Below are 72089 nucleotides of genomic sequence, written 5' to 3'. Positions count from 1 at the left end.
TTCATTAGATACTGAATCAAAATAAGAAGCTACGAACTTATGTGAAATTACACAATTTTGGCTCTGATGTCCGTTAATGTTTAGAATTTAGTTGAGGAGGTGTTATATAATTTTTTTAAAGGCAAGAATAATATGCAAATATATAAAAATAAAACTTTCTTCTCTCCAAAACCATCAAGCTGTTATTAAATAACATTTCGTTCGGAATCGTTGTCATGTTCTGGACATTTTACAAACATTCCAGGCACCATCAAACTATATATTCAGGTTTATGTATATGTGTCGTTAATTACCTAGTACGTCAATGTCACTTTAGTCTCTTCATAATAGAAATATTATTAAGCATTGATACGTATCACTCTATCTGCTTTTGCATTTACTACGTTATAATAGCCAATTATTTTTACCTGGAACAATATAAATATGTAGCCTTCAGCGGATTTTCATCTGTAACCACGAAAAACACATGCCTCATCGACACCAAAGCAAAATAGATGTCCGCCGATGACATTTGAATAAATTGAAGGACATATAATTGCAAAAAAACCCAGTAATAGTGCGTAACAAATACAAACTCATCCAAGAGTTTTGAAAGATACAATGTTGTAGTTCGAACGGGAAGTCCTGCTACACCCAGCACAGTCAACAGACACGGGGCTTTCAAATCTATGTAAGAACTGAACTTTCCTCATCTGGTTATGTCCTAAAATAGAAATAGAAAATGAAAAATTGCAAAGGAAATGAATCAAAATATATGCAGGAGAAATTATATTTATCCTATTTCCAGTGACAATTTATTGATTATTTTACTAAAACATTAAACTATTTATCTTCAGGTTCTTATTATATCAATGTCGGAAGAGTTTTTCCATTCTAACTTCCTTCAGTTTTTTCAATCATAATGTTTTAAAGAAATATTTAGTAAACGAACTGCAAGGGTTTAAACAATTACTGGTGTTTCGATCGCCGTCTTCCTGTTGAGCCTGAAATTGAAAATTTAACGACAGAAAAATCAGAAACAACAGCCGCACCTTATCCGCAACTACCCAGACAGTTTTCATAGTTCAGTAAATATGCTCCTTTTCATATGGAAATATATCGGAACCATTGTGTTTATTAGTGAGTTTTCGCATCGCTAACTGCATATATATATATATATTTCATCGGAATTTCATCTACCAATTTTTTTACAACATTCTTCTTTATATAAAGAAACTTAAAAAAAGCATTTTTTATAATATATCTATATTATGAAAAGGTTTTAATTGTTCTATAGATAAAATATATAGCATATTTCAAGTAAGTTCAACTTACATGCCTTATTTATTAAGAAAACCATCAAAATACTTAAAATAGGCCTTCACGTCGTACTCTATATCTTTATAATAGAAAGTTAATTATCATCAAATAATTTTTTTTAAGATTTGAAGAATAACTGCTATAAATTTGTTGTATATGAACAATTTCCATTCAAAATCTATCTTAAACTCGGTTTTAATCTTATGTTTGGAAATTGTCTGAATTATATGAAAGTTGGGAAACCATCAAATGAAATAATAATTTTACTATTATTTTATTTCAATCATGATGTAATGACTCACTTTTTATTTATAATCATAAATTGACATGAGAGATTGGTTTTATTGGCACGAGACATCGACGAGATATCTGCAAGCTCACATTTTTGAGAGTCGAGTAATAATACTAAATTATAATACATAAAATAAATAATACCAAGTTAAATAATTAACGTTCTGTATATTTTTTTGATAATTTTTGTGGTCATCTCATTTTTAACAGGTGATAGATCTTGTTTAAATTTTTCAACCTAGTAGCAGACTTATCCAAAGTAGAATTGGCAAAAGCATCATATATTCGACTAAAGTTGGAAATTCACACAGCATTATTGATGAGTTTTGAAAAATTTTAAATATAGCAACCTCCATATTACGTCCAGTACTTCGAAAACTGCCCTCGTATATAAAACATCCTCTATTCTTCATTATTCAAGAAATAAGTCGAAATAGGCAAATTTTTAATTAAAAGCAATATAAATTCCAACTTTATTATTGATATTATAGTGCTATAAAATCTTGATTGCTTTTAACCAGAAACCAGTAAACAAAAAAATTAAATAATAAATATTTGACTGTTTATAAGTATGTGTTAACCAATTCCTAGAATAGAGAATATATTAAGCTTTGTGTCTAATAATGATGTTAAGCCTGCGGTCACAAGTGATGCCAGTCATCGTTAGTATTGTTATTTCTGTGGTTTGAGAGGCTACCATTAAGTGAGATTGCCTGATATAGATGTATGAGTATATATATATAAATGTAGTATAAACTCAAAGTTTATAATTAGCCAATTTTGCCTAATTTGAAGGTTCAGACTAATTTTATTCAAATTTCAGATCTTTTAGACTTCGGTTAGTAAGTACCACCATTAGATTAGTACCCAAATGGGTACCATGGAAACGACAATTATTTTTTTATGATTATATTCCTCATGATTTTCATAGTTTATAATCATTAGTAACTACTTTTTCCTTTCCTCTCAGTATCATTTGTCTTTTATACTGGAAAATCGTAATCATTTTTTCAGGAGATCTAAGAGTCTATTTTTTTTTTCAATTATTTTCATTAAAATAGTACTACATAATCAAGTCTGACAATATCCAGAAATAATTGAACGATTCAAATAAATATAGATTCAAAATATATAGAAATAATGTTGAATTATAACATTGCAAAATCTCTTTGAACGTTTCATTCGTCTCGTTTTCTTGCCTTTAAAATATTTCTAGTGATTTAAATCTAAAGGTCTTACATTTTGTTACTGGGTAACCAACATCATGAGGCAATCTTTGGAAGAAAACTTAACTGTTGATAGGGTCGATGAAAGAGTTCGATAAGGAAGGCGTAATAAAATATTTTCTAAGCTGAAAATGGAAAAATGTAGAGCTGGGAATCTGACATTGATGAAAAATACTTTCGATCATTTGGAGTAGATATTCTAAATTGAAGCTTAGAGAGGTTTCATGTCGTTGTTAAGCTTTAAAATTTCGTCAGCAAATATGAGCATAAAGTTACATTTTCTCCACAGTCACCTGGCTGCAAGGACCCTAAGATAATGTTTTCACCAGTATCTAAAAATGTTAGAAGGTAGGTATCAAGACAGATGAGACCGTCACATGATGAGGTATTATTGTTGATTTTTAGAAATTACTTATCAAAAAATGTATAAAAAATAGAGTTTTCCTGAAGTATTTTATGCGTTTTTTTAATTTTCTCTGTTTTAGCTTCTATGTATAATATTTAAATTATAAAATGAATTGATTCTCTCTCCCATACTGCTATTTTCAGAAAATTAACACTTAAAAAAATGCAAAACCAGATGCATAGTGTTTGTATTGAGTTTCAATATGCTATCTTAAGACGTGAATCTGTATGTGTAAAGTATTAGGTTCTGTAGGTATGTTGACCATTTTTTCACTTTGGTTCAAGATTTTATTGCCACAAATACTTTGCTCAAATGTCGATGTAGGCTCTCCTGGATTAACCTATGACTTTTTGCGTTTGATGTCATCATAGTATATCTAATTTTCATTCCCAATCACAATATACCACAGGAAACTGTTCTTTTTTCACATCACCAATGAAGTATCCGTGTTGAAATGATTAGGAAAAGGGAAAACTGTCTACAAATTACCCAGAAATATTCTCCCAGATGTTGAACTCGGGCGGGGTGCTAGCAGCGCCAACTATGATGAAATGATAACGATTTTCTGGCAACCCCGAGAGGTTTATCTGGGATGTTATTGAAGAGTATTTTCGATCATTCAATAACCGACCGTCATTTGCTTTAGACGTGCCATCATCCACTGTTCGAGCCTCGTCAACAGGCAAATTCAGCGCCGATTTAACGACCTTTCAATTATTTGTATTTCCTTAATATTTTATATCGTCAGTAAATAACGGTCACATAACATAAACACCACTATTTCATTTCGTTTTACCTCCATTCACTGAGCCATATCATCAACCCTAAAAGATTATAAACGGTATAGACTGTATAAACTGTTAAGCTCTATGAAGATTCAGTGAAAATTTAAGCTAGGTTTTCTTCCAATAGTCTTGCAATTGTCTTCGATCTTTTCTGAACCTCTATGTCATTTTTTGATGATGATCATTAATTGATGTCTGAACCGACAATTTGGATAAGTATTGTAATAAACGTATTGTGAAAAATGGGACGGGCAGCAGAATATCGATTAACTCAATAAAACTAAACGGAAAACACTTATTTTACGTAGTAAAATGCCAAAACAAATAATTTTAATACTTACATTAGATTGTTTAGTTATTCATTATTGTGGAGTTATTCACATTGATAAATAAGAGAAGGCAATATTGAATAGTAGTTTGTATCATAACAGAGCAATGATTTATAAACTTTAATTTATAATGGTGTTTATAAATAATAAATAAATAAAAACATACAATATAAATTAATGAAAGTAAATTTGTGCATGTGCAGTTCACCTATAAACAGACCGTACAAGCACCAATAACATTAAATAATAAATCAAATATCTCGGAATGAATCTTGATGCAAAACTTCGCTAGAAGGAACATATAAAGAAGAAAAGAAAAGAACTGATATTGAGATATAGGAAAATATATTGGCTAATTGGAAGAAAATCGCAATTATCAGTACATAATAAATTGCTACTATATAAGCAAATACTAAAAACCAATATAGAACCTCATGAAGAACATCCTCATAATTAATATGCGAACAAGTATTTCGGAATAAAGTTTTGAGAAGTATACTGTTTTTTTTATATTTCAAAATCCCTTTTTTACCAACGAGACTGGACCTACAGTTTAACGTGGGCCTCGAACCACCGTCCTCGGTATTAACTGACCAACTTAGAAAGCAACCCCGAAGACATTCGGTCTTACACAGCCTGCTTACTGGCGTGACTGTGATTATTTTCCTTGTCGGATTTTACACTCTTGTCTAGGACAATCATAAATATTAAACAATCACAAACATAAATTTACGACAATGCCCCAGCAGGATTTGAACCCGTGACCATCGCAGCAGTAGGTGGACCATCCTGTCGTCTTAACCACTGCGTTAACCAAGCTGTCTGAGAAGTATAGTGAATGCACACAGATACTAGAGGAACAACTAACACTGAGTGAGACCTTCGGATTCCAATTGTCATAGAGGAAATTAATAAATGTATAACAAGACTAAGGAACGACCCTAATATCATGTTAAGAAAGACATTACTGCTATCACTGACGCACACCATATAGTCTTGAACGAATAATTCGGTTTCCGTTCCAAATATTCAAGCAGCCCGCGTCGCATCAACCATCCACCAGGCACTTATAAAAGGGCGCATAGCTGGAGCTATCTTTCTAGATGTTCAACCGATTGCCTGGTATAAATTCAATTCTATTCCACCGTAGGAAGGACTTTCGCGCTTATTGCCTCCAATTCGAGAAAGTCCCTACACCTTAGCTCCAGAAGGTATCATGTTTCGGTCTCTAGTTCGACCGCAGGTTCCAATGGTCAGCTGCAATACAGCACGCTATTTGCAAAGACTATGACACTATTTCCACTCAGAAAAAGGAAACTCCCAATCCCCCAGAAAGCGACTGTGTATAAGATGCTAGGCCATGCAGTCTGCCTCCACCGAGCACAGGTGTGGTACAGGTACTTGTCTGAGAGACAACTTGCACTACTCCAAATGTTACAGTCTCGTGGGATACGACATTCCCAGTCGTATCCCAGGGTCTCTATCGCCAGCAATATTTCTCTATCCCGAACGCGAAGCGACATCAGTAAAGAAACATTTGGTTCTGGCTGGTCAATGTCGAATAATAAAAAGTTAACACCGATGTGCTGCAACTCTTGGATAACACTGAACTAGGGCGCAGTGAAAAGTGCTACTACTTTTTTAAAATTTATTTTATTAGACACTAAGTAAAGGACAACGGGTCTCCCCAGATAAGTACCGAATTTCAAGTCACTGTATACATAAATTGTAAGTAAATCGGCAACGAATAATATATTTAATAAATTCATAAAAACCAATGTTAAAATTTTAACAGACAGAAAAGAAATACCGAAATTATTGACCAAAAAGCGACACATTTGACCCCAACGTACATATCAAACCGTCATCGTTCCGTTGATTCGAACGCTATATATCGGATATGAGCGTTTATCCAAAACTCCACGAAAATATCGAGCCCATTGTGTTCGTTTATATCGGCTCGAAGTGTTCTTTGTATTTTTCTGGTCGTGTAATTTTGTAATTTTACCGCCATTAAATTCGAATTGTGATTGTCTTCGTTCAAAAAGGATATCTTCCTCTATTATGCGACACACCTAGCTTATTAAAATTGTTAAACAGTTTTGACGACGACGATCAAAGCGTCGAGGGGGCGCGCGGAGGACGGAACGGCAGGGGGGAGGGGGGCGGAGGAACAATAATACAGGAAAAATTTAAAAACCTTATGTGTATGAGCGCGTCCGCGCGTATGTGTGTGTGTGTGAATGCGAGAGCCTGTGGATCGGAACGGATACACACGATGTTCACGAATTAGGCTTATTCGGTACAATGATTGTTATGGCGTTTGATGCATGACGACGTTTTTATTAAAACGCGCCAGAAATCGGAACATTTCGGATGTACAAATATGATTCCGCCTTTTTTAATAAGCACTTTTCTGTTGCACTTGTATTAGTATCTTCTTATGCTAAATTTACAATAATACACTTTTTTCATGCCTCTGTAACGACCTTGAGGCATGTCGAATTTTACATCGTAGATTAACGGTCAACAAAGTACCCAGAAATATTATCCCAGATGTTGAAAACGGGCGGGGTGCCAGCAGCGCCCACTAGAACACGATAACGAATAGCTGGCGGCAACCCCGAGACGTTTATCTGGGATGTTATTGAAGGGTATTTCGAATGATTCAGTAACCGACCATCGTTTGGTTTAGACATGCCACCATCGACTGCCCAAGCCTCGTCACTAGGTAACACCGCTGCCATCCGTTTTATCTATTTTTTATTTTCCACATTTTTATATTACTTCAATAAATAACGGTCACATATTGTAAACATCACTGTATCATTTCGTTTTACCTCCATTCACCGAGCCATATCAATTTACCCTAAAGTGGTGACCCCGACCTCATCTTTAGCAAAATTGGGTTTGGACTGGCGAAAGGAGGGTACGTGCAACATGCTGTGTTTTACGTGACCGTTATCTTTTTTTTTTGATACAAAGTTTTCAATAATTTTAGTTCGACTGTTTTTCCATTTTACTTTTATTCCTTCAACAGTACATTCATTCAAACATTTATTCCTCATTAAATTTTATATTAGTGTTGGAATAATGAACCTAAAATATCATTTTTTAAAAATTTTTTATCCAAACTTTATATTTTTCGCAATCTTTTAAACTCTTTTTTACATCACTATTTAATCATCAGCGTCTCGGCTAAATATTTCCTTCGGCGCTATGTTTAAATCACAATCTCTTCCTTCGCTCGCCGTCTCCGTCAAATTGGCAGACATTTTGATTTGAAAGGCTTTGGGCAGCTTCTGTCGAATACCGTCGTTATTTGTCTCGTCTAAGAAAATAAGCTACCACGTCGTGGAACAATCGATCCTCCCACAGCATCGATTACGATATCCCTGTCCGAAAAATAGCTTGTTTTCGACCCTTGTGGTGTAATATACTATATATACTTAACAAGTTCATGTGGCTTGGTGCGCTTCAATTTTTTGATGTTGCCCAGTAGCTATATTGCTTCCACGTTACTGTGAATCAGCAAACTAATTTCCTATTTTAAGGCGAAATCTTCGATCACTTCGTGTGTTCATTTGATTTCGAAGTACTCGTGCAACTCTTCGTTAGTTACATAGCGATAAGGATTGGTAATTAATTGTAGATCCTTGTTTTGGATGCGTTAGTTTGATGTCTTAGTGTCCAGAACCAATCTCTTTGATTTTAGGTCAAATTGAGAGTATCTTCTGACTAACCAGTACAGTTGCTTGACTTTGAGTTTAGTGTGCTCTGATTTTTGTTTAAAATGATGTTTCCAGTGTAACCTACCATCGAGATATATTGCGAGGTATTTGGCTGAGTTAGCTTGAGGAGTCTGACATCCGCCAATGAAATAATAAGGTTTTTGTCATTTCGCCCTCAACGAAAAATTAACATGGCCAGATTTGGAGCTACTAAGCTGTGACGACGCAAAATTAACATGGACAGATTTGAAACTATTAATCTGTATTTGCCAGTGCCTAGTGCATTTATAGATCTTGTTGATCGCTCTTTGTATTTTTTTATACACAGGCTTAGACAAAGATATATCATTTGCCATGATAATTTTGTCGCCAGAAAATGTTCCAAGTAATGTTGTTTTGTTGTTATTGGTATCAGTGGTATAAAGTAGATACCTAATTGGTAGACTAAGCTGTATTTTCAAGCCTTTAGTTCATTTGTAGATTTTGTTGACGGCTACTTGTATTTTTTCTACAGCCTTAGAAAGAGAATAATCTATTTTCATGATAACTGTGACGACACAAAATTAACATGGCCAGATTTATAGCTACTAAGCTGTATTTTTAAGCCTTTAGTCCATTTGTAGATTTTGTTGACGGCTACTTTTATTTTTTCTACAGCCTTAGAAAGAGAATCATCTATTTTCATGATAACTGTGACGACACAAAATTAACATGGCCAGATTTATAGCTACTAAGCTGTATTTTTAAGCCTTTAGTCCATTTGTAGATTTTGTTGACGGCTACTTGTATTTTTTCTACAGCCTTAGAAAGAGAATCATCTATTTTCATGATAACTGTGACGACACAAAATTAACATGGCCAGATTTATAGCTACTAAGCTGTATTTTCAAGCCTTTAGTCCATTTGTAGATTTTGTTGACGGCTACCCTGGTAGACACTACCCTGTGGAACTCCAGCCGAAATAGATTTAAGTGTTAAGAATGTCCCTTCATGCAAAACTATGAACAGTCGACAGTAATTCCGCGTTTTTGTATATTAATCCCAAATGCCATACCCGATCAAAAGCTTGTGAGAAGTCCAGGAATATTGCAGGGCAATATTTCTTTCCTTCGAATGCCTTTTGAACAACCGCTGTTACTCTATGCACTTGTCGATTGTCGAGCGGTGATTTCGAAATCCAAATTGGAGTACAGTAATGGAATTCTAAGGCTGTCTGCTAATGTGATGAAGCCCAGTTTCTTCTCAGTGGTCACCTCAATAAACAGAACAGTCTGTTTAGGGGAACACAGAATCCTCAACTGATTCATGAAATATCATTGCATGCACTAAAAACAACTGGATGATGTGATATTCATGCTGGAAATATCATTGGTCTCTATCTTTATGAAAATAACCAAGGCGTTGCTGTTACTGTTACTGCTGAACGGTACCAAGATGTAAATCGAAATTTTTTTGTGTCTGAAATGGAAGTGCAAGGACTAGAGGACATGTAGTTTCAGGAAGATGGGGCTACAGCACACATATCTCGTTCAATAATTCAATTGTTGAATGACGTTCTTCCACGAAGACTAATTTCACAAAGTGGCGATTTAGCATGGCCAGATCTCCGGATTTAACAGCATCAGACTTCTTCTTATGGGATTTTTTAAAATCAAAAGTGTATATGAATACGCCCCAAATAATTCAACAGCCAATATCTTTCACGAAATTGAAGAAATTCAGCGTCAGATGTTGCAGGATGTCATGAAAAATGCCTTAAAAAGAGTCGAAAGTTTCATAGCGAATCGCGGTCACTATTTAGCCCATATAATTTTTCAATCATAATGACAAAAAAAATGTAAAGGCCAAATAAACTTTTTATGTAAACCAAATTTACTTATCTTTTCTTTGAGCAAAGTTATAGGCAATCAAAATGGTAGCGACTCCACCTGTTGCATATACTCAGTCATCCTAAAAAGAAAAAAAAATTATTTTATTTAGAGAAATGTAAAAGTCATGTAAATTTAACTGTTAGTTTATGTTGATACAAATAAACTAATATTAATTACCTAATTAAACTTAGCTAAATCACTAGTACTGAATGCTGTATAAATTATATAATACTCAGAGGAAATATTTTACATGGGCAACTGGTCTTTAAAAATAAACAATGATTCATTACTCGAATTAAATTTAAATATCATGTGTGTGTCTATTGAATAATATATTCTTAAAAACAAGTTGGTATCATAAAAAGCGTAGATATTTGCTAAGCCTGTTATGTATAGCATCAGCTAATTTTTCTACACGACCAACAACCTAATAAGTTCTATAAAACACAATGGGTTATAAAATATTAATATATACGTCGAAAGTGGTGATCAAAATACTTAAAATCATATATAAATCGGATAATTATTACTACGAGCCTAAACAATACAAAAATGATAATATCATTTTGTGACATGTAAACAAAATTAAATTACGAACAAAACAAATCTAAATTTTTAGTCGTCACTGACTACAAAGTGGACAGTTGGTAGTAGTTAAAATAATACTGTAAATAGATAAATAGGTTTAGATAGGTATTAAGCTAAATTCTATGTATATAGTAGAAAATATATTACGTGTAGTATATAGAGTAAATAAGTTTTTTGTTTATTTTTACTTAGTTGTTACAACGATTATTATGTACATATTTTATTTTAAAACGTTTTTCCTCTGTGCTAAAAATATAAGTTTGATTATTTTTTTACTTTCTTGTCTCGTTGGAAACTATCGACTGAAAACAGTCGAAACAGGAGATGTACATATTCCTTCACGTACTATCTTTAAAAAAGAAAAGGAAAAATAATTACTGAATACAATCATATAATAACAATGCATAGCACTCAATTTATAATTTAATTTTAAATGAAGTAGAATTACTTTTATATTTCAATGATCGATCTGTAAAAAGGAATGCAATTCTTCTATGGAATAGAGTAATACCCCACAAATATTTTATTGTATATTAATGTGTTAATTGCTACTTTTAAATAATATACTATAATAAATATATACAACAGAATAGAACTTAGACAAAACCTAAAATCTAAAGATGTATATTAACCGCAAATACCATATAAAAATTGAACATATACCATATACCATAGAAAAAAAGTAATCCATGACATAATTAAAAATGATCTCTTGATATTATTTAACGGAAATATTACTTAACAATAGTCGAGAGAGAAATTGAAATATTACCTATTATTGCCATAAAAACAGTCAAAATATTTTACTGTTTATCATTCACAATTTTAATCTTTTTACTCTTACATTAACAATCTTGAAAAATATCGTACCAAAATGCTATAATAAAAATACAGTAGTACAACTGAAACAGTTGATAGTAAATAGTAACAAATTCAGTCGGACAGAAAATAGCGACTGAAAACAGTCCACTGAAACAGTCAGTGGTAAAAAGTAGTAAAGTGAGTCGAACCAAAAATAGCGACTGAAACCGTCGATAGTAAAAAGTAGTTAATTACTAAACAGTAGTCAATTTTAAGTCAAGTCGACGATAGTCAATTTCAGTCGATAGTTCTCAACACTACTTCTTCCTTATTTATTTTCTTCTAAGTTGGTTCTAGTGATTTGGTAAAAATATTTTTTGGTCTCGTAATTTTCTCAAGCCCCAAAATTTCGAAATTACTAATTACCCTTGTAATGAATAGTTTAAGGTTGACTATTTGTCTTAAAAATACCCAATTTAATGTTAATTTACGAATTTTCAATATAAAAACTTGCTAGTTCCACAGAACGAATTAAATGAAGCATTTAAATCAACTCTAGACATTAATATTTCTCAGTAATTTATTCTTCATTCTATTAGCATCACATTTTCTGCTAGAAATTAATACCAATAACCGATGTCGTAACACATTTTGTTTAAATGCTTCATTTAAGTTATTCAAAAATATTCACCGGCCACGATACGCTACTGGTACACACACACACACACACACACACATACAATCAGGCCAGATTGTCTCTGGCTAACAAGTTTAATAACCATATGAGCGTTTTTAATATGCGGGTACTCGGTTATGGTTAATTGTGATTTATTTTTGTCGAAGACCAAATACTAATATCCATATTCGGACAATTCGGGCCTTTTGTTTTTTCAATTACATTGATGGATGGAGCTGGTGTGATGATGCTGCCGCTGCTGCTGCTGCTGCTGGCCCGTCAATAGGTTTCGTTAACTATTTGGAATGCGTAAGCGCTTGCTTATGATTACCCAATTGGAATAATATGTGAATTGTTGGATATACATATATGGTTTTTTGTTGTTTTATGATTTGGTTAGGCGTCAGTAAATAATTTCAGTAAAAAATCCTTTATAATAAATCTGGCGAATATGGTGGTTGATTAATGATATAGTGAGCTCTATTTTTTGAGTTCGATGACACCGGTCTACAGCAGTTTTGCGCATGGGACGTAACAGGTCAATTGAAATGTACCCGGCCTCACGTATAGATGGCGCTACTGGAATTAAATCCATATGTTTTTTAGTTAGCCATAACCTTCAAAAGATGCGTGGATAAATTTGACAGCTGTCGGATCATTAGTTTGTGAATTATAATATTTTGAGTGAAGCAACTTTTGTTATTGTGAAAAAAATGGATAAAAAAGAATTTCACGTGATAATAAAATTAAGGGAAATTGCTTTTTGAAGGGAATAAATAGAGCTGAAGTAAAAACTTGGCTTGATGCCGAGTTTCCGGACACTGCCTCAGGAAAATCAACCAGCAAGGACTGGTATGCTAAGTTTAGACGTGTTGAAATGAGCACCGAAGACAGTGAACGCAGTGGACGCCCAAAAGAGGTTGTTACCGACGAAAACATTTAAAAAATCCACAGAATTATTTTGAATGACCGTAAATTGAAATTGTATGAAATAGCAGACACTCTAAAGATATCAACTGAACGTGTACATCATATCATTCACGAATATTTGGGTATCAGAGAGCTCTATGCAAAGTGAGTGCCGCGCGAGCTCATTTTTAAATAATTTTCATCGTATTCTGCAGATCTGGCCCCCAGCGACTATTTCCTGTTCTCAGATCTCAAGGGAATGCTCGATGGGAAGAAATTTTCGTCGAATGAAGAGGTCATCAGGCTGAAACTGAGGCCTATTTTGAAGCAAAGGAGAAGTCGTTCTACAAAAATGGTATCGAAAAGTTGGAGGCTCGCTATAATCAGTGTATCACCCTTGAAGGGAATTATGTTGAATAAAAAAAAAAATTGCCAAAAAAAATATGTTTTACTACGGTAGGATTGGGGCTTTATGAATTGACCTGTTATGTATCTAATTTGTGTTGCTTTTACCTTAGACATGCTTAGTACAATCTTGATTTACAAATTAATTTATTACTACTGTTATATTGTACTTACCTTAATACACAAGCAAGACAAGTGATTAATAAATCAGTTTGTATATCCCAAATTAAAGAACACTTAAGCTAAAGTTAAGAATATACTTATACACTAAATAAGTTTGTATGGTTTGGTTCGCTTCAATCTTCTGATTTCCTCCTCGATGTCCAGGTATCTGTGGTTGAACTGGAAACCGAGTTATGATACCTTCTGGAGATGGGGGATAGGGACATTATGGATTTGGGGGCGATAAACCCGAAACTTCTTGTGATGTAACCGAATAACCTTTTGCTCAGGTTGAGAGAGAGACGTCGTCGTGGTAGTCTTTCATAGCCAAAAAAAAAGTGCGTTGATGTTATGCATGATGGGCTTCTGCGGTCTTCGTCCATCACTGTATTATCGTGGGATAACGCCGACCATGTGATGGTGATGGATTCCTCGCGCTATCCTTCCATGAAAGTGTCGAGCACCTGTCGAGTGGATCCTGTTGAGCTGGTTTATCAGTTAGGCACTTCGATCACGTCGGGGTCAGCAATTGTAGGGGTGTTCATCTTATCGTCGGAATGTGTGGCTATCGACACGATTATTTATTGGAACACTCACTATTTTCATTGAATGAATTCGCACTGGAACAGAAAACAGCAGCTGAATAAAAACTTGTTTATTTCGATCTTCGATAGTACATGTGGTCGACGAGGGAATGGACAGGATATTAGGTTAGGTTATGGAAGTATGGAAGCGCTATGGAAGTGGTAGTGTTACAAAGGGTAAAGAAAAGAGAGACGTCGTCGTGGTGTTTTTTTTATAGCAGGGAACCGCATAGTACCAATCCACCAATTTGAACTTAATGTTGATGCAGTAGTGGTGGCCTAACGAGCCGCAGAGGTCCCTACAGTATACTCAAACCTAGCGACATCTGTTAAAATAACCGGTTAAAAAATCATTTTCCCGCACAATTGATATAACGAACAAAACCAGGATTTTTGCACCTTACTGATGAAAAAATATCACGGTAAGATCATTTTCTGTGAATCAAACTTCAATGTTGGTAAGTGAAAACCCCGGTGGCGTCCTAAATAAACCGACACAGTCGCCATACCAACCGAAGAGCGTAATTAAGTTAACGCAAAGCTAAAACGATTTAAACGTTCGGATGATAATTGATATAAATCGTCTCTGCGAGAGACAGTTCCGTTTAATGTCGGTGCATGTTCGGCGGCCGAGCGTGGTCATTGGGGGGACAGGGGGTCACGGGAAAAAATCGAGAGAAAGAGAAAGAACCCGAGCAATAAAGTCGTTCGGGAGGAAGTCGTTCAGATTTGTGACAATTTAGACCAAAGCGAGAGCGGAGATTGCCGGATATTATCGTTTAAAACACACAAACAAACGACAATCGAGCGGGCAGCGGTGTCGTCGATCCGAACCTATCTAGTTAAACAAAGAAACAATTTGTTATAATACACATTGGTACCGCTTGATTTTCGTTCATGTTTTTTTTTATCGCTGTTGTTTTTTTAATAATGTTATTGAAACTACAGCGGTAAATATGTTTAAATTATTGTTACTTCATTCGAAAGAGTACAGCTTCCGATTATATTAGGACTAAACCGGAAGATTGCCGTAATTATTTCCAGTTTGGGGAGGGGGTGTATAAATAATTGTAGGACAGTGTATTTTGGGTAATTTTTTATGATTTTTTTAGCCACTTAAGAACAAGTTATTTATTGAGTTTATAAATAGTCTTCTTGGTCACAAGGCAAATGCTTTGTGCTTAGTGGGACCAAAGTGGCGAGGTGTATTACAAACTGTTAAGAGCTTGTGAAGCAGTAATATGATCGCTAGAATGAAATGGCCAATATTTTGAATAAATTAATTTTTCCACTTTCATGAAAATTATGTATTTTTTTCAACTATACATTTTCAATTTATTGTTCTACCGCAACCAGCGTAGATACCAAACATGGCGTCTTCTAATTACCACTTGTACAGGTCTATTTTACATGGCGTAACTGATATACTACAAACAGCTGAAAAAATTGGAAAATGGATAGACCATTGGATTGCTGTCAAACCAATATTGTTCTTTCAACACGATATCGCCATGAAGAGGAATGATGATGAAAAATTGAAGAAAATAGTGATCTTACATTAGATATGCTTAATACAATATTAATTTACAAATAAATTTATTACTACTGTTACACTTGCATTAATATGTCCCAAAATAAAATAAAACTAAAGTAGTTAAGCTAATGTTAGTGATATTCTTATGCTATAAAGGTTCGTGTGGTTTGGTTTGCTTCAATCTTCTGATTTCCTGCCTGTTGTCCAGTAGCTGTGTTGCTTCCAAATTGCTGTGATCTAGTAATCCATTTTTCATGTTTTAAGGTGAAATTTTAAATCACTTCAGTTAGGTAGCTCTTCGTTAGTTACGTAGAGATAAACATTGGTAATTAACCGTAGAACTTTGTTTAGGCAGCATTGAATTAAGTCCAAATTGGCTCTATGATTGATTGTTAAATAAATATCTTTGATTTTTGGGTCAAGTTGAGAGCATCTTGCGACTAACCAGTAGAGTTGCTTGATTTTGAGTCTGATCTGTTCTGCTTCTTGAGAAACACAATGTTTCCAAATTGAACCTACCATCGGGATGGATTCCCAGGTATTTTGATACTGATATAATAAATGCATTTTTACAGTAAAAATAATCAGATTATATGCAATAACTAAATACATAGCTTTCACACAAAAAAAGTACATTTTTGATCCGTTTCTTCGCCGAAATAAACATTACTTCTGAATAAAATTCAGCTAAATACGTGGGAATATATATATAGATGCTAGGTTACACTGAAAATATCATGGGAGACAAATAGCAGAGCAAATTAAACTCCAAGTCAAGCAACTGTTGTACTGGTTAGTCGGAATATACTCTCAAATTGATCTAAAATCAAAGATATTGCTTTATCAATCAATCCTAACACTTCTTTGGACCTATGGGGTGCAAATATGCGGTTGCACTAAGACATCAAACCCACTAGTAGTCCAACGTACCCGAACGAAGTTCTACGATTAATTACTAATGCTTATCTCTACGTAACCAAAGAAGAGCGACACCATTATCTCGGAATCAAGTAAGTAGTTTGATTTTAATTTGGGAAAAACATATTGATGTATTAATCCCCCACTGGCCTTATTTGTATATTAACGCAAGTGCAAGAAAACAGTAGTAATAAATTAATTTGTAAATTAAGATATACCGACTGTAAGATATTATATGTAAAAAAATTATGCTCTGGTACTATATACATCTCTTTAATTTCCATTTTTACTTTTCTATATATATTTCATCGACGAAATGATCTCTATTCTGTTGTGAACGCTTAATTATTCACATCAAATCGTAATTATTCACCGTCCATCGCCCACGACCCCATCGTCCGTACCGTATCGCCCTTTTATAAATCCATCTCCGCGTCCATTAAGGTAACGTCGCCATCGATACGCGGATAAGACCACATACTAACAGGCTCGAATAGATTTATCGGGTTTTCGACGTGGTTCCATCAAACGATGGAAATTTGTCACGATATTTTTCCAATCGGTCGACGATGGAGCCACCATCAATTCGCCAGAATGATAAATGGATTGACGGGCGATCAGTCGCGAGCAGCGGTTCGTCAGACATCGAACTGCGCCTTTGATTTATGTCGATAGCCAGGAAAAGAGACCTAAAGAAGATTTAATGACTTTACAGTATCTTTACGCAGGCTAGCGAGAAAGTTTCTGCCGTCCCAGCTCTATTGATTGGTTCGTTAGGTAATTTGTTAATCGATATACACGGTATAAATCTGTTCTCAGAACATATTCTATACTGTATCCAGAGTAGCAGTGAATTCACGTAATCTCAATTTATGACGTCAAATCGATATAACGTTGCCACATTTTACGTTTATAAATACGTAATATAAATAAAATATTGAAACAAACATGTTTTTTAATAATCTCTTATAACTTCAACAATCTGCCCATGCACTGACCATGGACCCCAAGTATTATTATATGATTTCCGTTATATAAAATAACTATCCTGCCATGTAGAAGATCGCTTCAGTAAATCTTATTCTGGATATTCTAGGTATTCTAACTTAATCTAAAGACTATTCTAACTTATTTTAGAGATTATAATATCTCACACTATTTGTCCACTAATCAGTTCTTATGGTAGTTTGTGTTTGAGCCTATGCATTTCACTCTCATCGCGCACATTTAACTGTTTGGCGACTGCATTGAGATGCACTAATAGTCTTTCACAGTACTTCGCACTAACACTTCAAATCACAGTCGTTATGGGTTCTAAGGTTCAACACTTTATTCTGGAACCTCTGAAGGATAGCTCTGTAGTAGTTTGCTAGTAGTACCCCACAGTTCAATATCATAGGTCCAAATCGACCTAAGTATTGACTTATACAGCAAAACCTTTTTATCTAATGATAAGTTCGATTTACGCCCTATCAGCCAATACATTTGGTTTAGTTTGAGCCCAAGCTGTTTGCGTTTTGTCACTATATATTATCTCCGTGCCAAACGTCGGACAAAATGTTTTCCCAGATATTTAACGTTGTCTGCTTGCGGACGTTCATACAAAAGGTGAATGTCACATCGGTAGATTTTTTCTCATTTGCTTTGATACGCATCGTTTTCAACCACAATTCAACTTTGTTAAGATGAAATTGGATGTTTTCTGTGGTTGATATTGAACCCTCGTGTGATGATAAAACCGCTATATCGTTAGCATATGTTGCAACAGTAATATTTCTTCAGGTCGCTAAGTCAGCTGAACACTGCCGTGCTGAACATCCGAATATATTGGATGTAGTTCAGTGCATTCGTCACCCTGTTTCACAATAAAATGTCTGTCTGCGAGTTATGATTTCAGCAGTTGAAAGTGCGTATGGCGCAAAAGCCTTTTCAATTTAACATGCAGTCCAGTTTGCCACACCTTGTCGAAGACTTGAGATATATTGAGAAATGCAAAACATGTTAGAAAATATAGTTTATTTTAACATTATAGTACATCTAATACATATATTATCGAAAGACTTACTACAGTTAATTAAACAACCTAAAGAGTTTGTAGGTTAGAGTTATTTTATTATATTTACAATTAACTATTTTCTAAAGAAACTATGATGTCCCCTGGAGTCTTAGTCCACCTAATTAATAGTTTTACATCCAAGTAATGTAGCTTATTTTCATTAGACAACATATTTACCTTTTTATGGTTAGTTCTTGTGTCCTTCGTTGTTGTATTTTCTTGTAGTAATTCTTTGCCACATCCCATAACAATTCGATTTTATTGAATATGCAGTGACAAGAAAGAACACGGTACACCCTGTGGCCATATTATTCAACCATCTGAACTACTGTGTATCTTTTTTGAGGCCTGTCTACCAAGTGACAATTCGAAATACTTCACTCTTTATCTTGTTATCTTCAAACATTAATTTATGTTTTGCCATCCAATCCTTAATTACAGCCTTTGTCAGCTAGTTTTTTTTTAATTGTAGTCACTTCAACACTGCTATGTTATTTGGTGACTTAAACGTATATTTACTTTATTAGCACTGTAATGTATATTATTAAGTATGTCTAGTTAATAAAATCAAAAGAGAATAAACATGTATCAAATACATATACAATACAAACACAAATTGTATAAATAAAATAATAATCAATCAATATATAAAACGAGATAAAACATAAATAAATATTATATATTTAAAATATAACAATAGGTAGGTAGAATATAAAAATAAAAATAAAAATAAAAACACATATAAAATAATAATAGAAAAAAAATTATAATTCATAATACATAATATATTAATATATTGAAACCAAAACAGTAGATAAAATATAACGTAAAGCATATAAATATAAAATAGTTTGGTTTCTCTAAAATAAAATTAAACATGAGTTAAGAAATTAGATAGAATACTGTAAATGAAATTCATGTAAATAATGAAATATTTTATCGATGTGATTTGGAGTGAAAAGAGTTTTCAGATTTCTAGGTATGTTATGTCTAATTCGAATAGACCACATGATTGTAAAACATGTCGGATTCTTTTTAATAGTCCACAGTAATCACACAACGGAGAAACATCGCCAGTCATAAGATATGAATGTGAGAACTGACAATGCCCGATCATTAGCCTTTTTAACAGGACCTGTTTATACCTATTGGTAGATAATGTCATAGAAGTAAAAAAATATTGCTTAATAAACCACAATTTATTATCGCCCTCCAGCAAGTCCCACTCCAATTGAACAAGACTATCGATTTTATTGGTAATAATGGGATATAGATCCTTATAATATGGAAAATTAGGAATATATGTACCACTTAAAGTGGCTTCTTTAGCTGCTTTGTCTGCTCTCTCATTACCATTCATGCCCACATGATTGGAGACCCAAATAATTGATATTCTTCTTTTCCGTTCAACAAGATTGTTGCATTTTCAATTGCCAGGATAGAGCTCAGGGAATCAGTACAACCAATCGCCAAACTCAACCTCCAATACAATCTGTAGAGCTTTCCAGATGGCTGTTAATTCCGCCGATAGTATGGATGAATGTTTATGCAGCTTGTAAGTTTCTATTCTAGAGGATCCAAAAACAGCTACGCCTACTCTCTCGGACGATTTGGAACCATCCGTGTACAAAACTTTATAGCTTGGATACAGCGATAGAAGATGATCTATCTGTGAGCAGCGATGGAAACATCCATGGCGGAAGATTTATGAAGCTGGAGACGTTAAGTTTATCTGTAATAAGGTTGATCATCTTTATAACCTTAAATAACTGGTCTTTGAAAGATCGTGCCCTACATGACGGTGTAATGGGTCTCCTAATGGGCAGATTTATTATTTTGTTGCTTGTTGGTATGGAGCAAAATCTGTAGGCTGCTCTAAGAATTAGCATCTACCGTTTATATTTAAGCGGTTCAATACCAGCAAGACATTGTAGTCTAACAACAGGGCTAGATTTATATGCCCTAAGAGCCATTCTCAGGGCATGATTTTGAACCGTTTCAAGCATTCGTAATAAAGCTTCCATAATAAAGTTTAGAACGTATTACCAGCTACTTATTGAGATATTTATATTGGACTAGCGACCCGCCCCGGCTTCGCACGGGTGCAATGCTGATACTAAATTAAATACACTACAGAAAAAATATGAACGTTTTATATAAAAACATAACGGCCCGCTCCGACTTTGCACGGGCATAAAATATATATGCCTATGTCACTCAATGAAAACATGATTAAAATCGATCCAGTATTTTTGGTTCATTGGCCTGCACGCATTAAATTTGGAGTAAAACAATTCCTCTTCCCCTATACTTACTATGAAAATTTCCTGCTATCTTTGGAATATCTAAATTCATACAATTTTTATTACATTACACATTTTTAAACGCAAATTTTAAATTTGTAATATCTCCGAAAATATTTGTTTAGTTTACATGCTGTAAGGAACCATATTGATCTATATTAATTGCACACTGTATTTAAGGTACTTAATTGGATAAGGATTAATGCCGTATTACTTAAAATAGCTTCGTAAATAAGCCATTTTCTCACGTAAAAAGCAAACAATAAAAATGGTAATGGTAATAATGTGGGTTATCCCTAAAAGATAAACATATACCATCGCGGACTTTTTTGTAGACCTTTTTATGGTATACAATACTGTAGTACATTAATTTGATCTAACTCGTAGGGTTAGGCAGCGTTTTTGCTAATTGCTAAATTAGCCTAAAAAATAGGTTAATTTACGACATCACGTTAGAAACCTCTAAAATTAGCAATGTTGCCTTAGTATATTATGCATGTATTATACATATAAACCTTCCTCTTGAATCACTCTATCTATTGAAAAAAACCGCATCAAAATCCGTTACGTAGTTTTAAAGATTTAAGCGCACATAGGGATATAGGGACAGAAAAGGCGACTTTGTTTTATACTATGTAGTGATTAATGATTTTAGCACGTCTTGCCAAGGATGGTCTAATGTACCATTTGGCAATACCTATGTCTGTACATAAATTGAAATAACAAGTCTTCCTTAATTTTATTATATCCTTTTATTGTATTCTTTTAAAAGCAGTGTCTGGAAGTTGCATTGGACCTCTTCGTGGGTTCTCTTTATACAATTTAAATTCTGTTTCATAACAGTGTTAGAAGTGAAGACTTATATCCCTCAAATAGCAGCATATTCCTAAGTTTTCTATGGATACTTTCCATACTAACAGTTATTTCTGAAATAATTGTATTAAATTATTGTTATATTAAAAAAACTACTCCCTGTTTTTATACATTTCATAAATTTAATCTTGAATAGAGTTAACCTCAAGGTATGTAGATGCTTTCCATGCGGTGAGTCAAAAATTATATTGTTTTTATTTAAATTGAGATATTTTAGTATCTATACTAACATTAAGTGCAGTTGCAACACAATAAAAATATTAAAAAAAACAGCAGCCTAATATTTAATAGCATCAATACTTACTAATCTGATGCATTTTACAGGTAAGAACTAGCCCCTGTATTACTTCTTACCCATTCGAAGTCATAGATTAGAGCAGTAATCTGTTTCTGAACCATTTTGAACCAGTGTAATCAAAAATATTAAGCAGGGATTTTAAATATATCAAAACAAGCAAATCGCCACAACAACGTTTGCCGGTTTATAACCAACCTTTTATCATCACTAATATTTTGAAGAATTTTGCAGACATTTGACAACTAAATGACTCTTGCAGGCTTATTCGGTTACATGTTCGAACGCATTGGACAGAACTGTAACAGATCTACCATAGTTGAACACATTTTTTTGGCAAAATTAGTTTTTTTTCAACATAATTCGGACTTTGATTGGACTTCGGAGTGAAATGATGGAGCCATGTTTCATCCATTGTCACATATCGACGCAAAAACTCGGGTTTATTACGCTTTATCATCTTCAACCACTGCTCCGAATCCTCAACTCGTAGTTATTTTTGCCCGGCACCCACTATGAACAGAGCTTTCTCATATCCAGATATTCGTCAATGATATGATGTACACGTTCAGTCTTTACATTTTTTAAATGTTTTTGTTGGAAACAACCTCTTTTGGGCATCCACTGCATTCACCGTTTTCGATGCTCATTTCACCACGTCTAAACTTAGCATACCAATCCTTGATGGTTGATTTTGCTGGGGCAGTGTCCGCAAAGTAGGCATCAAGCCAAGTTTTTGCTTCAACTATATTTTTTCCCTTCAAAAAGCAATATTTTATTAACACGCGATTTTTTTTCACAATAACCAAAGTTTTTTCACTCAAAATGCTATATTTTGAGGGTTAGGGCGAACTAAAAAACATATGGATTTAATACTAGTAGCGACATCTATGTGTCAGGCCCGCGACTTTTCAATTGAGTTGTTATATCTTTTTAACTGAAATAAAGTGGATAAAATAATGTATAGAATAAAGAGAATATTGGATTACAACGAATTTAGAAATAGAAAATTCACTCGACATTATGATGACGTGTGTTGACTCTTATTTCCTCACTCAAAACTGAGATTCACTTTATTTTTGTTAGCAAAATGTTATATTAAAAGCACGTATATTACTTCTTCATAAAATCCTTAATAAAGATACTAAGTAATATTTTTTGGTGGCCTCAGCGATCGAGATCGAGAGACAAGAGAGACGGACGTTCGAAACCGAAAACAATAGAAAAATTAAATCGTTCCGTGCCATCAACAATGACCGATAAACATTCCTATTTGGCTTTTCCCACCAGATGGCATCGAATAAGATTTTTAATATATATTTTTTGTAATTTATTCGATTGTCTTATCTTTCCGATATATCTGTTTCAGGGTCTCCCGTTTCGGACTCAAAGAATTTAAATAGTTAATCAATTTTTATTTTTACTATTCATCCTTTTCATCGTCCGTCTTGTCGATTCTGAACCTCGTTGTTTTTTTTTGCTCCTTCGGTCGGTCAGTGGTTGAACATTGTCGTTGGGACGAGTAAACTCGACTGGTCTTCGTGATGTCCGGTCTCGTTTATGATTTATTATCCGGTTTAGTTTGTTATGACTTTAAAGGTTTCAATTTGTTTTCGTTATATTTTTAAGGTATCCTTTTTACCAACGAGGGTTTATCTGGACTGGACCTATTGTTTGTCGTGGGCCCCGAACCACGACCCTCGGCATTAAGCTTACCGATTGCCCAGTGACCAATTTAGAGACCATCCTAGAATATATCCGGTCTTATCCAGCCTGGATACTGGCGTGACTGAGATCATTTTCCTTGTTGGATTTTTCACTGTTGCCTATAAAGACGTTGACAATTACAATCACAAACGATTCAAACCCGCGATTATCGCAACGGTAGGAGAACCGTGCTGTCGCCTTGACCACAGCCCCAATCAAACCGGCAATGATTTTAATTATTCTATAGGTATCATAATTCTAAGGTAATTACCATGATAGATACCATGTTTCTTCACTACATAGTATAAAACTAAGTCGCGTTTTCTGTCCCTATATCCCTATGTGCGCTTAAATCTTTAAAACTACGCAACGGATTTTGATGCGGTTTTTTTCAATAGATATAGTGATTCAAGAGGAAGGTTTATATGTATAATACATGCATAATATACTAAGGCAACATTGCTAATTTTAGAGGTTTCTAACGTGATGTCGTAAATTAACCTATTTTTTAGGCTTATTTAGCAATTAGCAAAAACGCTGCCTAACCCTACGAGTTAGATCAAATTAATGTACTACAGTATTGTACACCATAAAAAGGTCTGCAAAAAAGTCCGCGATGGTATATGTTTATCTTTTAGGGATAACCCACATTACCCATTTTTATTGTTTACTTTTTACGTGAGAAAATGGCTTATTTACGAAGCTATTTTAAGCAATACGGCATTAATCCTTATCGAATTAAGTACCTTAAATACAGTGTGCAATTAATATAGATCAATACGGTTCCTTACAGCATGTAAATTAAACAAATATTTTCGGAGATATTACAAATTTAAAATTTGCGTTTAAAAATGTGTAATGTAATAAAAATTGTATGAATTTAGATATTCCAAAGATAGCAAGAAATCTTCATAGTAAGTATAGGGGAAGAGGAATTGTTTTACTCCAAATTTAATGCGTGCAGGCCAAGGGCAGTAATGAATGAACCAAAAATACTGGATCGATTTTAATCATGTTTTCATTGAGTGACATAGGCATATGTATTTTATGCCCGTGCAAAGTCGGAGCGGGCCGCTATGTTTTTATATACAACGTTCATATTTTTTCTGTAGTGTATTTAATTTAGTATCAGCATTGCACCCGTGAGAAGCCGGGGCGGGTTGTTAGTACTATATATATTCGATATACTTTCTCAAAGTATATTAGGTTTTCCTGCATTAGGTCTCCTGATTATATTTTCATTTTAAACATTTCTATAACTTTATAATCTAACATACTCCAACCTAATGATATAGAATCTACAACCGATGCAACTCCTATTTATTAGCCTGATGTAGCTGTAAATCTGGTTTCTCCAATGGAAGTTGCTACATGAAAATTGATTACAACCTCAATCCTAAAAATACTCCTTGAAATGATGATATTTCATCTGGGTTATTAAAATAGCTGCTACGAAAAGCAATCAACATGATATACGTCTTTAATGCCTGTTTCAGACCGAAACATGACCCGCAATGTTTGAAGGCGGCTCAAATGATTAACATTTCAATTGAAAAGTCCCCGGCCTGACACATAGATAACGCTACTAGAACTAAATCCATGTGTTTTTTAGTTAGCCCTAACCCTCAAAAGATGCGTTTATACATTTAACAGCTGCAGGATCATTAATTTTTGAATTATAGCATTTTGAGTAAGGCAACTTTTGTTATTGTGAAATATATGGATAAAAAGGAATTTCTCTTGTAGGTAAAATATTGCTCTTTGAAGGGAAAAAATACAGTTGATGCAAAAACTTGACTTGATGCCGTGTTTCCGCATACTGCCCAGGGATTAATGATTAACTATGATAAGTTTAGACGTGGTGAAATGAGCACCGAAGACAGTGAACGCTGTGGACGCCCAAAAGAGATTGTTACCGACGAAAACATTAAAAAATCCACAAAATGATTTTGTATGATCATAAAATGAAATTGAATGAAATAGCAGACACTCTAAGGATATCAACTGAACGTGTACATCAAATCATTCACGAATATTTGGGTATAAAAAAGCTCTGTGCAAAGCGAGTGCCGTGAGAACTCACTTTTGACCAAAAACAACGACGAGTTGACGATTCGGAGCAGTGTTTGAAGATGATCAAGCGTAATAAACCCGAGTTTTTACATCGATATGTGTCAATGAATGAAACATGACTCCATCAAATCACTCCGAAGTCCAATCGACAGTCATCCGAGTGGACTGCACACGATGAACCCGCTCCAAAGTGTGGGAAAACGCAACAGTCGGCTAGCAAGGTTATGGCGTCTGTATTTTGGGATGGGCATGGAATAATTTTCATTGACTACCTTGAAAAAGGAATGACCATCAACAGCGACTATTACATAGTGTTATTGGACCGTTTGAGGGACGAAAACCAAAAAACGGCCGCATTTGAAGAAAAAGAAGGTGCTGCTTCACTAAGACAATGCACCGTGTCAAAAATCTATGAATTGGGCTTCGAATTGTTTCCTCATCCACCGTATCCTCCAGATATGCCCCCCAGCGACTATTTCCTGTTCTCAGATCTCAAAAGAAGGCTCGCTAGGAAGAAATTTTCGTCGAATGAAGAGGAGATCACCGAAACTGAGGCCTATTTTGAAGCAAAGGACAAATCGTACTACAAAAATGGTGTCGAAGAGTTGGAGGGTCGCTATAATCAGTTTATCACTCTTGAAGGGAATTATGTTGAATAAAAAAAATAATTTTGCCAAAAAATGTGTTTTACTGTGGTAGGCCGGGACTTTTCAATTGACCTGTTATGTTTAAAAATCCTGACAAATCAGCAGAACAAATCGAATCTTACAGGCTCTATTTCACTGCTACCTCCGATATAATAATAATCTGCAATATTTTACAACGTCTCACCAGCTCTTGACAGGGTATGTTGGGATTAATCTACAAGGTGAGCAAGCTGCTATCATGGAACTATTATCAACTGCTGGAATCATATCTTTTCAAAATGTAATTCAGCTAGAGTTCCTCAGGGTAGTGTCTTGGGACCACTCCTATATCTGATAACCTAAAAGGCTTAAAGGGTACTTGGCGCATTTACTGATGACACAGGTATGTACAACGAAATAACAAAAATTATTATATCACTTGCTGGACGCCCAATTCTTCAAGCAGGGTCAGTTAACCATATCGGCTTCTATCTTGTTAGTTAGTTAGTTAGTTAGTAAGACTTTGGTTCATGAGTCATTCAAAAAGCTAATTTTGTTCTATGGGGTGGGAATATATGGTTATACTGAAACATCAAATTAACTAATAAACCAAGCCTCTCAGAACAAAGTTCTACCATTAATTAGCGATGTTTGTCGCTACGTAACCAACGAAGAAGTACATGATTATTTCGAAATTAATTAATTTTACGAAGTTATCTGAGATTTCACTTGAAACCTGAAATAAGTTTGCTAAATCATAGCAACGTGGAATTAATACAAGTACTGCATAACAGGCAGAAAATCAGAAGATTGACGCGAACCAACTTATACAGTGTAAAGTGTTAACTTTAGCTTAAGTAATTTAATTTTGGATATACGTGCTGACATATTTGTACCGTACTCGTTTTGCTTGTTTATTGATGCAAGTACAACAGAACTTTGGGCGTAACAAAGAAAACGCATTTTTGTAATCTCCATCAAGAGCCACATAACATTCCAGCGGTGCTCTAACATTTCAATAGCACTTTTCCAGAATGATTTATCTTTTACCTCAAAATAGGCCAGTTACCAGTTGCTGTCCACTCAGATGGCGATCGTTTTGATTCTGGAGTGAATCAATGACACAGGAGAAAATGTGACATCTACTGTAAAAGTAATATAACGAATTGGCTAGGTTGCAGGAGTTTTTGCTACTCTAAGATGATGTTTTTAGAAAAGAGGAAATATTATAATCAAGACTAAAAATTCGCTGCTTATCAATCTTACCAAGCCTTATAGTATTACGGTCTGAGATCTGTAAGCTTGAGAACTTTGGTTATGAAGGAAAATTTTATAATTTTTTTTCCGATTCCTAATACGAATTACAAATTGAAATAATTAATTTAAGATGTAAACATCAGTGCAGCGTTGAGGAACAAATTCACAGACGCAGATAGCAATGGTTTCGACATGTCTGTCGTATGAAAAGTGAAGAAATCCCTTACAAATTCCTATAGTGAAATTTGTTGCAATTTAATTGATTTGTAGCTGCCATCGCCAAATGTGGCCAGATTAAATGAACACAGCTCTTTCACAAAGGAAAACAACATCATTCGTGAACAATTCGGCTTTCGCGCTAACCATTCATCCGTCCATCAGGCCACTCGGCTGGCCGCACACATCCATCACGCTTTCGCTAATGCAAAAAGCTTGAAGCAGTCCGTCTGGACCTAACCAAAGCCTTCAAGAAGGTCTGGCACGATGGTTTGATCGCAAAGTGCGTTCCTCCCAGAAGACCTAACCACTCTCATCAAGTCCTACATATCGGACAGGTCTTTCCAGGTCAATATCAGGAAAAAACTTGCCGGTCGAAAACAAATATTACAATGGCCTTATTTAACCTTTTTATTTCAGATCTGTCGAGAAAAGAGCACATTGACGTCACGTTCTACGTTGACGACACTGCTTTCTTCACGACCTCCAGGTCCGAGGTTACAATTCAAGAACGTCTATAAAAGCAGCTCGATCATTCGGTCAAGTGGTTCAAATTCTGGAGGATGCAAATCAACCCCCTGAAAACCCAGGCCATCATTTTTTAATAAAAAACGTTACGCACTGTGCGTCTCGCAATTTAGGATCGACACCCTAACAATTCCATGGCTGGATAACGTCACGTACCTAGGTCTCCATTTCGACCGACATTTCAGTGGGCATTCCCAAATCCAGAAAGCAATCCAGAAAGGTCCGGGAATAGCAAACCTGCTATTTTCTCGGATCTGCCCTTCTAGCAGACTTCCTGTCTCCATAAAACGTTTATTTTACAAGATGTTAATTTGGTCTGTACTCCTCTACGGATCTAATGTCTACTTCAAGTTTGTTACACCCAACCAGGTGAAACGGCGTCAAGTTTTCCAAAATAAGCTTCTCAGGTGAATCTTAAACGCTCCCTAGTTTGTCAGTAATAATCAAATTCATAGGGAAACTGACACTCCAGAAGTCAAGCACTTCATATCGCAATCATTCCACAAACAACTCAGCTCAAGTTCTTCTGAAAAAGCGCTTGTGTGCGAGCTGGTTGACATGCTGGGAGCTTAGCACCGCGTCACCAACAACCTCCCCCTGTTCCAGGCTGAAACGACCTCATCCGTCGCTGCAGTCATAACTTTAGGCCCCATACGACAGTATCCAGTGATGTGTTAACTCAAGTTCTCGAATCAATAGAATCGCCGGGTCCTCGTGCCCAGTAACGGCTGTCCGATCAGAGGGTGCCATATCCCCAAACTTAATGCATAGCAGTAGCGATTCACAGTGGTCAAATGTGAGGCGGTTTCGGTTTAGTGTATTGATAAGCCCACATAACCCGGTCCAACTTGTCACTCCAGGACAAGTCTCCGCGACCAGGTATGCGTCGTGCATTCCACCGCCTGGTTTTAGGCCAGAACAAAAAAGAAAGATTTAGTGAACAACATTCGACGCATATTTTTACTGTAGTACCAGTAGTGACACTTTCCTTGATCGCCGGCTATCTAATGTAAGGTGTAATAAAAGTGCTATGGAAAAAGCAATTTTGAGAAAGCAACAAATTGTTAACGAAGAAGACTAAAGGTGTATGTGGAGTGTTATAATATTAAAATTGCAACTAATCCAGAACCTTAATCTTTATAAATAATCCTCATAATTATTTTAGAATAGTAATCGTTCGACTTATTATATAACAAGAGAAAAGACCCGACAAGAAAGAAACTGAACGAAAGAGCCAAACAGCACCAGTCCAGTTGATGATTCTGAGAAACATATTTGTATAATCAATATATAATTAAGGCAAGATTGTTTCATGATTGACATCAGAAATAACTCAGCCGGAAAAAAAATCATATTCGACTATATACGTACGAACCGTTATAATAAGAGATCCCGAATCAGCAACAAAACGAGATATTTAATAAAGTATAAATATATTTTTTTTTATAAATATTATAGTTTACTTGTTCGACTATTCCAAACTTGTTTATCGGTTACGGCTGGTACTGGTCGGCGTCGTTATTCTCGGAACCGATGCTGAATCTATTTGAGAAATCATTCCGACGGTTCCGAATCTGACGGGTAAGACGACACAAACAAGTACACGTTGCTTTAGACAGAATATCTTTTTCTGGCTGTGTAAGGTGTCAATAACTGTTACATGAATATTTATCTAGATCAAGAAAATATAACTTTGAAGGTCTTTATAACAGCAAGTCAGGTTTCTGAAGAAAATAAATATAGTCTATTCAAAGAATTTTTATACAAACGTCATCAAAATGTTTAATATATTGCCTGTCGCAATTTGTAAATTCGTTTCAGAATAAGACAATATTTTCCTTCTCATTTTATTCTAGTTAAAGAGCCGAATGAGCCTGTGAAACTCGTCCAATTGTCAGACATATGCAAAAGGCTTGAAATTGAATAGTGATAAGGGTTATGACCCTAACTTATAAACTATTGTGGCTGTATAAATAACTGTAGTTTTTAGATTTGCTATAGTGTTAAAGTAAATTTAATATATTTTAATATTTAATATATAATTAAATATTTCATAACATTTTTCTTCAATTATTCTATTTAGATTAGAATTTTGTTATATATCAAAGCCCAACTGAACTAAAACTCACAGTTGATGCGGCAACATTGCGAGGTTTTGACGTCACAAATTTAGATGGCGTATGTACAAAATAATTTTGAACAGACTATATATATATATATATATATATATATATATATATATATATATATATATATATATATATATATATATATATATATATATATATAATAAAATCATATAACAAAAAACATATAACAAATAACAACAACAATAAACATATAACATTAAAAACATATAACAAAATCAAGGAAGAATTATATCAATTTTTAAATTTAAAAGAGCCACGAATATTTCAGAAATGTACATTGAGTTGCTCATGTCCAGATTATAAGAAATATAGTATAAAGACAACAAAGGTTCGTGGAAAAAGGTAAACGTTGGAATAACTATCGATTAGGTTTTGTTAGTCATAACATTTATTCATTGCAGACATATAGTTATTCATGCTGGAAACAGGAATCGTTTTATTACTGCTGCACAATTAGTATTTCTCTAAGTCCAAGGGTAACTACCATGAAGAAATGAACAATAACTTGTCTTTGCAGTAGTTTGAAAATCAGCTTTTAAAGAACTTGAAGGAAGCATATATATATATACACATATATATATACACATATATATATATATATATATATATATATATATATATACATATATATATATATATATATATATATATATATATATATATATATATATATATACTGGTGGAGAAAATCCTAACAAACTCATTAACAAAGGCTGCAATTAAGGAATGGTTTAAAGTACATAAAATAAGTTACGAGGAAATCATGTTAAAGAATGAACTATTTCAAATTATTACTCGGTAAATATAAATGAAATATTTAATTGCATTTTATGTAATTTACTTTTTTAAAATTAAGCCTGAGAAAAGATACATAGTAGATCAGTTTACCGAATGTTAAAGCCACAGAGTATTATGTCTCCCTCTCTATCACTGCATTTTGAATCCAATTGAGTTGATAGGGGGTATTGCAAAGAAGTATTACAATAGATATTCAGGTCGAGGAGGATATTCAAACCAGAACTGTCTGGATTTATGGAAAGAGGCATTTTCAGAAATAACACCTTCAGTTTGTATGAGTTCGATCAGACACATTGAACAAGAAATTGACAAATTGTAGAATCTTGAGCAAGTTTTTAATAGACTGGAAATAAACAGCTTGGTTATTAACTTGACTAGTATCTCTGAATGTGACTGTGATTGAATAAAACTTTATGAATATTGGTTTATGATTCAATGCTAACGATTACCAAAACAGGGTGATGAAAGAGGAAACTACTAAAGGTCAGTATACAATTAATATACTTTAATTGTAGGGAAATGTATTATAGAGTGTGAAAGCTTTATGAGCATGTGTGTTATTGTTCAGAATATACGTGAACGTTTCATTAACATGTATGACTAGAGAAATAACACTAACTGTTCTGCAGATATGGCAAATGCATTAAGGAGAATACAGTGACTAAATGTAGCTTTATCAAGAAGGATGTTTACAGTTAGTAACAGGACAAACTAACGAGAAATATAGTAAAATCATGATGACTTTACAAGGATACATTGCATCGAAAGAAACAAGAACTATGCGTAAAACATAAATATGCCCTCTAATGAAAGGAAAATACATTATTCAGATATACAATTGTTAATTATGTGGATTAGGCCTTCGGGGGATACCACTGCATACAAAAACGCGTTTAGAACCCTACCGATACTAGTGTGGAAAAAAGCTCAATATATATATAATAAAACAACTCTAACCTATAAATTATTTTGACTGTAAAATTAATTGTAGTTTTAAGTTCTTCGATAATAAATGCATTTGATGTACTCTAAAGTTAATATAAATTATATTTAATAGAATATTTGTTCAATTATTTTATTGATATTAAAATTTTGTTATATGTCAGAGCTCAAATGTACTAAAACCCAGAGTAATTGCGGCAACATTGCGACGTGTCACTGCTATTTTGAATTGACTATATATTTATATATATATATATATATATATATATATATATATATATATATATATATATATACACATATATATATATATATATATATATATATATATATATATGACTACAAGAATGTCAGTACTCAATCCTTATATATTCCTTACATATCATCAAATATAACTGCTTAGACATCGTATTTTTAACATCAATAAAGAAATAAAAAACGTAATTATCTGAATAAATATATTAGCTTAAGGCTACTTAACCAAGATAGTTTGGATTTTTTTCTGGATCAATCAGAGCTCACGGATTCAGGAATATACGCCCTTCGGCTAGTATATTTCAGAAATCAATGGAAACGCTCAACAGCTAGATAAGTTAATTTTTTCTTCCCATTTGCCTTTAGAAAATTGTGAAGGGGATGAACATTCTCTCGCATTCTCTCGCAACATTCTCTCGCATTCTCAACATTCGCTCTTTAGATAATTTACATTCTATACTAACGAGGGATGACTCTATAACTTCAATTCCATATGTTCCTATATGAATAAACGGGCATATGAACAAAATGAACATATTTTTGTCAAATATTTTTAAATAATGTAAATTTAAAACCTTTTAATTGTATACTACATGATGATATTCCAGATAAAATATTACATATAATAAGGTGCGCTATATACTTTTGAGTATCCAGAATTTTAACAGGGAAAGACTCAAAGTTTGCTTTCAGTATAAGAATACAATTAAATTGATGGCGCTAAACAAACATGGAAAAAGGAAAAGACTAAAGAAATAATTTTGATTGTTCTAAAATACTTCTTACAGATTATGTTATATAAACACATTTCAGAAATTAAATTGTTTTTTATTTAAATTTTATTGGTCAATTAACCGTGACGTCGGGGCTGTCACGTGTCTGCGCGACGAACTTCTTCAAAGAAGCAATCCAAGGTCTTCACAGCGAAATGTTTTTTAACAGGTGCCTATTATGCAGATTTAAATTTAAATTAAAGTTACTTGAATAGCCGATTTAGCCCAATCTGGATTTTGAGCAAAGCACAAATTGAATTTTCTCTCTTTTACTCTATGTATTTTTCGGGTAAATTATATGACTCGGTGCATGGAGGTAAAGCGAAATGAAACTGTGGTGTTTACATGATATAACCGTTATTTATTGAGATAATATAAAAATGTGGAAAATGCAAGTGATTTGAGTGAGTGAAAATACAATTCTAAACCAAACGATGGTCGGTTACTGAATGATTGGAAATACCCTTCAATAACATCCCAGATAAACGTCTAGGGGTTTCCAGCTATTCGTTATCGTGTTCTAGTTGGCGCTGCTGGTTATTCCACGATGTAAAATTCGATATTTTAATTTGAAACTCAAAGTTCGATACTCTGATGAAAGTTCGATGCTGAAAACATCACTATGTCTAATGTTTCGACTGTTTTCTTTCAGTACTGCTTTCAATACTAGTAAAGGCCATAAAAAATATTGAATGCCAGTCAGATTGACTATCGCCCGTTTCAATATAATTTATACGGCATCAGCATTGAATATTATTAATAGTCCCTTGTCCATACGTTCTGTAGCTCTCGTCTTATTTGACCATCGTTTTCCGATGCATTGTGTTTTAAACGAAAATAAAATCACCAAAAGGCAATAATGCGGCGTCCAAAATACGAGGAATTCTTCTTCTCTCCGAGGCCGACCGCGGACGCTCGCATCTCGGAGGGATCTCGTTTGTTTGCTCTTACGCTAGTCAAAATCTGTCCAATTTAATGGCAGACGATTTTCAGATTAAGAAGCAATGGATGTTCTTTTGAAGCACTATCGGCTGTTGGTCGTTTACAGTCCATCGGATCAGTGATTGTCTCGTATCTCCTACTGTGAAGAATATCAGTGGATTTGTTAAGTAAATGGTCTATGACTCTTGATACTTTTATTGAATGGGAAGAAACTTGCTTAACATTTTTACAAGAAGGTAGACATTCTGGCTTTTTGGTTTATTTTTGAGAATGACTGTTACTAAGTTACACTAGAAGAATGTTTGCAATAAGTTTTTGTTTACATCGGTATGTGACAATGGATGAAACATGGACTGCACACGATGAACCCGCTCTAAAGCGTGGGAAAACGCAATAGTTGGCTGGTAAGGTTATGGCGTCTGTATTTTGGGATGCGCATGGAATAATTGTCGTTGACAACCTTGAAAAAAGAGCATATGGCTGATGAGTAAGCAATTCCAAGCCCAATTCATGGATTTTTGCCATCATTTTCACTGACTTGTGACACGGTGCATTGTCTTGGTGAAGCAGCACTTTCTTTTTCTTCAAATGCGGCCGTTTTTCGGCGATTTCGTCCTTCAAACGGTCCAATAACGCTATGTAATAGTCGCTGTTGATGGTCCTTCCTTTTTTAAGGTAGTCAATGAAAATTATTCCATGCGCATCCCAAAATATAGATGCCATAACCTTTCCAGCCGACTGTTGCGTTTTCCCCCGCTTTGGAGCGGGTTCATCGTGTGCAGTCTACTCGGATGACTGTCGATTGGACTTCGGTGTGAAATGATGGAGCCATGTTTCATCCATTGTCACATATCGACGCAAAAACTCGGGTTTATTACGCTTGATCATCTTCAAACACAGCTCCGAATCATCAACTCGTCGTTGTTTGTGAATCGCTGTTCATTTAATTTCAATTTACGCTCATTCAAAATCATTTTGTGGATTTTTTTAATGTTTTCGTCGGTAACAACTTCTTTTGGGCGTCCACTGCGTTCACCGTCTTCGGTGCTCATTTCACCACATCTAAACTTAGCATACCAATCTAAGACGGTTGATTTTCCTGGGGCGGTATCCGGAAACTCGGCATCAAGCCAAGTTTTTGCTTCAGCTGTATTTTTCCCTTCAAAAAGCAATATTTTATTAACACGCGTAATTCCTTTTTATCTATTTTTTCACAATAACAAAATTTGCTTCACTCAAAATGCTATAATTCACAAACTAATTATCCGACAGCTATCAAATTTATACACGCATCTTTTGAGGGTTTACAGCTAACTAAAAAACGTGTGGCTTTAATTCTAGTAGCGCCATCTATGTGTTAGGCCGGGGACTTTACAATTGACCTGTTGCAGTACACATACAGTATTTATAAATACATTTTTAATATAATTTTTATATTGTAAAAAAGGTGCCTAATTGTTTTTGTTATTGTTTTAATTAATATACAAATGTATATTACTCGTATGTTCAGTGATGTAGTAATTTAAACTTTTAAGACTTTGTTGACTATTAAAACTTAATTTAAATGAAATTGTGTAATAAAAGTTAGTGAGTGTTAGTTCTTGAGATTGCTTGCACGAATTTCAATATAGAGACATTTGTTATTGTAATTAGTGTTATATATCAGAGTCAAGTTATTCTCTTTACTTTATTATGAGAGAAAACGACTAACTTCATACATTGTGGTCGAATTTCGAGTGAATGATAGTGCCGATTAATGGACTAGACATCCAGTCTTCGGAGTCCTAGTTCCATTCTATTTACATAACCTAACACTTGTATTTTGTAATTTGTATTGTGTACTTCTAGTATACGATTTAAAAACTTTTCTTTTCTTTCTTGTATTTTAAATATATGCGAGCTAGTATTTTGTAATCTACATTTTAATTAAAGCAAAACATGTCTTTTGCCTACCTCTAGCTACATAAAACAGTTAAAATATAAAAAAAATCTTCCTTCCTTTGTTTTATTGTTAACGAACACATAACAAGTAAATTCGACCGTTGAATGGTAACGTTACTCCATTCCTTTTTCTATTTTTAGATCACTTTTACGTCGTCCGCTCATATTACCCTTTACATTAATATTTATCATTATATCGATATAATTCTCGATTGTATGACCGGCATGAATGCATAAGAAGTATATTCCTGCGGTCCTTATTGAAAAGAATACCCAATAACGTCGTCACCGTGGGTTATTAATGATAGAATAGGCGGACGCGAGCACAATATTCCATAAATCTATGAGTCTCATGGACACAAAAGTCCACGGGAGTTTTAACTTACTCCGTATGGACCATTAAACAATTTATCACGTCGTCCTGCGGCTCTCGGCATAGTAAATATCGTCGAACACACCGCTTCTAAAGATCGTCGGGCGGACATGCGTTTTCTTAAAGCTTACTTAACGGACATTGCAAATAATTCGAAAAGTATCAATTGAACTATTTATTCCGCAGTATCCTTGCCGTGTTAAGGCTGTTCCTTCGGGCGAAAGAGACGAACATTGACGGCGAAGTTCGAACACTTGGTACAATCTTAATTTACTAATTAATTTGTTATTACCGTACTGTTGTCCTTTACATTAATACACAAGCAAGGCGAATACGAGACTCGTACATCAGCATGTATTTCCAAAATTAAAATAAAACTGAACCACTTGAGCTAAAGCTAAAAATACACTTATACACTTAACAAGTTCGTGTGGTTTGGTTCACTTCAATCTGCTGATTTGCTGCATGTTGTCCAGTAGCTCCATTACATCGGAGTTGCTATGATTTAGCAAACTTATTTCATGTTTTAAGACGAAATCTTGGATCACTTCGTATATCTATTTGATTTCGAGGTCATCGTGCAGCTCTTCATTGGTTACGTAGCGATAAGGATTGGTAATTAGTTGTAGAACTTTGTTTTGGCAGCGTTGAATTACTAGTCGGTTTCATCTTTTAGTGCAGCACAATATTTGTACCCCATAGGTCCTAAATGGGTTTACGATTGACTGATAAATCAATCTCTTTGATTTTAGGTCAATCTGAAAGTACTTTCCGACTAACCAGTACAGTTGCTTGACTTTGAGTCTAATCTGCTTTGATTTATGTCTAGCATAATATTTCCAATTTAACTTACTATCGGGATATATTCCGAGGTATTTATCTGATTCTGCTTGAGGAATCGGACATCCGTCAAGTGATATAATTAGGTTTTAAGCTGTATTTTCAAACCTCTCGTCCATGTCTTGTACTTTTTCTACAGCCTCAGACAGAAATACATCTACTGTCATGATATATGTGACTACGGCATATATAATATTCCAAGTACTGTTTCTTTTGTTGTCGGGATGTCAAAAGCATAGAACAGATACATAAGTGGTCCCAAGACATTACTCTATGGAACTCCATCCGAAATATGTTTAAATGTTGAGAATGCACGTTTATGCGAGACTCTGAATTTTCTTTCGAAATGATATGATTTCAGCAGTCCACAAAAATTCCGCAGTAGCAATTTGCTCATTTTATAGATTAATCCCAAATGGCATACCCGGTCAAAAGCTTGTCAGTCACATTTCTTTCCTTCGAATGCATTTTCAACAACAGCTGTTCGATTCTTGAGTGGTGATTTCGAAATCCAAATTGGAAATATGGTATTTCTATAAGGTGTTACGTTTAACATATGTTTTAACAGCATTTTCTCAAACAATTTTAATATCGCAGGCAGCAGCGATATAGGCCTATAAGATCTGACTTGTTCTGCCGCTTTATCAGGCTTTTTTTAAAGCATAATTATTTGAGCACGCAGGCATTGAATATATGTCAACATAATTATTGCTTTTCATGGCAGGTATTTCAATGACCCAGGTGATTCTCCAAAATTATGAAAAGGAACCTTTATAGGACTGAGGTTGTTGTCAATTTCTGTAACTTCCATTGGAGAAATCAGATTTACATCTATATCTGGCTGATAAACAGGATTTAGACTTATTGTACATTCGGTTGGACTACGTTCACTAAATATTCCGAGAATCATTCAGCTTCTTGATCGTTTCATCGAACCCATTCATTTTAATTCTTTTCTATTAGGCGGTACTGTAATAATTGGCCTTTAAATCTCCGTGTTGGTGTCTATAGCGAGTAGTCTTTGCTGCTGTTTATATTCATTAATCTTTTGATTTTTCTGATTATTTCTTCCTAATGCTATTAATTATTGTTTTGTTTGCAACATTTCTGGTTCTGTGCCAAACCCTTCTAGCTTTTCGTCTTTATTTTTTCAATTCTCTAATTTCAAGGGGATAATTTGCCTCAAATTCTGAGTTCTCTCTTGATGTTGGGGTGGCTACTTTTGCAGCAGACCGAATTTATTCAATAATATTTCTGGTTTGCTGCTCAAGATCGTCTACACTTTTGCGTGTTAGGCTTAAACAGATTTGTTCTTAAACAGATTATAAGTTTAAACGTGTCCCAGTTAGAGAATGTGTAGGTAACATTAGGTTTTTTCAGAATTGTCGCTCCTAGTGTTAACAATACTGGAGTGTAATCGGAAGATAGTTCGTACAAGCTCTTGATTTATATTCACTATACGTGTAACGGTCGCAATTTTATGTCCATAAACGTATAATAGTGGAACAGTAAGTATCAACAAACAGTAAGATTTTCAGAATAAATAGAGTTATTTTTTGACACAGTCAATGCAATCTCTATGGGATAACATACTTCGTTATCTTATTTTCACTTTTTTACTATTAGTAAAAGTTACTATATATTTAAGGAGTATTTAAAGTTCGCGGGTTTGATAGTTTGACAGTGACGGTTCAAAAATCGGTTCAAAAAAGATTAATTTTTAGTGCATAATCCATTTGATCTGAACGTTTAACAAGTTTTGAGTTTATTGAATGAGTTTTTTATTTATTGTGATTAGTTCATCGCACCCACGCCTTATATCAGATATATAATTTAATAATTCTGATGGATTAACACATGGTATACATGGCTTTACAGAATCATTAAGGGTGTCATTTTTTCTAGTTTTCGGGGTTTGTCTCGATTTCCCCCCCTTCAACCACACATATCTCGATTTAGTTAAAATGGGACTACCTCGGAAGGGCACTCTTACGAATAAAAAAATAATTTTGAAAATTGGCCCACAATTGACGGAGAAATCGGCGGATATACATAAAAAAATATACAACCGAACGTAGAACCTCTTCTTTTTTCGAAGTCGGTTAAAAAGGCTGTATTACGTCTAAAAACTTCATATTCTTCTTCTTCTTCTCGATTGGGGTAACCTCTATATTCATTGGCCTTTTTTCGTTTTAGAAAGAGCTAAAATGTAGTCTTGATTATAATATTTCCTCGCTTCTGTTCTTCAATATTTATATACATTTTTTTTTAATAAGAAAACTAACATGTTAATTGAAAAGTCCCCAGCCTGACACATAGATGGCACTACTAGAATTAAATTCATATGTTTTTAGTTAACCCTAACCCTCAAGAGATTTTTTATAACATCTTTATTAGATACGCTTAGTAAAATCTTAATTATAAATTAATTTATTACTTCTTTTCTATATACTTGGATTAATTAACAAGCAAGACGAGTGCGAGAAAATACATCATTATATATTTCTCAATAATAAAATTATAATTATTTATTAATTATTAACTTATAGCTATAGATTACACTAAAAGTATACACTTTATATAAGTTCGTATGGTTTTGTTTTCTTCAATCTCCTGACATCCTGCGCACTGTCCAGCAGTTGAATTGCTTCCACGTTAGTATAATTTAGTAATCTTCTTTCGTGTTTCAAGGCGAAATCTTGGATAACTTCGCAAGTCCCTTTGATTTCCAGGTCATCGTGCAGTTCTTCGTTGGTTACATAGCGATATGCATTGGTAATCAATCGAAGAACCTTGTTTTGACAGCGTTGTATGACTAGTTGATTTGAATGTTTAGTGTAACCCCATATTTGCACCTCATAGGTCCAAATTGGCTTTATAATTGTATTATAGATTAAGCTCTTTGATTTTAGATCAAGTTGAGAGTATCTTCCGACTAACCAGTATAGTTGTTTTATTTTGGTTTTAATGTGCTTTGCTTTTTGTTTAACGTGATGCTCCTCAAAAGATGCGTGTATAAATTTATGTGTATTATTTATTTATGTATTATGTATGTGTCGGGTCATTAGTTTGTGAATTATAGCATTTTGAGTGAAGCAACTTTTATTATTGTAAAAAAATTGATAGAAAGGAATTTCACGTGTTGAATAAATATTGCTTTTTGAAGAGAAAAAATACAATTGAAGCAAAAATTTCAAGCTTCAAAAACTATAAGAAGCTCTGTGCAAAATAGGAGGCTCGCTAGCTCACTTTTGACAAAGAACAATGACTACTTGAATATTCGGAGCAGTCTTTGAAGATGATCAAACGTAATAAACCCGAGTTTTTGCGTCGATATGTGACAATGTATGAAACATGGCTCCATCATTTCACTTTCAATGCTGGCTGGGAAGAAATTTTCATCGAATGAAGAGGTGATCGCCGAAACTGACGCCTATTTTGAAACAAAGGACAAATCGTACCACAAAAATGGTATCGAAAAGTTGGAGGGTCTCTATAATCATCACCCTTGAAGGGAATTGTGTTGAATAAAAAAAAATTGTAAAAAAATATGGTTTACTATGGTAGGCCAAGGAATTTTTAATTGACCTGTTATAACTCACTATGATTTATAAAACACAATAGCACAATATTAGAACAATATTCAAAAATAGATACATTTTAATATAGGATAATTGAATGCAATTTTAATGAAACAGTCCATCCGAGAGAGCCGCCTTAAGGATCGAGCCATTGCAAACCGCCATATTTATGCCATTTGCGCGATCTCCCTATTAAATCGCCTAGTTAGGGACCTGAACAGGGTTCATTAGAGGAAATTTAAGTAGGTGATTGGCTTTTGGAACAAGTATCGTGCAAATCAAATCTCGAGGGTGGTCTCAAATGGTTCCAGTTTCGTCTCGGCCGCGATTTATCAAGAAGTTGAAAGGTCAGGGCTCGATAGCGAACTAACCGGAGGAACAATAAAATTAAATCAACAACATTTTCTGCTGTTTGAATGATTTCGTACGTTTATTATATAGAGATTTGATTGAGAAAAATACTGTTAGTTAAAGAATGGCAGATTTTGCGCCAAGAAAAACAAGTATCTGTATATTAATCGGATTAGCGCCATAAAATTTTGCCTCCATTTTTGAGGAAAACAGAGCACTGGGAGGTGTGGAATTTGGGACAGCTAAAGATTATTCGGAGGAAGAATTAAATGGTTGTTAAAAGGCTTAACATGTTTGTCTAATATGCACTACACGGCCTATCATAGTAAAACATATTTTCCTGGCAAATTTTGTTCTTTTTTTATTAAACATAATTCCCTTCAAGGGTGATACACTGATTATAGCGAACCTCCAACTTTTCGATACAATTTTTGTAGTACCATTTGTCCTTTGCTTCAAAATATGTCTCAGTTTCGGCGATCACTTCTTCATTCGACGAAAATTTCTTCCCAACGAGCATACTTTTGAGATCTGAGAACAGGAAATAGTCGCTGGGGGCCAAATCTGGAGAATATGGTAGATGTTGAAGCAGTTCGAAGCCCAATGTATGGATTTTTAGCACGGTTCATTGTCTTGGTGAAGCAGCACTTTCTTTTCCTCCAAATGCGGCCGTTTTCGGCGATTTCGTCCTTCAAACGGTCCAATAACGCTATGCAATAGTCATTGTTGATGGTCCTTCCTTTCTGAAGGTAGTCAATGAAAATTATTCCATCCGCATCCCAAAATAGAGACGCCATAACCTTACCAGTCGACTGTTGCGTTTTCCCACGATTTGAAGCTGTTTGATCGTGTGCAGTCCACTCGGATGACTGTCGATTGGATTTCGAAGTGAAATGATGAATGATGGAGTCATATGTTTATTACACTTGATCATCTTCAAACACTGCTCCGAATCGTCAACTCATCGTTGTTTTTGGTCAAAGTGAGCTCGCGTAGCACCCACTTTGCACAGAGCTTTCTCATACCCAAATATTCGTGAATGATATGATATACACGTTCATTTGATATCTTTAAAGTGTCTGCTATTTCATTCAATTTTAATTTATGGTCAAAAATCATTTTGTTGATTTTTTAAATATTTTCGTCGCTAACAACATCTTTTGGGCGTCCACTGAGCTCACCGTTTTCGGTGCTCATTTTACCACTTCTAAACTTAGCATACCAAACCTTGATGATTTTTTTTCCTGGAGCAGTATCCGGAAACTCGGCATCAAGCCTAGTTTTTGCTTCATCTGTATTTTTTCCCTTCAAAAAGCAATATTTAACACTCAAAATTCCTTTTATCAATTTTTTTCACAATAACAAAAGTTGCTTCACTCCAAATGCTATAATTCACAAACTAATGATCCGACAGTTGTCAAATATATACACGCATCTTTTGAGGGTTAGGGCTAACAAAAATACAGATGGATTTAGTTCTATTAGCGCCATCTATGTGTCAGGCCGGGGACTTTTCAATTGACCTGATAAGTAAATTCCAATAAAACGAGATACAGCCAAATCAAGCAACCAGGAATAAACGTCATATCGGTGACATATAACATAAAACTAAATAAAAATAATATATACTTATAATTGATGCTCTGAAGTTGTTGCAGATCTGAAAATAATCTTACTCATGATACTTCTGTTATAATGTTCAGTGGTGTACTACTTTTTTGATTATTGAAATTTAATAGAAATTAGATGTAATTTTATGGGGTTTTTAAAAGGTTAATAAGTGTCAGTTCTTGAAGTTGTTTGTATAAATTTTATTATAAGGATATTTGTTGGTGTAAATAATGTTATATATCAAATATATTTCTTATCTTATATTGAAAATATTATTAAAATAAGTTTATTAATATATCATTATTAAGTTATTTACACTGTTTAGTCTATAAGGAGAGAAAGATGTCTAACTTTATAAATTGTAGTCGAATTTCGCCCATATGGCCCAGATAATACAAAAGTAATAATATATTTTAATGACATATATAAAAAATTAAATTATCATAAAACAAATCTAAATTAATATACCTGATTGGGTTTGGCACCGTCTTCAAACTCATCAGTTGATGGTAGTTAAAATAATATTGTAAATAGATAAATAGATATAGGCAGGTATTAAGCTAAATTGTGTATATATAGTAGAATATAAAATAAGTGCATTAGACAGGTTAAATAAGGTTTTTTTTATGTTTATTTAGTTAATAAAATGATTATTATGTACATATTTTATTTTAAAATGTTTTCTTTTCTGAAAAATCTCAGTTTGTTTATTTTTTAATTTTTAGTGAATTCCTTTAAGTCGAAGTCGGTTTATTTTTTTGTTAAAAATATTTTATTTAATCCAATTTTTTGTGAATTAGTACGTAGAATTAGGCCATAAAACTAGATAGTTCATCAAATATCATATTATAATTACTAATATCATTTCATATAATTACTAATATCATTTAACATTTTTTTTATTATTTAATTAATATATTGTTACTAGTCGTTTCCTTCTAATCTACAATTTGTCTTTATGCTAACTTAAATCTAGGTATATAACTGGGAGGACCCACCGACCCTATCTCACTCTCTGGTGAAATAATGTTTATACATGTCACTGCTGTATTTTCTATTATATGCACCTCACTACACAACACTACCCAAGATCAGATGGTTTGATTCTTTTGAGTCTGTGTCCTGTGCTGGTGGTATCCAAAAGTTGCAATATTTCAATATTAGTATGAGAATGGAGTCTTTCCTCGTGCCCCCTTGCAATTCTGCTGATTTCTTGACTGATTGTGGGTATCTGAAGGTCTCGATGTAGGTAATCAGTCCTATAGTATTTGGGTTCACCCACAATACGTCTCAGGAATAATAAAACATAATAATCTTTCAGCTATTTGTTCTATTGTAAACATCTCCTGAATAAATCCATAATCATTGGCGAAAATAACAACAAACCAACAAAATAACCCCTTTTAATTACCGATGCAATGTACCAATTACCTCCCCGACATTGTACGCTCTCCAATTAACGCGCCCGAATCCAAATCGGGGACTCACCCTCCATCGCTCGTATAAAAATATGCCGCCGCGCATCTAATATATCTCCCGTCATCATCATCATCACCGCCGAGAAACATCACCGATAGTAGACAGGCCGCCAAATTACCAAAATCTAAAATTCAATAGAGGCGATCGACAAAAGAAATAACCGACGTGATCGGGGGGGTAGCGGCGGTAGAGGCGGCGATGACGGCACGAGAAGGGGGCCGGGGGGGACGTCGGGGCGATCGTCGGTCAACGGCGAGGCCCATCGCTGTCCGTCAAAGCCCGCTCGTTTCGTCTTGATGGATAAAAAATGAATGGGAATATTAAAAACTATAAATCTTGCGGCGCGCATTCCTCAGGAGGTTCTTCGGATTCCGTATTTGAGGTGGTGGTGCCTCTTTATTGATTCGAATCGGTTCTCGCCTCGGCGGTGCCGTAGCGTCACGTTTTCTGTTGACTAACATGCGACATCAAGGTTCATTTACTTAATTTTAAATGATATTTTATTGTGTTTATATTCAATAGAGCATAAATTACACAAAATACCTTTGGTTTTGACGCATGCGCACTCTCCTGCGTAGAATCAACTATAGAAAAGAAAAAAATATAGTCTATTAAATTTTTTATTTAGTAATGCGTCATGGATATTTGTGACGTCGAAATATTGCAATGTTGCCGAATTAACTCTTAGTTTTAGTTCAGTTTGGCTTTGACATACAAAAAAAGTCTAATCTAAATAAAGTAATTGAACAAAAATATTATGAAATATAATTTATTTTAACATTATAGTAAATCTAAAAACTACAGCCACAATAATTTATGGGTAAGAGTTAAAATCTCTTATCACTATTGCTTTTAAGAATTTTGCATACATCTGACAGCCGGTCGCCGTCTGGTTGTCAGATGTACGCTAAATTATTCAAAATATTAGTTATAATTACCAAAGGTTATAAACCGGCAAACATTATTTTAGCCCTTTGATTATTTTAATAATTTAAGTCATATATCATATTGTTTTGTTTGAAAATGCCGAAAACAATAGATATTCAGGGTCACAAATTGATTGCGGCTTTAATAGGTTATTTCGATAAGGAACGCGATAATGTAGACCCTCTTTTGCTTGTAAATTCCATTAAAGAGGTATTTATTGATGATATTAAATAATATAAGTCCCTACAATTTTACTGTGAGTACTGTGAATAACGTCGCTTACAAAATGAACAATAATAAGTTAGATTCACCCAAGAAAATCCATCTACATACAAAGTGGGTGACGAATCGTGACAATCTTGATATTGGCTCTATTCGAGACCAAATATACGAAATGTATAAGAACAGTAACTACACAAAATATGATATAAACATAATTTAATAAAATTATTTCAGAGGAAATTGTCTGTATGAAAAGTATACATAAAAGAATTAGTGACATGCAGCTTTTTGAGGGGTGTAAGACATCTTTTTATACACTCTTACATGGCATAGGGTTTAAATGGTGTAAAGATAACCCTCGGAGAGATTTAATATAATTTCCAGACATTACATTAAATAGAATTAAATTTTTAAAGGCATAAAATAAGACCAAGGAAGATGAACTATTCGAATGTGTGTATCTTGATAAAACTTGGATATTTTAAAATGGTTCATTGCGGCACACTCGGAAAGCTGGTAACAAAAAAAGTGTAAAGACAACAAAAATTGATGAAAAAAGGTAAAAGTTACAATAGTATTCGATTAGATTTTGTTGATCATTATATTTATTAATAACTAATTGCAGATATATTGCTGGTCGAGAGGGATATTCCATCAAAAACTGTTTGGATATGTGGAAGGAAGCATTGTCAACCATAACACCTTGGGTTTGGATGGACTCGATTAGACATACAGAGGAAGTAATTGATAAATGGTGGAATTGTGAAAATCTTTCAGACAGATTAGAAAGTAACAGTTTAGTGATTGAATTGGACAATGAGTGGGAAAGTGAAAGTGACTGAAGGAAACTTTCAGGATATGTGATAATACTGTCCAGTGCTGGAAATTCCTGAGAAAGAGTGATGAGAGTGGAAACAACGAAAGGTATGTACATAATTAATTCAATATAACTGTAGAAAATGGTATTGTAGAACGTGAAAGATTTGTGTGCACAGATATAATTGTAATTATTCAAAATTAAACATGAGCATTAGGTTACAACATATGAGGAGAGAATGAATACTAACTGTTTTGTAGATATGGTAAATGCATTAGAGAGAATTCAGTGATTAATTTTATGAAGAATGGTGTAAACAGATAGTAGCAGAAGAAATAAAATATACAGTGATACCAAGATGACTTGACAAGTAAACACACCATTGAAGGAAACAAGAACTAAACGAAAAAATTCAATATGCTCTCAAATGAAAGCAAAATACATTTCTCAGATATAAAATTGTTAATTATATGGATTAGGCTTTCAGGGGGATACCACTACATAAAAAACGCGCCTAGAAACTCTACCTAATGGATGGCGTGGAAAAGAGTTAAAAGTAAATAAAACAAATCTAACTTGCAAATTATTATAGCTGTATCTTAATTGTAGTTTTAAGTCCTTCGATAATATATGCAGTAGATTTACTATAATTTTAAAATAAATTATATTTCGTAATATTTTTGTTCAATTATTTTATTTAGATTAGAATTTTTTGTATGTCAAAGCCAAACTGAACTAAAACTCAGAGTTAATTCGGCAACATTCCAATATCTCGACGTCACAAATATCCATGATGCATTACTAAAAAAACTTTGAATAGACTATAGACTGTCTTCTTTTTATAATGGTGGTACATTCTTTTCGAGTTGATCGGTACAGTCGATCAAATTAAAAAAAAATGGAATATTTAGATTTTGTGTTATATTAAAAATTCTATAGTAATAATAATTAAATAGTAAGGTTGGTGTTGCAAGGTTAAATTTTTAAAAGTTATGAAATCCAAACAGCATCAATTTTATTTATAGTGGGAATGTTAGCTGACAAATTTATAATACGAATTTTCTACGACATCGAATATGTATCAACATGTGCCAAAATTTAATGATAACAAGAACAGAGAAGAAAATAGTTCTTGTTGTGTTGAAAGTAGTTGAGTCATTAATAAGGTTGGCTCATCAACTAGCAACAATTGTAGTAACTGCTGATAATTAGACATTTATTTTAAACATAATATATTTTAGTAATGATTTAAATTTTATTTTATTGTATAGGTAAGATGTAGCTAGAACTGGTTGAGAGTTAAAGCCCAAGAATGTGAAATTCAGAGAATCAGAGAAGAAGAAATTAAACAGCAAATTGCTAAGATGTAAGAACAACGTATAGTAATACTATTAAATAGTTAAATTTGTTAACAAAAGTAGACCTGGATCAAATAAACAAAATATAATACTATCAACAACACCCTAATGATCTAACGACGTAATTATCTAAATATAATGTAAATAAATTACTGTTTTCTAAAAATGATGATGTATTGACTGAGATTTCTTACAGCTAAAAAGTACGATCAACCATTCATTTTAATAGTAAATGTACAATATGTTAATCGAAAGCTCGAGGTAGTCAATTCATTAAAGCCGTTTGTGGATCAAGAACAGTAGCGATCATAGTTGATCATATCTGGAAATTTTAGGAGAATTTCACTGCTTTCATATATAATGGTGGCTTTTGCGTTTGGTTTTAACTATATTGACTGAGATTGTCTGAGACTGTGTAGTTCAAGAATCTCCGCTATCTATAATTGAAGATAACAATGATCAATGAAATTTCAAGGTCCCACCATTTCGGCAGCTACAAACCGAATGCTCATCATCTTCTCGTCTTATCTCGGATTGTAATCTCTTATGTAATTTTCTTCTTTTTAGAAACAATCCTGAAAAAGATACATTCTAAAAAGAAGCCTTGTCTACAATAACACCTTGGGTTTAGTTAAATTCCATCAGACAAAGAAGAGAAGATATTGATAATTGGCGGAATCATAAATAAGTGTTCGATGGAATAAAAATTAATAATGTGGTATCAATTGAATTTGATTGCAGATTTGAAGAGTGATTCTTATAATGAAAATGTCAAGGACTGAATCAACCTTTTTTGTTGTGTGGACTTATGGTCCAATGCTAACAATTACCAACACAGGCTGATAAGAACTTAAAAAAACTAAAGATGATTAGATCAGAATGTAAAAGTATATACTCATTAGATACTGACATTCATGACACTCTACTGACGTAGAAGATCGCTTCAGTAAGTGATTTGTACAAACTTATAATCTAAATCTTATTCTAAACACTATTCTAGCTTATTCTAAAGGTTATTCTAACTGATTATAGAGATTATTATATCTCACTCTATGTGTTTGTTAATCAGTTCGTATGGTAGTTTACGTTTGAGCCTACGCACTTCACTCTCATCGCGCACATTTATCTATTTGACGAGTGCATTAGACTGCACTAACGGTCTTTCAGAATACTTTGCACTAACACTTCTAATCATACACATTATGGGTTCTAAGGTGATATCGCGCTAAATTAGTTTGTTGGAGACGTAATATGGAGCGTCGATGATGACCCCCAACATTTTATTCTAGAACTTCTGGAGGATATCTATATTAAATTTGCTAGTAGTACCCCACAGTTCAACAACAAAGTTCCAAATGGGCCTAAGTATTGACTTATACAGCCAAACCTTGTTTTCTAAGGAGAATTTAGACTTACGCCTTATCGGCCAATACATTTGATTTAGTTTAAGCCCAAGCTGTTCGCGTTTTATCTCTATATGTTTTATCCATGGTAAACACCGATCAAAATGCATTCCCAGATATTTAACGTTGTCTGCTTGCAGGTGTTTATAATTATTTATTTTTACTAAGGGACAAGTTCTTCTACAAAGGGTGAATGTCACATTGTTAGATTTTGTCTCATTTGCTCTGATACACCATGTTTTCAACCACAATTCAACTTTGTTAAGATGAAGATGGAGGTTTTTTGTGGCTGATATTGGAGCTTTATGTGATGATAAAACCACTGTAACAGTAGTTTTTTTTGAGGTCGATAAGTCTGCTATATACAATAGATATAACAGTGGATCAAGAACACTGCCTGAATATATTGAATGGAGGTCAGTATATTCGTCACACTGTTTCACAATAGGATGTCTGTCTCTGAGATATGATTTGAGTAATTGAAAGTGCATATGGGGCAAAAGCTTTTTCAATTTAACATGCGGTCCAGTGTGCCATACCTTGTCAAAGACTTGAGATATATCGAGAAATACAGCCGAGCAATATTTTTTATCCTTTAGGTTTGTATTACTTTTGTTGGCTAATGTATGTATTTGTTCTGTTGTTTCGTGTTTATTACGAAAACCAATTTGATGGTCTGAAATAACATTTCTCTCCTCTATGATTATTTTGAATCTTTTAATGTATAGTTTTTCAAAATTGTTAGAGGTCACTGGCAAGAGGCTTATGGGACGATAAGAGGAGAGGTCTTCTGATTTTTTGTCATATAAAAAATAATCATAATTTGAGCCACTTTGTAAGTAATAGGAAAGTAATTATATAATACATAAAGTACGATAACATTATTTTAGGTTTATTGTTTAAGTTATATTAGAATTGTACATCAAAATTAAGTGAAATTCAAAATTGATGTGCCGGTATTATAACATTTTGACGTCATTGTCATAAATGCATATGACATGAGCTCATTGTTTTATCGAATGGACTATGGAATTTAGGATATCTCATCTTCAGATAATTTTATGAATTTTCTTCTGGGTAGTTCAAAAATCTCCGCTATGAACAATCGATCGTATCGACGATATTAAAAGTTTTGGAGTTGAAATTTCAAGGTCCCACCATTCCGGCAGCTGTACAAACCGAATGCCCATCGCCGTCCTCTCTCGGATTTTTATACACATTTCGTACAATATCATCCCGGCGAGTATCTACTTCTCGTCCATCGACAACGATGACTCGGCCCTTTTCTCGCGACACACACGTCCGCCGTGGAAAAAGGCCGGCATCATCGTCAATAATCTGACTGGTTCTTAATTGTGAGACGCATCATCGAGAGCCGAGATCTCTCCGATCGACATTTCGATCATTCGATTTCCGAATAATAATCACAAAATGTATTAATGATGGCCGGGGACGTGGGGGCTGGCCGGCGCTGCCTCTCCTCGAAGAAACAATGCTCGCTGGGGCTGGCGTGACGCTGCATACTCGTTCGGTCGTTCATCCGCGGGGCCTCATTTACATTATCGGATCTTTGATAGTTCGTCTTGTTTCTCGCGCTATCTTTTTCTCGTTTAACTAATGCCACGGGTTCGATTAATAATCGTAAGGGAAAAAATTGGTATCAATCCGATCTTGAAGTCGTCATAACTATTGCCGGTGTATCGGCTTGTTGTAGGATGATGGGTGAAGATCTTATGTATTTATTTTTATTATAGACGCATCGCTCTCTTGGGTTTTTAATTTCCGCAACTTTGTTTAGTACAAACAGAAACTTTGATAGTTAACAGTGTGATGTATTCTTCCAGCCTCTTTCCAAGTTTAGCTTTCCTCGACAATGGAAGGTTATTGACAACTTTACAACTGCAATGTTCAGGTCTTCCTAAAGGGTTTTCTTAACCTCTAACATGATTATTACCTCCCCATTGGGTCCCAAACCAAATTTTGATCATTTTTCTAACAGCTTTATAACAATTCTACCTATTTAGATGTAAGAATAGTGTTTAGTGATTCTATGAAATGGTTAAATTTGCTAAGAAAAGTAGATCTGGATGAAATAAACAAAAACTATCAACAACTTCCTAATGATTTAATAACGTAATGACGTAAATATGATGTAACTAAATTATTGTTTTCTAAAAATAATGATGTATTGACTGAGATTTATTTCAGCTTAAGAGTATGATCAGCCATTCATTTTAAGCTAGTACATGTACAATATGTTAAAAGAAAGCTCGAGGTAATCAGTTCATTAATGGGGTTTGTGGATCAAGAATAGTAACGATTATAGTTGATCATATTTGGAAATTTTAGGTGAATTTCGTTGCTTTCATATATAATGATCGTACTTTTTCGTACTATATTGGCTGAGTTGGATTGAACGATATATTATACTATAGATAAAGGTAAAATATAATATATTTTAATTATACATCGGTTAAAACTACAAACAAGTCGTTTATTTTAGATTCAAGGCAGAAAAAACAATAGACAAATTTGATTAAATCTTGCAAGTAGCGAACCGGCTGGATTAGTTTGAATTTGATCATGAATGAATATTATGAATATGAAAATTATACTTAATGTATATCTACAATATCCGAATGACAAGCAGACGGAAGAAAATACGCTTATAACTGAATTCACTGAACATTCACTGTTGTTCACTACTGACCTACTATATATTTTAAAATTATGAAGAAAGACATTAATTAAATGTTTGCCTTAAAATTAATTAATACAGCTCTAAAAAGAAGTGTATCGTGTGTAAAGAACCGTATGAGTGTTTTATTGAAATCAGGTCCTCTATTTCCTTTATTTATTTAGACAAAATTTTAATTGTTACAGGGCTACCAAAATATTAATTTTACATAGTTGAACAAAATTAATCATACATTAAACAAATCACACTCAACCTTAAATCTTCTCAACACTGATATTTACTCCAACACAAAAAATGTTTAAATTATATAGACTTTATGATGCAGCTGTGTGTTGATTGACGTGATAACATCATATTGTTCAAACAAATATATGTCACTTACACGTAACCTGGTAAGTATAGTCCATTAAACTATTTGATTTACAAGAAATCCGATATGTGATATTGGCCTTTCTTAATATAATCACGATGAATTTGATTGACACTTATTGAAAGCTTGAGTTAAATTAATATTTCCCGTTGTATTTTGAGAATATATGACCAGTAGTGAACAGCAGCGAATGCGCTATGATTTCACTGAGAAGTCAGCTTTTTTCTCTCTAGTTTGTAGGCACATATACTGTAACTTAAATACACAAATTTTAGTTGTGGTTCTCTTTAATAAAAGCCTAACAATATTTTTGACATATCAAGGTTTCCTATGAATTCTTCAACTATATATTTGCATAGTTTCTTTTATTTTACTTAACTTCAGTGACAACATTTGCTTCATATATTGCAAGTACGTAAGTATTGTTTAAGATGTTTAATTTCTGTTTGCCATAACATACATACTAAGCTGTAGAAACTTGATAAAATCACATTGTTTAATCAAATATATGTCACTTACACGTAACCTGGTAAGTATAGTCCATTAAACTATTTGATTTACAAGAAATCCCATATGTGATATTGGCCTTTCTTAATATAATCACGATGAATTTGATTGACACTTATTGAAAACTTGAGTTAAATTAATATTTCCCGTTGTATTTTGAGAATATATGACCAGTAGTGAACAGCAGCGAATGCGCTATGATTTCACTGAGAAGTCAGCTTTTTTCTCTCTAGTTTGTAGGCACATATACTGTAACTTAAATACACAAATTTTAGTTGTGGTTCTCTTTAATAAAAGCCTAACAATATTTTTGACATATCAAGGTTTCCTATGAATTCTTCAACTATATATTTGCATAGTTTCTTTTATTTTACTTAACTTCAGTGACAACATTTGCTTCATATATTGCAAGTACGTAAGTATTGTTTAAGATGTTTGATTTCTGTTTGCCATAACATACATACTAAGCTGTAGAAACTTGATAAAATCACATTGTTTAATCAAATATATGTCACTTACACGTAACCTGGTAAGTATAGTCCATTAAACTATTTGATTTACAAGAAATCCCATATGTGATATTGGCCTTTCTTAATATAATCACGATGAATTTGATTGACACTTATTGAAAACTTGAGTTAAATTAATATTTCCCGTTGTATTTTGAGAATATATGACCAGTAGTGAACAGCAGCGAATGCGCTATGATTTCACTGAGAAGTCAGCTTTTTTCTCTCTAGTTTGTAGGCACATATACTGTAACTTAAATACACAAATTTTAGTTGTGGTTCTCTTTAATAAAAGCCTAACAATATTTTTGACATATCAAAGTTTCCTATGAATTCTTCAACTATATATTTGCATAGTTTCTTTTATTTTACTTAACTTCAGTGACAACATTTGCTTCATATATTGCAAGTACGTAAGTATTGTTTAAGATGTTTGATTTCTGTTTGCCATAACATACATACTAAGCTGTAGAAACTTGATAAAATCACATTGTTTAATCAAATATATGTCACTTACACGTAACCTGGTAAGTATAGCCTATTAAACTATTTGATTTACAAGAAATTCTATATGTGATATTAGTCTTTGTTAATATAATCACGATGAATTTGATTGACACTTATTGAAGGATGAGGTCAATTAATATTTCCCGTTGTATTTTGAAAATATATGGCCAGTAGTGAACAGCATTGAATTCGCAATGATTTCATTGAAAAGTCAGTTTTTTTTCTCTCTAGTTTGTAGGCACATATACTGACTTTCTGCACGCTTGTAACACTAAACCAGTCAGTATAAGGCCTAGCCACAAATGTTATCAACAGTGTTATCTACCTGGAAATTACGTTATAACACTTTAGACATAATTAGAAGTACTTAAAATAGTAAATATTTTCACTATAATAATATTATCGCTATGAATAAATTACCCATGTTAAAACAATACCGACTGGTTCCCGCCTTGCATTATTTTTCTGTATTGGCACAAAAATACACAAATTGTTTGGGATTTTTAGTGATGTATAATTACCTCAGGGGCCCTAATACAATTTATACATGATGTAATGACTAACTATAATGCAAACTTATTAAAATAATGTATAAATAAGACCTTACTAATACACACCGTTCAGTGCGACCAAAACAACTAGCAAATTTTGTGCGTTTTCAATAATTGCTTCAAATTGATTTTGTTACAGAAATAATTTTCATTTGGTGTAAAGTATATACGTAGAATTGTAATAAAGTGGTTTTTCAAAAAATAGTCATCTAGCCAATTGTATTTTTCAGTAAAACAATACTGCAAAATTCGTACATTTTTCAGAAAAAAATATTCAAATTTTTCAAGTGCCCATCTCGTTTCCTTGATTTGACTATTATTGAAAATTATTGGGATAAGCCAACACTAAGGTAGTATACTATCTAACAATGTTGAACAACTAAGTTAGATCAAGAATATATCAATTACAATTAAAAATGTTCTTGTTCTAAATATAATATTTTATGGATGTTAAAAGTTTCTTCATGATCGGTATTATAATATATTATAACGCAACCTAATACATCAACACCGAAAACTATCGACCGCGTACATTAATAACTCCGGTCGTTTTCATTCTTCCCCAAACTGCTGTAAAGATGATTCCAGATATTTCGAACCCGTCTTCTAAACGTCGTGATTTAAATGATGATTTTTCAAAATCAAACCCGATGACTCTACTCATTTTTTACGGCCGGCAGTCGCGGCATCAGTCGCCCATCGTTGGCCGGCGCATCGGTGGTGGTGAGATAAAAAAGAGTCTTCCTCCGTTTCTGCCGCCATTTATCATCGGTGGGTGTCTAAGAACAGAAACGATGGAAAAATACGTTTAGATCGCGGTCCGAAGATATCTATGAGAATAGTGCTCCTCTCGGCGAGTGACTGTCGTTCTCTGATGTTATTTTTCTTGTTTTTTTTTAAATATTCTTTAAAGATATTTTCTCAGGATCATATTATTTCGGAATGATTGTATAAATGTATAAAAGTAAATTTGAAAAATGCCCATCAATATTGACAGCCTACCACCAACCGTGGTGATAGTCGTGGGTTCGAATCCTGCTGGGGCATGGTCATAAATTTATATTTGCGATTGTCCTGGGCAATTGTGCAAAATCCGACAACGAAAGTGATAATAATCAGTAACCAAGCTGGGTAGGTACCGAATGTCTTCTGGGATGGATGAAGTTGGTCATTTACGAGTCATTACGAGACAGTGGTTCGGAGCCCACATTAAACTGTAGGCCCAGTCCAGATAAATCCCTAGTTGGTAATAGGAGACTTTATTTTGATATTTATTTAAGAAAGGTTGACAGGCTGATATTTAATATTTTTGCACAATCGTGAATTAATTTTAAATGCGTATTTTTATAAGGCATTTGAGAGTTTTGAAGAATCTTTAATAAGTTTGTCGTGTTGGTTTTTTTGATGTGGAAAATTTGATCAAAAAGATTCAGCACTCAGCGCGGCAAAATACCCCAGAAATCAGACGGAAACTAAACGGTAATAACTACCCTAAAAAATCCTAGAATGAATTTCAGATAAAAGAAAAGTATTCCTCTGACATCAACAGCAAAATCATAATAAGTTGAACAATCTTATATCCGAACTGAGACAATGAAATGAAACAATTAAAAATCGACACCATGAGTGATTTTCGGCGTAGACTTGCTGACAATGTCAGTCCTGAGTATTGGCTGCAGAGGGCTACCAAAAATTTAAAAGGACTTATCAGGTAAACTCTTCCGATAATAAATGAGGATGAGGGCTAGGCTAGAGATAATCAGGAGAAGGTTACGAGATTTGCAGACCACCTCAGGAGGATGTTTCAACCAAACCCCATGCTGTGGATGACGTTAAATCCTTACCGTGTACCATTGGACAGGAAATAATGAAAACAAAAAACGTCACTGGTTTTGATATTATTGCCGGAAAAATATTGTAGAAACGTCCAAGAAAAACACCTTAATTAAGTCATCAATCTAATAAATGTTTCATTCAAGTTACAATATCTATCTCAACTGTGAATGTGTTGTCTGCTTGCAGTAGTTTATAATTATTTATTTTTACTAAGGGACAAGTTCTTCTACAAACGGTGAATGTCACATTGTTAGATTTTGTCTCATTTGCTCTGATACACCATGTTTTCAACCACAATTCGACTTTGTTAAGATGAAGATGGAGGTTTCTTGTGGCTGATATTGGAGCTTTGTGTGATGATAAAACCACTGTATCGTCAGCATATATTGCAACAGTAGTTTTTCTGAGATCGATAAGTCTGCTATATAACAGTGGATCAAGAACACTGCCTTGCGGAACACCTGAATATATTGAATGAAGGTCAGTATATTCGTCACTCTGTTTCACAATAAGATGTCTGTCTCTGAGATATGATTTGAGTAGTTGAAAGTGCATATGGAGCAAAAGCTTTTTCAATTTAACATGCAGTCCAGTGTGCCATACCTTGTCAAAGACTTGAGATATATCGAGAAATGCGGCCGAGCAATATTTTTTATCCTTTAGGTTTTTATTACTTTTGTTGACTAATCTATGTATTTGTTCTGTTGTTTCGTATTTGTTACAGAAGCCAATTTGATGGTCTGGAATAACATTTCTCTCTTCTATGATTATTTTGTGTCTTTTAATGTATAGTTTTTCAAAATTTTTAGAGGTCACTGGTAAGAGGCTTATGGGACTATAAGAGGAGACGTCTTCTGATTTTTTGTCATATAAAAATAATCATGATGATTTGGGCCACTTTGTAAGTAACAGGAAAGTAATTATATAATACATAAAGTACGATAACATTATTTTAGTTTCATTGTTTAATTTATATTAGAATTGTATATCAAAATTAACTGAAAATACCCCAGAAATCAGACAGAAACTAAACGTTAATAACTACCCTAAAGATAATAAGATAATAATAAGAATTTTAGATAAAAGAAAAGTATTCCTCTAACATCAACGCAAGATCATAATAAGTTGAATAATCTTATATCCGAACTGAGACATGAAAAGAAACAACTAAAAATCGATACCATGGGTGATTTTCTGCGTAGACTTGTTAACAATTTTGTCCTGAGTCGCAGAGAGCTACCAAAAATTTAAAAGGACTTATCAGGTAAACTCTTCCGATAATAAATGAGGATGAGAGCTAGGCTAGAGATAATCAGGAGAAGGTTACAAGATTTGCAGACCACCTCAGGAGGATGTTTCAACCAAACCCCATGCTGTGGATGACGTTAAATCATTACCGTGTACCGTTGGACTGAATTGGAAAATACTGAAGGAACGTCTAAGAAAAGCACCTTAATTAAGTCATCAATCTAATAAATGTTTCATTCAAGCTACAATATGTATCTCAACTGTGAAATGTGGTTGAAAATTATTTTAACAAGTGCTATTGAAAAGGATAAATTTAATCAAATAATGATTAATTTGTAAGACCCATTAGTCTATTTTTGTATTAAATAAAAACCATCAGTGTCGCTTTTTATCACTGTTCAACAAGTCGCTTCTTCTCTCTGTAAAATTAAACAGTTTTCTAAGTAAAATAATAGTTGTTTACCCTTTAATATCCCTTCACAAAATATTAAAATTATTAATGGACAAAAGTAAAGTAAAATCACCTGGATACGGTTACAGAAATACCACTGCGTATAGCATGATACGCAATCCATCGTAAAGCCCTCAAAATTAATTCACGCTTCCAGTATTTTGATCGGCGACCACAATCGAAGGTCCGAATGCACGCATCGGACGGAGAGAGAAAGAGAGAGGCAGAAGAAGCGACGCATCATCAATCTAGACCCCCGATACGTCTCCAGCGCTTTATCTGCAGCATCTCGTTAAAGACTTTTCAAGCGATGCGCGCCGGCTGCTTTTATAATAAAAATTCGAAATATAATAATCCCATTTACAATGGGCTTAAATCCGATCAAAAATCGATGAGAAATACCGTCCTCATGTGCTCCCAATAGGGTGCCCTATTGTTTAATATAATTGTTATTTTGTCTTTCAGGGTATCTCGAGATCATCTGGAGAACGTGTTCGTATACGAGGGGGTTTGTTTAATTCGCATCTTCAGCCAGGAGTCCATTAAGAATACGTTATTATTCATTAGACATTACAGAGACGTGAACAATATATAACATGTCAATTGAAAAGCCTCGGCCCGACACATAGATGGCGCTACTAGAATTAAATCCACATGTTTTTTAGTTAGCCCTAACTCTCAAAAGATGCGTGTAAAAATTTGACAGCTACCGGATCATTAGTTTGTGAATTATAGCATTTTAAGTGAAGCCCCTTTTGTTATTGTGAAAAAAACATTGGATAAAAAGGAATTTCGCGTCCTGATAAAATATTGCTTTTTGAAGGGACAAAATACAGTTGAAGAAAAAACTTGGCTTGATGCCGAGTTTCCGGACACTGTCCCAGGAAAATCAACCATCAAGGATTGGTATGCTAAGTTTAGACGTCGTGAAATGATCACCGAAGACTGTGAACGCAGTGGACGCCCAGAAGAGGTTGTTTGTTAGCGACGAAAACATTAAAAAACCCACAAAATGACTTTGAATGACAGTAAATTGAAATTGAATGAAATAACAGACACTCTAAAGATATCAACTGAACGTGTAAATAATATCATTCAGGAATATATGGGTATAAGAAAGCTTTATGCAAAGCGGGTGCCGCGCGAGCGCACTTTTGACCAAAAGCAACGACGAGTTGATGATTTAGAGCAGTGCTTGAAGATTTTTTTATAACATCTTTATTAGATACGCTTAGTACAATCTTAAATTACTATTAATTTATTACTATTTTTCGTATGTACTTGGATTAATTAACAAGCAAGACGAGTGCGAGAAAATACATCAATATGTTTTCCTCAATTGTAAAATTATAATACCTTATACCTATAGTTTACACTAAAGGTATATACTTTATATAAGTTCGTATGGTTTTGTTCGCTTCAATCTCCTGACATCCTGCGCGCTGTCCAGCGATTGCATTGCATCCACGTTAGTATGATTTAGTAATCTTCTTTCGTATTTCAGTTCGAAATCTTGGATAACTTCGCAAATCCATTTGATTTCCAGGTCAACGTGCAGTTCTTCGTTGGTTACATAGCGATAGGCATTGGTAATCAATCGAAGAACCTTATTTTGACAGCGGTGCTTGAAGATGATGAAGCTTAATAAACCCGAGTTTTTGCGTTGATATGTGACAATGGATGAAATATGACTCCATCATTTCACTCCGAAGTCAATCGACCGTCATCCGAGTGGACAGATGAACCCGCTCCAAAACGTGGGAAAATACAACTGTCGGCTGGCAAGGTTATGGCGTCTGTATTTTGAGATGCACATGGAATAATTTTCATTGACTACCTTGAAAAAGGAAGGACCATCAACAGTGACTATTACACAGCTTTATTGGACCGTTTTAAGGACGAAATCGCCGAAAAACCGCCGCATTTGAAGAAAAACAAAGTGCTGCTTCACCAAGATAATGTACCCTGTTAAAAATCCATGAATAAGGCTTCGAATTGCTTCCTCATCCACCGTATTCTCCAGATCTGGCCCCCAGCGACTGTTTCCTATTTTCAAATCTCCAAAGAATTCTCACTGGGAAGAAATTTTCGTCGAATTCGTTTATCGATGAAACAGAGGCCTATTTTGAAGCAAAGGAAAAATCGTACTACAAAAATGGTATCGAAAATTTGGAGGGTCGCTATAATCAGTATATCACCCTTGAATGGAATTATGTTGACTTTTCTATTGAACTGTTACATAACATTTTTGTTTAATTATTTTATTTAGATTAGAATTTTGTTGTATGTCAAAGCCAAAATGTACTAAAACTCAGAGTTGATGCGGCAACATTGCGACGTTTTGACAGCTCAAGTGGGTCCACTGTTGTTTTGAATTGACCATTTCTAGTAACAATATGATTGGTTGAGCTAGATTCGAATTTAGTTATGTTTGGCATTTTGATTGTTTACATGATAGTATTTGGTGGAGAAATAAATTTAGTTAACGTCATTGTTTCGTTTTAAAAACCAACTCACCACGATGCGATTCAAATTGTTAATATTTTAGGACCATTAATGCAACTGAAAGTTGAAAAACTTATCTCAGAATAAAATTAACCATATAAAATGCCTTGCTATATATTCTACTATGTATGTTCACTTATTATTGATGTATCTAAACGTACCTCATAGTTGTAACTTTAAGTCTGCAACTCTGTAACTTTATATTTTTCATTTTAACACCCGTGGTGCATTCAAAATACCAGTGAACGCACGTCATCACGACAATGAATTTATACTGAACTTTAAATTTCGTTTTAAAATCAGACCATTTATTTCCTCTCATTTTATTCCACTTAAAAAGAGATACATTGCTGTCTGACACGTACAAACATGTAGTCGAGTCAGCCTATAAAATTTGCCTGGTTGTCAGATGTCTGCAAAATTCGTCAAAACATTAGTGATAATAACCAGAGGTTATAAACTGGCACACTTTTTTTGTGCTTTCTTTGTTGTATTCTTGATGAAATTGAAATTTATCAAGACAATAATTGATTGAAACTGCAGAGTCAGATTGCATCTCTGCAATTTGACAGTTAGATGGTATAGAAAAAGTGAAGATATTATTACTACTGAAGAAATTATTTATTACAGTTTCTGAATAAAATTTCAATTAATTTCCATTTTCAATTAATTAACAACCGAGTTATTAATATAATTTTGCATTGACAGAAGGAAGTTCTAGATAAGGGAGGAAAGTGTTAGACATGAGGCAGCCAGATTGATTAATTTTGTTTTTTTTAGTTTCAGTTGTTTTGTTATTTGTTTATTATTTTAGTTATTCTGTTTCTGAGTCTTTGCTCTTATTCATTTTATTACTATATTATGGTTTCTTTTTAAAATAATGTTTGCTCTAAATAATACTGCAATAATTTAATCTTAATAGATTTCCTCAATAATCTTCTGTCTATTAACAATAAGTGAAAGCTCGCTTCAATAATTCGATAATTATTGTAATAATATGAGAAGTTATTGATAGTTCTATCTTTAAAAACGTAGTGTACTAAAAAACCTTTAAGATTAAATACCGCGACTATTATTTATCTTCAAATATTTCATGTTTTGATGCAACCGAACGGCATAAAACTAAATATGGATCGACTTCTCCAAATATAAAAACACCATAACCGTAATCTAGTGGCTAACAAAAAAAGAGGCTATATTAGTTTCGTAGGAAACCGATAGAAAAAGAATAACAAACTATTTGATATCCCGCATACATATGGCTTTTATTCATATCGTCATGAGATCTGGTCTTTTTCTAATTAAATTACAGTTGTATACGTCAGTTTTTTTTATAGCCGGATATTACTTAAAGTATACTGTTTCTCGTAAATGAGAATAGAGACGGAAAAAATTATCTAGAAATAGACAATATTAATATATCCTTTATTAGTCATTTTAACCAATGATTCTGCAAGATTATTATAAATCTGTAATAATGCCATATCATAATTATGCCTATATTTTTGTGTGAGGGTCGACCTTTATGTTAACAGTTAATACCATATGTTCTTTGTTATATGATTCATATAACAAAGATACATGATTCATAGATTAAACATGATAACAAAGATTCATGATATGTTATATTCATATGATTGTAATAATTGTGCCTTTATTTTTAGTGTAGGGGTTGCTTTTTATATTTAAGGATTATGGCCATGGATTAACTTAACATCAGTATGTCCATAAACTTAAGTTCCAACCTTCAAAAAAATAGCGACCCTCCAACTTCTCGACACCATTTTTATAGTACGATTTGTCCTATGTTTCAAAATTGGCCTCAGTTTCGCCTCATCACCTCATCATTCGACAAAAATGTCTTCCCAACGAGCGTTCTTTTGAGATCTGCGAACAGGAAATAGTCGGTGGGGGCCAGATCTGGAGAATACGGTGGATGAATACCAACGTTTTCACTGACTTGTGACACAGTGCACCGTCTTGATGACGCAGCACTTTCTTTTTCTTCAAATGCGGCCGTTTTTCGGCGATTTCCTTCAAACGGTCCAATAACGCTATGTAATAGTCTCTGTTGATGGTCCTTCCTTTTTCAAAATAGTCAATGAAAATTATTTCATGCGCATCCCAAAATATAGACGCCATATCCTGGGCAGCCGTCTGTTGCGTTTTCCCAAGGTTTTGGAGCGAGTTCATCGTGTGCAGTCTACTCGAATGGATTTCGGAGTGAAATGATTGAGCCATGTTTCATTCATTGTCACATATCCATGCAAAAACTACAGTTTATCTGATATTACACTTGATCATCTTCAAACACTGCTCCGAATCATCAACTCGTCGTTGTTTTTGGTCAAAAGTGAGCTCGCGCGGCATCCACTTTGCACAGAGCTTTCTCATACCCAAATATTCGTGAATGATATGATGTACACGTTCAGTTGATATCTTTAGAGTGTCTGCTATTTCGTTCAATTTCAATTTACGGCCATTCAAAATCATTTTTTGGATTTTTTTTTCGATAACAACCTCTTTTTGGCGTCTGCCTTCACCGTCTTCGATGCTCATTTCACCACGTCTAAAGTTAGTATACCAATCCTTGATAGTTGATTTCCCTGGGGCAGTGTCCGGAAACTCGGCATCAAGCCAAGTTTTTGCTTCAACTGTATTTTTTCCCTTCAAAAAACAATATTTTATCAACACGCGAAATTCCTTTTTACCCATTTTTTTTTCACAATAACAAAAGTTGCTTCACTCAAAATTCTATATAACTTGTGAATTAGCTAATGATCCGACAGCTGTCAAATTTATACACTCATCTTTTGAGGTTTAGGACTAACTAAAAACGTATGAATTTAATTCTAGTAGCGCCATCTATGTGTCGGGCCGGGGTTTTTTAATTGATCTGTTACAATCACAAATACTAAACCATCACAAACATAAATTTGCGACCATGTCTCAGCAGGATTTGATCCCGCGACTTTCGGAACAGTAGGTTGACCACCATTGTCGCCTTTAACACTGCACCACCAAGCCGGCTACTAATAATTTTATTTGACATTTGTTTCATAAATGACTGGAATAACATAGAAAGCTGTAATATTATAAACATGTATTGTTAAATATTACAATTTATTTTATTTATATGTGGTTTCTAATGGTTCGATTTCTAAGTTTTCTACATAAGTTGTCACATGAGTATTTATAATGGACAATCGGTTAACCTAAATTCAATCTATTGTTCTCGGTTGTCGTACAATGGACATGTGTGCATTAAACAGTTTTTGCTTTTTTAATTTACGAGTTCTGTTGTATCTTATAAGAGGAGTTTGGAGAGAATTATTTAGAGTGGGTACGTATTATACGATCTATACGAAACAACAACAGTTATAAGAATGTGTTTTCCATCTTATTCTTTTTATAATCAATGAATACTACTTCCTATTGTTATATCAGAATTTTTTTTCGGTATTTTTCATTCAATATCTCTAATTTAGTAGCGGTTACTGCAAAATAGTTTTATAAAATTAGAAAACAGCTGTACTGTTAACGGCTAGTTTTTCAGGTATTAATTGAAACCTGAGAAAGATTCTTATGACGGAAAAATTGGAAAAATTGAAAGAAAATCCTTAAAATAAATGAAAACTACTTGAATTCATTCGTTGATTTAACATTTTCGGTTTCAAACTGTCCTAAGATTACAAGTATGAGGATCATGATCTAAGCTGCGTTGTCAACTCATGGAAATTTCCCGATCTGCGGGGAATATCATGTAGTTTGAGAATTTATTAAGGATTGACATTATGAACGAAAAAATTACGGATCTTGATCCCGTGGTAAATATAATATCGATAGTCCCGATCGGAACACTTCCACGACCCTCTATATTCCAATACTCTATATACTACAATATCAAATTTGAATTCTATAAAACAGTATTGTTATAATCTTCCGAAATACAAGCTATATCACACAAAATACCCTAATGATAAAGCATATGGAGAAACATCTATAATTCTCCGTAAAAACATAAAACACTATGAAAGAGAGAAATTCAGCGAGAATTATTTACAAGCCACCAGTGTAACCATTACACAGAAACCAAGTACACGGACTACTAGCAATGACTGCTATCTGTTGTCCACCTAAGTACAACAAAGCAGAACTATACAACTGTTTATTTAATACGCTAGGTAATAGATTCATTGCCATAGGAGACGACACAAAATTTACTACATATCGCTACTAGTGAGCCAACAAATCGGTCATCAGATGGAAATAAAATTCCCGATACCATAGACATTTGTGTTACAAACAAAAAGTACAAAACTGAATCATGCTTTGATCTATCATCTGATACACTTATTATTAGAAGAGTAACAGTAGCTAGTAACAGAACAAACTAAGGAGAGATACAGTGATACCAAAGTTACTTTACAAGGAAACACTGTACCGAAGGAAACAAGAGTTAAGCGTAAGACATAGATATGTTCTCTAATGAAAGTAAAATATATTACTTGGATATACAATTTTCTTCAAGTCCTTCGATAATATATGCATTGGATGTATTATGTTAAACGATGTTAAAATAAGATAAGAAATTTAGATTAGAATTTTGTTATGTCAGAAATGAAGAAAAACTTAAAGTTAATGCGGTAACATTACGACGTTTTGACATCATCAATTCAGATAACGTGAATTTACTGTTTTATTGAACTGGCTATATAGACGCACGCATACAAATTTAATGATTTCGTACATAAGTTCTTGGATTTTGTTGGCACGAACATTTACATTTCTATTTATGTGTATGTCAAAAACGTGGATTATTTTTTTACGTTTCGTGTATTATATCGTTCCAAAACTTCGGGGAAAAAAGTGCGGGACGGTCCTTTTTCTTCATTTTCGACATTTTAGCGGTCATTGTTGCGCCGGTTTATTTTATTCCCTCAATAAACCCGGCGAGGCCGAGGTTATAAATTTGAATGCGAAATAAAAACGGATATTTCAAAGAAATTCTCCTCGCATAAACAATCTAAATCCGCCGCTCGGTTTGTCGTTCTCTCCAGAAAGAAGTCCATTTCTTTCGGTCGGACCTATCAGAAATAATCTCGCCATCTTAAATTAGCCCGGCCGTATTTCATAAATTTATATTTCTTTGTTCACTGTTTCTGCATTAACATTTTTCGGTTCGAATTTCTCGCTCGCCCTCCCCGCCCTCCTCCTCGCCCTGCCGCCGCGATGCCCCTTTGCCAGCCGTTTTTTCCTTTTCTTTTTTTTCCGCCGCGTTTCTTCTTCTTCTTCTTCTGCTTCTCCTCCTCTCCTCCTTTTTTTTCGCCGTTGTGGTTTTTGGCTGGCGGTTGTTGGTGTTCCTTCGGTGGGAGAGTTGCGGCTTACATGCTCGTCGGAACTGGTTCTTTATTTTTGGTCGGAGAGTATTTCGACTATAAGGGTTTTCGGGACATAACTCAAAATTTCAAATAGAATTATTAAGAAAAGGTATCGCCAAAGATGGGCCTACTATAGCGGTACGGCCGGTTGTACCCTGCTGGTGAAGGGATATTCTAATTAAGTTGGGTATTCTTGAGAAGGACACTTCTTCTAAGCTACTAAACATTTTTTATCTAAATAATACGATACAAACATAGTCATCCGTTTTGTCACCTTCTTGTCAGCTTCAGGATAAAATAATCAGCATCATATTAATATATTATGTCTTTTATCGGAATAAAAAAAGATAAAATAAAATATCATGATCGTCATTCCATAGTCGACGCTCGACTATGTCGACACAATCTACACGCTGCTGTTGTTGTCGATGCAGATGGAACGCCTCCCTCCTGCTACATATAAAAACGTTATCTTCTAGACCACCCAGTTACTCGTAAAATACTCACGCAAATGATCGGCAAGATTCGGAACAAGAAGGTCCCGGGTTTCGATAATATTTCGATATAACCCATCTAAAAAGCTTCCCTACAAGCAGCTCGCCGAAATAACTAATATCATCAACGCCATTCTAAGTCATCACCTTCTGACTACAGACCTATCAGCCTAGTAAGTTCCATTTCCAAGCTTGCTGAAAGAGCAATTCTTTATGCTCTTAATGATTTTACGAAGACAAACAATGCCATTCCAGATGAGCAATTCGGATTCCGCGCCACTCAGCCGTTCATCAGGCTGGCCGCAAAAATCAACTGTGCTTTTAACCGACGTGAAAGACTTGGAGCGATCTTCGATTAGGTCTGTCCGCTCTTATCAAATCTTTTCATTTATGTCTGGACGATCGTTCCAGGTGAAGATTAAAGATATTCTCTCTATTCGGAGTATCATCGACGCAGAGGTTCCACAAGACTCCCCCCTTGTACCCGATTTATTTAATAGTTTTCTTTCAGATATTCCTAGGAGACCATAAGTTGAGTCAGCTTTTTTCGCAGACGATACTGCTTACTTTGCTTCTTCAAAAGTAGCACGGCACATTCGAAGCAGACTCCAAAAACGACTCGATGAGACGATCCACTGGTTACATTTCTGTGGGTTGACTTCCAATCCAGGCCATCTTCTTCCACAAGAAGCGTTTCTCATCGAGCATTTCACGCCTTAAAATAGAGAACGCCGTCGAAAATAGAAAATAGAAATCCCATCATCAGAAGAGGCCACCTATCTCGGTCTTGTCTTCGATCGCAAGTTTAGGTGGAACTTCCAGATTCAAATGTCCCTTCAGAAAGGTCAAGGTATTATCAATTTGCCGTTCCCGATCATCAAGCATGCCTGCAGGCTTTCTCTCTGAATAAAATCTCTCCTGTTCAAGATGCTGGTTCGATCAGCCGTTTTATACGCCTCCAGCGTCTATCTAAAATATGTCTCACCTACCCAACTTGAACGTCTTCAAGTTTTTCAGAAAAAAATTCTCCACATAACCACTCCAACTCACTTATTCCTGCGGGTCTCCCCGACCAAAAAAAAATTATATCCGAATATCGATTTCCCCACAGAAATCTGTGAGGAATTCATTCACCTCTCATTCAACATACTTGTCCAAATTATTTTAATTTTCGTCTGGTTGCATCTTAACCGAATGACTTCACTTCTAATAACGATCTCGGAGAGAAACTCTTGTACTTAACAAGATTTGTATTCCTATTCGTTCAGAAATCGACCAGGAAGGTCATTAGCGTAATTGTTTGAGTTTCGAAAGGAATTTGGTTTGTACGCTACCTCTAAACTAGCAAAACAAATAAACTCAGATTTCTGCATCTTTCTTAACCATTATTGAGTTTTTTGGTCATTCATTACTTCCATTTTTGCTTAATTTGAAGGAATTTGCTACCGAAGCCCGTCAAATACTTTTAGAATCCTATAATGTTGTTACTCCCTTTTATGCCAATTATCAGATACCACACTAATTGACTGGAAATGTCGTTTCATGCCCTTTTACCGTCTAATATTTCCGTCCATATAGTCATTAAAGGCCTTTGGCTTTTAATGGGTCTTTTGAATTTAGTGTTTTAAATAAACGACTTAATTAAACTTAATTGGCTTAACTTTAACGCATTTTAAACACATGCAAGATCGTATTTTGTAACTTGTATATTATTAAAAGCAAAGGAATACGACTACGAATGTTCATGATCGCCAAATTTATTGAGAAACTTACTGTAGATCCAGTCCTGGAGCCACGGAATAGGGATTTTTTCGTTTTTGAGTCCCCAAAACTTTTACCACTCGATCACATGAGTGAATTTGTCTTGAAGACGGTTTTTATTGGCGTCTGAACAGTTATCATGTGTCGTCTGCGTAAAATGCTGTGTTCGTTTGGTTCGGGAAGGGCAATCAACCAGGTAGAGATTGAATATTGAATTATTATCGAGAGAGGAACTTACGTTACCCATTTTATTTGGAAAGACATATTATGGCTCGGTGAATGGAGGTAAGACGAATTGAAACAGATGAGGCTTACATTATGTGACCGTTATTTATTGATGCTATATAATGTGTCATAAAATAGAAATAAATAAACAGGGAGCGGCTTATGTACCTATGTAGGACGCTTGGGTAGTCATCCGTGGCACATCTGAACTGAACGATGGTCGGTGGCTAATTGATCGAAAGTACCCTTCAATAATATCCGAGCTCAACATCTCGGGGTTGCTAGATCTTCGTTTTCGTTTACTAACACCCAGCACGTGCTCAACACTTGTGATAATATTTCTGTGTATTTTCGATACCGTTATTGTAAGATGTGAAATTCGATATGCCTCAAGGTACCAGTACTCGCTATCAGTGTATCACGAATACTAGGTCAATTCAGGTTAACCTAGTTGTATGGATCAAGTCCGCTCATTGTACAAATGGCTTTCAAAAAGTGTTTTAAAATTTTCAACAAAAATAAGCGTAGTTTTAATATATGTAAAATATTCTTATGAAAGGTGAAATTTCACAATAACATCAGGTTTTTGGGTGCTACTGTTAGTATCTATTGAACCTCTAAGAAAAATCAATATCCCCTCACGGGATGTTAAACCACGCTATCGAACATGCATTCATTCAATAGAGTAAAAACAAAACAATAAATCCAAACAATGGGCCCGAATTTCCGGCCGACGACCGCGATAGAGGGCCCGAGCCCAACCTTTATAATTACCCAGTCTGCTATTGTCAGAATATGATTTATAGAGGTCGAGAGTGAGACGGAAACGGGGCGAGAGTCAGCCGCGCGACCGAGCGAGAGAGAGAGAGAGAGCGACGAACGCGTGGGCATACCTAGGAATTTTATTTATACAGAAACTTTGTTTCGGATGATATTTATTAATGCAAAGACCGCGAGGTCGGATAAAAAAGTTGCGTTAATCGCTTTTATTAATATTGGTGCGGCGACCGGCGTGGTAACGGCGGGGTAACATACACGTTTTTCCACTTTTAGTCGAGATACGGCGGTACCTGGAGACGGTACGTCGTCTCCTGCCGCCGCGTCCTCTCGCGACGGCTTATGAAATGAATAATTTCCGAGCCCTTATCAGGCGTAGAGGGGGATTTTCTTCTTCTTATTATTAATGAGTCGGATAACGGGCGATGCCGGTGAGATATTACGGTCTCGTATCTGTTGATATGATTTTATTTCGTTCTTTGACATCGTTTTTTTGTATGGATATTAATGCAATTTCAGTAATGATAGTTGGTGCTTCGGTTTTACTCGGTATACGAGTTTGCCAACTTTACTGAACACTTTTGAATGTGTTATGTACTAACTGGAACCTGACCTTAACTTCCCGATGCAGGCGTTTACTGACCCGCAGGCTTTCCTGCAAGTGATCGCCTTGGCTCACCAACTTGCTCGTCTTTTCCCAAATGTCGCCGCCTAAGCGGCAACATTTGCCTGATCCAGCGGCCTTTTAAATCTTCGAAATGGTTGTTCCGAAATCTCATATACTGATGACAATTCGAAGACGTCATGACATTCTATGACATCGACATCGGTCTCATCCAGGAAACTATCCTGAAACCTTCGCATCGTCTATGTTTCGAATACTTTTTTGTCTACAGAGACGATAGAACCCTCGTTGGGTCGAGGCTGTGGAACCTCCATTCTCGTCAGAAAAAGGGTCAAACACGAGCTCCTACCCTCGTTATCAGCAACCAACTTCGAACCAACCTCCATTAAAATCGATATCCAAGAACGTCCCTTCGTGATTACATCACTGTATGGGAGATCTTCTGCATTCAACTATAGCGAATACCGATCACTGGTCGAAGGAAAATTTCCAAAATTAATAGGTTCCAGAGTGAATTCTGCAGGTAACGCCATCGTAGCTCTAAGTGCAGATCTGGGCTACTGTCTTGCTCTGCCAGATGAACCCACCCATTACCCCAGTTCATCTTCTCAAGGCGCAGCAAGAGTCTTTTTTTCTTTATTCTTCAAGACATAAATTGCCCTGCCGGAATTCGAGTCCTTGACGAACTAGACTCTGATCATCGTCCGATCCTTTTCAAACTCCGAAATTGTTCCACCACTCATTTCCTACTTACAAGATTCAGGAAAAAGACCGACTGGAAGAACTACCAATCTCTTCTCCTGGAATCCAATTCAATTTCGAAAATTCCACTGTAGAACAGCTCGAGGAAGCTGCACTCAAGCTAACTCGTGATATTCAGTCTGCTCACAAATCTGCCACAGTCGAATTTTCATCAGAAGGTGACAATCTCGACCTGTCGAGCGATGAAACGGAACTGATTTCTTGCGGACCAAAGGCTGGATTGTCCCCTTCTTTCTGTCGTAACTCCAAATACCTCATGGGGAAGACGCACAATGGCATCCCCCCTCCTGAAGTCAGCGGTTACAAGAAATTTCGCAGTGTCTGACCTAGAAAAGGTCGAGCTCCTAGCAGAGACCTATAAGGCTCAGATGAAATGTCTCCCACCAACAGAGAACACTAAAGCTAAAGACAACGACACTGTCATCAACGAATCCAACTCCATCAAAAGACCAGTAACTCCAGCCTTTCTTCTCAACCATTTCGTGCCTCCAAAGTATCTACAGACTACGATCGGAAAACTTTAAACCAAAAAACTCTCCAGGTTTCGACGGAATATCGATTACCCAGTTAAAAAAGCTCCCGCGTAAGCAGCTCGCGGAACTGACAAACATCATTAACTCCATCATGAGGCTGCAACATTTACCGGCGTTTTGGAAACACGCACATATATACCGGTTATTCCCAAGAAAGGAGCAAAATCATCTCCATCTGACTACAGATTGACTAGAGATTGTGGGTATTATTCCCTTCCATAGTAAAATTTCATTCCTTTTTACAGATCCACAGAACATTCAGATATAAAAGTAATTCTACTTCGTTAGTTAATAGTATTCAGTAATAATTTTTTTCCTTTTCTTTTTTAAAGTTAGTATGTGATGGAATATGTACATCTCCATCTCGCTTATACTACCGTTGGAAAATATAAGCACGTATAAAATTAGCTGGCCCGATCAATTATCTCCGTCCTTTCCACTCTCACAATTTATACTGGAAAAGGTTCGTACATCTTCGTCCGACATCATTAATTGAAAAAACAGTCGAACCGTGCATTTAACTGAAAATAGTAATTACTATTTTCAGTCGCTAGTTTTTTGATAATCGACTATTTCGACTGTTTTCAGTCAATAGTTCCCAACGCTAGTTAAAACTTTTAATTTATTTTATGTAGTGCTGTAGTTCTGTGGTGTTAAAATATTTTAAATCTTCCTGGAACCTTATCAGAGCCACCTGCCAGGTATAATTGTGATTATAAACTATTCTCGAACCCATATAAACACACGCAAGATATATATATCATCGACATATTTTAACCGGCCATCGATTTAACAGTCGTCGTCCAGTCGTTAAAACGAGAAAATAACTCATAGCGGTTCGTCCTTATCTATATGTCGGTCGAAGTTTCCGAAATTAACGCGACCCAAAACGGCCGACGATGCCACAAAAACGAAAACACGATTTTTCACTCAATCCGTGGACCGGATTTCAATTAACACAAGTAGCGCCATAATGGCCGAATTATACGGTACGAGTACGAATAAATCCGAAAATTGATGTCCAAATATTACGAGGGACGCACAACGGAGGAGGAGGACGGTTTTTTAAAAAGGCGCTTCGATTTTTTCCTCTCGCGAATGGAAGTAATCGATCGCTGGTTAATTCGCGTCCATTTC

At 34.5% G+C, this 72089-nt stretch overlaps 1 long non-coding RNA gene across 1 annotated transcript; it reads left to right on the top strand.

The window, feature by feature from the left end:
* The first annotated feature begins 46161 nt into the window (after window positions 1–46161).
* Window positions 46162–46491, top strand: LOC143193847 (uncharacterized). The gene is made up of 2 exons (XR_013005112.1): window positions 46162–46193; window positions 46260–46491. It is a non-coding gene; the product is annotated as an uncharacterized LOC143193847 (long non-coding RNA).
* The last annotated feature ends 25598 nt before the right edge of the window (window positions 46492–72089 follow it).

Source organism: Rhynchophorus ferrugineus, unplaced genomic scaffold (assembly GCF_030347505.1).
Source record: "Rhynchophorus ferrugineus isolate W39M unplaced genomic scaffold, kcgeb_rfMv2 rfM3, whole genome shotgun sequence".
NCBI lineage: Eukaryota > Metazoa > Arthropoda > Insecta > Coleoptera > Curculionidae > Rhynchophorus > Rhynchophorus ferrugineus.
The sequence above is the reverse complement of the archived record's forward strand: the minus strand, read 5'-3'. Positions and strand labels throughout refer to the sequence as shown.